The sequence below is a fragment of the Gorilla gorilla genome, chromosome 5 (assembly GCF_029281585.2).
Source record: "Gorilla gorilla gorilla isolate KB3781 chromosome 5, NHGRI_mGorGor1-v2.1_pri, whole genome shotgun sequence".
Lineage (NCBI taxonomy): Eukaryota > Metazoa > Chordata > Mammalia > Primates > Hominidae > Gorilla > Gorilla gorilla.
In genome coordinates, this window is record NC_073229.2 from 70,002,492 (window position 1) to 70,074,102 (window position 71,611).

Consider the following 71,611-nt stretch of genomic DNA (forward strand, 5'->3'; position numbering starts at 1 on the left):
ATCATTTCACTCCCTTGCCTAAAACCTTGAAATAGCTCTCCATTATTTGGAGAAGAAAATTAAAATTTCTTAAAGGCCTTAAATCCCTTCATATTTTGGTCCCCGTTTATCTCTTTGGTCACACGTTCTTCTGCCCCCCTGCCCCAGAAACTGTACTTCATGTTTCCACTTTGCCAACGGTTTATATTTTCTGAGCATGGGACGCCATTCTGTGCTACCGTGTCCATGCACACACTGTGCTTTCCAACCAAAAACCCTTCTGCCTCCCAGTCTTCCCAGTAAACTTCTATTCATCCTTTATTTAATGTAATTATTTATTACTTACTTATTTATTTATTTTGAAACAGAGTCTCACTCTGTCACCCAGGCTGGAGGGCAGTGGCACGATCTCAGCTCACTACAACCTTCACCTCCCGGTTTCAAGTGATTCTCATGCCTCGGCCTCCCGAGTAGCTGGGATTACAGGTGCCAGCCACCACACTCAGCTAATTTTTGTATTTTTAGTAGAGATAGTGTTTCACCATGTTGGCCAGGCTGGTCTCAGATTCCCAGCCTCAAGTGATCCACCCGCCTTGGCCTCCCAAAGTGCTAGGATTACAGGTGTGAGGCACCACACCCAGCCCAATCATCCTTTAGTTGGAACACCAATGTCATCTTCTTTGGCAACCCATATAGGACCAACCCTCTATCGAAAAACAACTCAATGTCACTTTCTTTCATCTTGACTCTGTACTTCATATCTATTTATATTGTTATATTTGTCACACCATATTGGAATTGTTTTGTAGACATGTTAAAAAAAAAAAGAAATTTCTATTTAAAACCACAACCAACTTAATTGCTTTTGCCCTCAGGGAGTGGCGTTATTTTTCCCCTGAGTAGAAATGTTTGCAAAATACTTGGAAAGGCAGTATTTGGTGCAAGGGATAAGGTCTCCAGGACCTGCATTAGCAGACAACAGAGAAACAAAAAGCTAAACCAGACTGCAAATGGAAGGTGGTAAGCAGGAAGGGGGACAAGGTGAGAGCTGAGGAAACATGGAGTCAGGGGCAGAACTACCAGGAAACACGCAAGGAGCCCATGGCGAAGGGTTAGCCTCTGACGATTCCTCAATGCCAGTGGTGGCCAAAGAATGTTTAAGAACAGGAATACCTACTATTAAGTGTGGAGTTAATTGCACCATAGTGCTACTGAGTAGATCCCGCTGTCACTCTACAACTCTGGTGACATCTAGCACACACGCAAATGCCAGGTGTGCTTTTCCCACAAGGCAAAGCGTCTAGGTCAGCTCAGAGCAGTGCCGTTTGCAGGAGGTGGGCCGCGAGTGCAGAAGATCAACACTGCAGCACCTTAGGAAGCCAGCGCACTAAAGGAAGGCTAAGATTCCCTAAGGAATCCCCACAGGTATGGAGGGAAGGCCCACTGGGTGGTTTGAACCAATTATTGACTAAATTTCAATAGACATGATGACCCCAGCTGACAGGGGTTGAATTTGCTAACTTTTTTTCTGTCTCCCTTCTCAACCATGAGCATCATAACAGAAAGAATGGTGCCATATTGATCTTTGACTCCCCAGTGGGGAACATGGTGCTGCATGTTTAAAAAGAAGGTTTTCAGAGGATATCTAGAAAATGGAATCTACCTTACCAGGTTAATGTGTAAACCTTCTAGAAGTGCATATTTTTCAAAAAGCCCTCAAAAGTGATGTCTTAAAGAGAGTATTTCAGCAGCGCACAAAAATGTATTTTGGAGGCAGAATCTCCTCCCAGTGCCTCATAAATTACATCACGTAGAAAAATGGTCTGTTTTGCTAAGCTTCAGTTGCAGCCATAGCTGACATTCCTGGAGCCATACAGGGATAGGAACAAAGAGCGGAGGCACTGGAAGTGGAGGAGGCAAGTTTTCCTAAAGACATGAAACAGCACACCCACAAAGACAAATGGTCACCCGCTCAACCCTACTGCCCTTTCATGTATCAAATTCAAGAAGTTTGGTGAAGAAACGGATTTCAAATAATCTTTATATTAAATATGATCGTCATGCAATGTTAACTTTTGTGCATTTAACCTTGAACCACTACTAGTAAAATGAGGGTCATTTTGGAGGCTAGAAATGTAGGTCAGACATCTCAGTTTAAGTTTGTGGAAGGAGCACTCCACCAACACTGACTTCCTTCCCTTGGGGTTACTGTAAGAAGTTGTCTGTTTGGGTCAGATGGTGAGAAGCCAACTTGGGGCCCCATAGTGCTCTTCGTTGTCTCCCACACAGGGCATGCAGCAGTCAGACCGAAACAGCATCCTTGCTGCTTGCTTTCAGAATCCACCACATGGGTGAGTCAGAGACATTTCCCACCCTGCATCTTCTGCTATCATCAAACACATTGTTTAGCTGGGCTGGCCACTGGAGAAAGCAAATTGTCTGTAATAGACTAATTAAATTGAACTGGGGCCTAGACACAATGAACCTGAATTATGGCTTTGCAGAAGGAGACATTGACATAGAGATCACAAATGGGTAGATCATACCTAATAATTGCTAGAGTGAATGCTCTTCCAGCCTGGAAACAGAATGCTTAGGCTAATCAAATATCCAACTTGATGAAGAGTTACCCATGCAAGAAAGATTTTTCATAGAAGAAGAAAGCACTCAGATACACGTAAGCATACTATTAGTTTTCTATTGCTACTTTAACAAATTACCACAAAGTTTTTGGCTTAAAACAGCACACATTTCTCTTACAGTTCACTGGGCCAAAATCAAAGTGTCAGCCAGACTTTTCACCTCTGGAGCCTCTAGGAGAGAATTATGGTTTGCCTTTTCCAGCTTCCAAAGCTGCAGTCTTTGCATTCCTTGGCTTGTAGTCCCTTCCTCCATCTTCGAAGCCACCTCTGTAGCACCCTGTTTCCATCCTCACATTGCCTTATGTCTCTGTAGTCAAATCTCCCCTGCCTCCCTCTCATGCAGAGTCCAGTGATTACATTCAGGGCCCACCGGCATAATTCAGAATAATCTCCCCATCTCAAAATCCTTGATTAATTACATCTGCAAAGTCTCTCTGGCCGTATAAGGGAATATTCCCAGGTTCCAAAGACTAGGACATAAATATCTTTGGTGAATGTTATTCAGCCTAGCACATCATGCAGGAAAGAATTTTTTTTTTTTTTTTTTTTTTTTTTTGAGACGGAGTCTCGCTCTGTCGCCCAGGCTGGAGGGCAGTGGCGCGATGATCTCAGCTCACTGCAAGCTCTGCCTCCTGGGTTCACGCCATTCTCCTGCCTCAGCCTCCCTAGTAGCTGGGACTACAGGCGCCTGCCACCACGCCTGGCTAACTTTTTGTATTTTTAGTAGAGACGGGGTTTCACCGTGTTAGCCAGGATGGTCTCGATCTCCTGACCTCATGATCCGCCCACCTCAGCCTCCCAAAGTGCTGAGATTACAGGCTTGAGCCACCATGCCCAGCCAAAAAATTTTCAAATAAGAAAATCAGATACACTTGGGGCTGTAACACAACAGAACATTCCCTTGATTACATAGAGAACAGTATCTAAAGTTGTCATTATGAACATCAATTCATCTCCATATTCTAACATAAATTTATCACCATATTCTATTCTAACACAGCAATGCTTGTTAATACAGAGTGCTGATAAATAACTGAAACCAGAGGCTCAGCTCTATTTTACTTCAGAATAAATTATGAAATGTGGGCTTGTTTTTCATTCAGTATCTTGGGGCAAATAGTAGAATCTGAAAATCTGCATTTCCAGGAGGCAAGCATTTTTCTGCCTTGCATAAAATATGTCTTGAAGCTCCTTATTTTTTTCTGAAAAATGCATGTATGTGGGCCCTTTAATTATGCAGATGTAAACAGACACTTGAAAAGCCATGGTTCCCGGGGACTAAATTGCCTTTGTAAAATGTGATGTAAAAGGTCATATATACTGTAGGCAGAGTTGCATTTCTTCAGACTATGCCCTTTGTAGAAAAGTGTCTTTCTAACTAATGATATATACTGGGCTGTTGTGTACTGTTGCTGATTATTATATAGAGGTGTGTATTTTCATGCTTTTCATTTTAGTTGTTGAGATAGCCAAAATTGCAGCAAAGATATAAAGGCACAACTTTGAACTCTTGCTGGATGATAAAACAAAAAATAGAATTGGGTTAGATATAATCCAGCTTCCTTAGAAACAAATATCAAGCTAAGTGAACATTTAGAAAATGTAGGCCAGGTGGTGGTGGCTCATGCCTGTAATCCCAACACTTTAGGAGGCCAAGCTAGGAAGAATGTACAAGGCCAGGAGTTCAAGACCAGCCTAAGCCAAATAGTGAGATTTTGTCTCTACGAAAAGAAATAATCAACCCATTGTGGTGGTGCACACCTGTAGTCCTATCTGTCCTATCTACTCAGGCTGAAGCAGGAAGATTGCTAGAGCCCAGGAGCTCAAGGCTGCTGTGAGCTGTGATTGGGCCACTGCATTCCAGCCTGGGCAATAGGGCAAGACTTTGTCTCTAAAACAAAAAGAAAGAAAAGAAAATGTAATAATATTGGGCTATGGCAGTCTAAAATAATTGTTCTTGGAACCTGATGTGATTACTAGTGCCATGTAATAAATCATCCCAAAATTATATTATGTAAAACCAAAGCCATTTTATTTTGATCACAAAAATTCAGGAAGAGTTCAGCTGGGCAATTCTCTTCAGATCTCGTGAGCAGGTAAGCATCATAGGCATGTAGGTTGTGTAGTAGTAGCACAGGGCCCTGCACTTAAAAGGGCCCCACAGTTGCTTTAATGCTCTGCTTGACAGTCTTAATTTTTTTAACAATAGGCCCCACACTTTAAGTTTTGCACTGGAATCCACAGATGATATAGCTTGGCCTACTCATGATGTTGCATTCAGATATTGGCTGGAGTTTCATCGATTGAAGTCTCAGCTAGGCTGGATGTCCAAGACGGACTCTTCACATAGCTGGCAGTGGATACTGGCTATTAGCTGGGAGCTCCTGTGAGACCGCCAACCAGAGCACCTACAAGTGACCTTTCCTGGAGGGAAAATGTAGTTGGACTTCTTGCATGGCAGTTGGCTCCCCAAGAGTGAACATTTGAAGGGAATAAGATGGAAGCTGCATAGACTTTTATGACCTAGGCTTGGAAATCATGGAGCCTGACAGAGTTTACCAGGCCTCTATCTGCAGGTGGCTGAGTGGGGCAGGAAGTGATGTTTAAAAACAGACAGTTGGTCAAAGTGGTGAACAATTTCAGGAAAAGTTTAGAGGAAATGAGGATATTGCTTAAAGCTTCCCAGAAAACCCTGGGGACAAGGGCTTGGTAAAGGACTGGACTTCCCATAGGCAAGCAAGATGAGGGCCATTATAATTCGAGATATTGATGGAAGCTGGCCAACCCAAGGATCTATTGGTTAGCTTTCTAATGAGCTTTCCACAAAGCTTAAAATGTCGTAATTGTATGACTAAGCAAATATTGTAGCTTGCTGTCCCTGACCATTCACAGAAAAAGTGATCCTCAGAAAAGATGCCATAGTTTAGAGCCTCTCACAAAGGGAAGTGATTTGTGGCAGATCTCCCACAAAAGGAAATGGAGCTTGGTGATGAAATGCAGAAGTCCACCACCATATCACTATTATAACCTTAGGAAAGATACTATCTCAATCTGTGCCGCAATTTTCTCATATGTACAATGGGCCTATTTAATATTTCCTACCTCACAGAGTTATGATGATGATTAATTAAGTGCATGCATGTGAAGTTAGAAGTGTGTTTTCTATTGTAACCAGTGAGCAAGTGTTAGCTTTTATCACAAAGCATTCTAGTACTAATAAGAATCATGGAGAATCCCTTGGTACTCATCTACTGTACAGTAGAAGTAATTATATCATTGCTTCACCCAGAAAAATTCATTTCCATATGGCAAGAACCACAATTCATTCCAATTCTTAAACCGAAATCATAGTTCTTAATAGATCTCACAAAGCTCAGCAACACAGATCCGAACAGAAAGATCTGTTTTTTTTTATATTTAATTCTATTTTTTCTGTACTTTCAAATACAGTAGCCAGAAGTTTGGCATCCCATATGTAGACACACTCAATATCAAAAGGCAGAAGCAAACCTTGCTTTCTTAATGGATCCCACTTGGGGTTTGAGGTGACCGCAGAAGACAAACAGGCTTTTGACAAGTGGTCTGTGGGAAGTCTGAGTGTTTTTTCCCTTAGAGGTTGAGAAGCCCAGGAATGTGAGATCAGCAGATTCCTGGGACCCTGGGGAACTCTTGCCTGATGGATTAGAATCTTCAGAATACTAAGCACTTTTCCATGAGCATGGTGTCCCTTACAAGGGGGACAGTCACACTTAGATCCCACTCCAACGTTCAGCCTACACGCCCCATCCAAGCAGTGCCTCCCAGAGCTGATTTCTGTCAAAGCCATGAGAATGTGGTTGTGGGAAATGGTTACAGGGCTTCTGGTGTTGTCACCACTATAAACAAAGTCTGGTCCTCACCTCAGGCCATACAAAGGGCTGCGGTGTGTCACCTATAGATAGCACGTAACAAAACCACAGAGGTAAGCCAGTGGAATCAGAAGGCTCTGAATATGTTCACAGCCACAACCCCAGAACAACTCATAAACTCATTTTTGTCTAATGCATTGATTTCTTTGGCTTTGAAAACAAGAATTTAAAGGTGGAAACATTCATTCACAGGCTCTGCATAACCACTAAGACTAAAACAGCTCGTTGGAACTGGGAACTGCCCTAAATGCTTTACATGTATTATTTCTTTTAATCCACTTTACAATCCTATGAGACAGACATTATCACCCCACTTTATAGTTGAGGAAACTAAGACTCAGAGAAATTAACTAATTTGCCCCAAGGTAGGCTATAGATATGAAAACACACACACATGTACAGAATTTTGATATTCAAGGCAACTATCCATAGGCAAAGACATAAACTCTTCTGTTTGTATTACATAGTTTATAATTTTAAAAAGTAATTAAAACAGTTACAAGCATTATTTAACTTTTTAAAGTTAATAGTTATTCTTTTATTTTTGGAGCTAAAGGTCCAAAAATAAAATAATAACTAAATAAATTCTGGTTCATCAACTTGAAAGAATTACACAGCTACTAAAAATCATTGTGAATACTTTATGGAAACATTGGAAATACATAGAGTATAATGTGAAGTTAAAAATTACTAAATACAAATTGCATGTATCTTACAGTTACAGCCTTATAAAATATATATCTGTGAGGCAAATGAGCAGAAGAGAAAGAAAAATATTAATGTGATCTATTATTGTGGTAGAATAATAGATGAATTTTATCTTTCTTAATAATACACTAAACAATACACCTACCATGTCAGTAACTATTCCAAGTACCTTATAGATTATTATTCTATTCTCTCAATAACTTTATGAAGTAGGCGCTATTATCATCTCTATTTTACATATGAGGAAAAAGAGACACAGAGAGGCTAGGTAACAAGACCCAAATCATCAGCAACTAGTACAGCTAGTAAGGTCCAGAACTGATATTTTAACCCGGCATCTGGCTCCAACGTCCACACACTAAGTCATTATGCCTTGCTCTCTGATATTGCCATGACATCTGTACCATTTAAGGGAAGAAATCAACATTTTGCCAGCAAGAACATCTTGATGCTCAAATCGTGATCATTTTTTATCTTAGTTTTGAAATATGTTCTTCTTCACTACTGAACAAAATTCTCAAAATCAGTACCCACTGAACTGGCAGGGAGCCAGAAATAGGTCACAATTTTTAAAGCACACAGTTATCTAGCTGAACATGTATCACTCCTAAAACTAATTGAGCTAAAAATATTTTTCTTCCAATTTATACCAATATATACAATTTATACCAGTGGGATACAATAGACATCTGGGTCCGGGGGAATTTTTTAATGAATTGAATCTATAGCTTTCTTAACTTTTCACAGATGGAAAATTGATTTATACACAGGATCTATATACCAATATATACCTGCACTATATATACTATACTATATTATTATATGTATAGAAATTAAATAAAGCAAATTTGAAAACCATGAGGAACAATATAACTGTGTTTTTTTTTTCTTTTATGAATGTCTAATCTGCCAGCAAACTGTGGTATTTAGACATAAAAGTGGGTTCTGAGTTTCTTTGGGCCAAGCAAAATGGGAAACCAAAGTCCTCCTGTGCCTCTTGAAATAATGACTACCAGTTACCAAGCCTACTATTACCTGGTTACTGTATTAAGTAATTTACCTTTTTTTAATTTCAATTGCTTTACACAGAGCTCTTTAAAATAGATATTATATTGCATTTAACGTATGAAGAAGCTGAATCTCAGAAGGACAAAATTGACTAAATTCATACAAGCAGAAAATGGTAGAACCAGGATTCAAAGCCAAAAGCTGTCTACATATTAAATGCATATTTTCTACCTCTCCTTTTATGGAAGGGAGTGGGGGAAGAAAAATCAACTTTCTATTTTTCTCACTGTAACTTAAAAGTAAAATTTCTCACACAGAGCTTTATATATATAGGTGACTTTTATCCAAATTTGGGGAGGTAGGGAACGGGAAAGGAAGAGAGAAACAGAGACAGAGAAAGAATATGTTGGTTTTTTTCCCTTAGCCAAGCATTCATCAAAAAGAACTGGATGTTGAAAGAAAAGACTATATGCTTTCAAGTTTCCACGTGGAAAGAAAGGTTTCTCTCTCCACACGTTATGAAGCAACTTTGTATTTGAACACCTAAAGCGCTCAACTTCAGCCACCTCTCCTACAGGAAAAACAAAGGTGCTCCCAGAAAGCTGAGCGCAGAGCAGAAGAACACAGCCTACTCACTCTGCCTCAGAAGTGGCTTCCAGTCACCAAATAAAACAAATTACCCATAAAGCAGTCATTTCTTTCCTTTCAACGTATACTGAGGAATCTGGGAACAACTGGACACAGTTCGCCACCTTGTGAGCAGGAGAAGACGTGCAGTTTCCTGAAGGACAGCCAACCCTCAGTGCAGAAGACACAAAGGGAAGCTTTGTGACTCAGGGCCCCAGGCTCCAAAGCACCACATACGATGTCTTTGGAGATGTGCGGTGCGGGGTTATTTCTGCATTCTCTCCCAGGGCCAGCCTGAGGCCACATAAATAACTGAAATGGGTCTTTATTGCACATACTACAGCATTGCTGCAAAACCCTTATCAAAGTCATGAACTTGGAGTCAACGAACCTGTTTCTGCTACTAACTACCAAGTGACCTTGAGCAAGTCGCCTAATTCCTGTGGGCCTCGTTTGCAAATGAGAAAGATTGACCAGGTGATCTACAGGGGCTCGTCCAGTTCTAAAAATGTGAGTGTGCTGTCGGAGTGAAATTGCTTTCTCTCCGATCTTCTCACTGGCCTTCAGATTTCTGATCTCTTTTGCGCTCTATCACCAAAGTTATCTTGTGAAATATAGCTATACTCCTGTTGTTCCTGTAACGGAGCTTACAAAACCATCCATGAGTGGCCCATTTGCCCACTGTTCTTTGTCTACTACCAAGTGAATTCATTCATTTATTCATTAAAGAAATATTTGTTATGTGTTCCCCACCACGTCCCCATGTCCACACTATCCTGAGCAAATAGAACTACTTTCAGTCCCCCAGCATACCAGATTTTTTTGTATCTCTTGCCTTTGCTCATGCTGTTACATTTGCTTGGAATGCCTTTCCCACATCTTCCTCCAAATCAATTCGTATTCGTCTCAGTGCAAAGGTCATCTTGTTTCTGAAACTTTCCAGGAATTTCCTATATTTTCGTAACATTTTATACCTTGATTACAGTATTTGGCACACTGCCTTGAAAGTACATGTGTACATGTGTAATGAAATGTGAAATAATGTCTTTTTTTTTTTTTTTGAGGCAAAGTCTTACTGTCACCGAGGCTGGAGTGCAATGATGAGATCATAGCTCACTGCAGCCTCCAACTTCTAGCTCAAGCAATCCTCCCATCTCAGTCTCCCAAGTAGCTAGGACTACAGGTATGTGCCACCATGCCTGGCTAATTGTGTGTGTGTGTGTGCGTGTGTGTGTGTGTAGAGAGAGAGAGAGATGGGGTCTGTGTTGATTAGACTGGTCTTGAACTCCTGGTCTCAAGCAATCCTCCCTCCTTCGCCTCCCAAAGTGTTGGGATTACAGGCATGAGCCACCACACTGGGCTGAGATAATATCTTGATACACTCAGTGGTGCAATTCTTTTCCCCCTGAAATTTCCTTTGTACTTCCCCCACTACTCAGACAGAGGGCTTTTTACATGCACTACCCCTAGGGTACAGCTATTACTGCCCAAACGAACAGATTCTTCACACTGATGTGAGCATCACAATGAACTTGTGAAATTCAGAGCAAAATTGTGAAGCTGATAGCTATGAGAGGAAGGTATTTTACATGTTAAGAACCTGAACATTTTAAGTACGAAAGTCAATATTTATATCCTAAGCACAAGATTCTGGAGCAAAGAGATAGAGAAAGAGTTCGCCTTCCCAACCACTCCCATTCCACACCCACCAACAGACTAAACAGTTCAAAATGGGAGCCAGGCTCCTGCTGACTGCCCATCCTCAAGCCAAGTCCTAGGTGGGAGTGAGAACTTATAGCCCACTTTCTCTCTGGTACCTGGGAGGCAGCAGCATTGCCGATGTGCTCTGAGTTAGTGGCATGCTGGAAGTAAAGGAGAAAATGTGGTGTGCAACAGAAGCACCAGAAGACCTCTGAGTTTCCTCAGAGTGGCGTGGAGATCAGAATCTGGAAGCTTGCGTGCCCCTAAGATGTGAAAGAGATGGACAAAAGACAAACAGTGACCCCTAAAGGGCCCAGAAGTCAGAGGAGGAAACAAAGTGGCCACCATGGCCCTTATGACCAGGGGCTCTTTGGATGGCTTCTATTAACACATGGCCCTTCCATATGGATTTCTTACTTTTCTTTGTGTCTCCACTGGCTAGCACAGTGGCCAAGAAGTACTTGCTTTGTAAAATAATGTAGTTGGGATAATGAAGCAGGAAAGTGTCACTAGGGAACCTGAGTTCTGTTTGCACCATTTTCCTTAACTCTCTATGTAACCAACCTCCAAGCATCATTAATAACAAAACAACTCTAACACTGGTGCTCTGATGAGGAAATATGAAAAACAAATGATAGGCATATAGAATTCCAAAATGTGTAGGGCTACACAGTCTGTGAGTACAAGCTGGGAATGCAAACAAACACCTGAACTATTTTTAAATTATTAATACTTTATTATATTAGCACTGAATATATTAATTTTTCTCCTAACATTTTAGATATCAAATATAAAGTGTAGTACATACACACATACATTGTGAATATTTCTGTTTCCATCCACGCATGTCTTATTAAGAGTCCTGTGAAGTGGAGGGAATTGGGGGTCAGACAGGACTTGTTGCAGAGCACTGGGTAAGGAGTGGCATTTCTACAGCTTCTTCAGCTGAGTGGATGTGCACCTCTTACTGCACATGGTGGATGACAGGGGTGACGCAGGTGCAGCCAACAGTCACCAGCACCTTCTCCAACTGGAAAGAAACAGAGCAGCCTTGGTGCTTCCTCCGGACGACCAGGGTCTCTTGCTGGATGGGAACGGAATTCATGGAGATGTCTTCCTTTCCTTGAGCATTGATGCAGCCCAAGTTCCTACACTGGGCCTGTACAACTTCTGAGGGGTACCGGTTGGGGTCCCAAGTGACACTGCAGGAGGAGCAAGCCAAAGCACAATGGTGAGGCATGGGGGAGGAAGACAGCGAATGAGAGCCCCACAGCACTGGGTGTTCACCTGCAGGGAGGCAGTTCTGCAGGGCTGTGGCACAGGTTCTGGAGCCACACAGCCTGGAAGCATACACCAGCCTCTGGCAGTGGCTTACCTTTCTAAGCCTCAGTTTCCTCAACTATAAGATGGGGATTTTCATATACCATTTTCTCATGCAACTGTTGAGAATACTCAGTGATACAAGTACATATAAAATACCCCACTGTACAAATGTTAGCATTCAATTAACATTAGATCTTTCATTGGCATTATTATTATTATTACAATTATTCTTTATTCTCTGCCTGGAGATTGAACGTCACTAGTCAGTCTTCCATCACTAGTCGGTCTACAGAGCCTGCTGCTTGGAAAGGAAAGCCACAGCCCCAGAGGTCTGTGAATCTCAGAGCTTCTCTCCATTTCTCCTTTAATAGGCCCCTCTGCTTGGAGGCATAAAGACTGCAACATTTATCCTGCCAGCTTGCCATTGTACATATTCCACTTGTAGTGTGACAGGACCCCCACCAGGTTACTTGAGGGTGTGTGTCCACTGTCTGAACCCTGAAGGATGGGCAGTGAGCCAAGGCCACGATGCACAGCCAAGGAGCAGGCCACTGAGAACCCAAACATCTCAGAGAGTATCTGAGAACCTACCAAGGAAAACAGTCCCATTGGACACACACAGTAGGCAAAGAGCCAGAAAATTCGCTTAAGAGCAGCTTAGAGATGGGAGGCAGAGCGGATCTCTAGATCTGTCCTGCTGTGGCCCTAGGGCGCCCCATATGTAAGTCTTAATAAACTCATCCACTCGCTAAGCTGGACTTGTCCAAGTCATTCTTTGATCTCTCCATATCTTCCCAGTTCGAGGCAGGGGGCACTACTGTCCCAAGGTTTTCTCATAACACACTCACATGAGAAGCTATGTGACAACCCCAGAAGCACTTCAATTGTCCCTGGAATCTACTTTGATACTTACATTTGGAGAGTATGAGGGAGTGCTTGGTGTTCCAAGAACCTGTATCTTAATGCCAAATTACAAGACTGTACCCTGAAGGTCTCCACCTAACATCCCATTTCCCAGACTGGCCTTTCTCCTCCACTCATTCCCACTCCTTAAAGGATAATGTCTAATCTGAGTGAATCTCCTTAAACCGACTTTTCTGTTTCCCATTTATCCTCATGAGGAGATAATTATGCAATCTGCTTTAAAGAACCCTCTCTTCCAACACAGGAAAATTTGTGAATTCTATCCTAGAACTACATGAAGCAGAAAAAGGCACAAAGTCTATGAGAACGTGGAAGCAAAATATTAGGACCATCAACCACAAAGGTGAACCTAGTCCAAAACAAGAAAGATATGAGCTCCCAGGTAAAGTGAAATTTTCATTGTTAAGAGGATTTTCCCTTTTATTTTTTCTATGTATTCTACATTTTCTACTTTATGATTAGAATGAATTAACATATTTTTCCAAAGAATGTGAAAATCAGTCTCATTTGCACTTACGTGTAATTCCAGGGGGAGGTGGAGCGGCTCTCGATGTTACGTGACATGGAAACACGCTGGTTTTCATTGATGATGCCAATGTCAAGTTTCATACTACCTCCTGGCACAGGCGGGCAACTCTCAGGCTTTTGGAAAAAAGTATGTCCTACTTTGGGGATTTTCCGAGCTGCCGCCTCACTCAGAAAGGCAAGCCCCAATATCGACAGCAGCAAGTACTTGACCTGGAAAATAGAAGACGCTGCAATCAGTTAGAGACTCGCCTCACCTACTAGCAAGAGATGCATGGTCTGGTGGAACTCAGCATTCCTGTCCTTTTATGGGATCAGGGCTTCTCTTTGCACCTCAGTTCCTCACCTGGAAATGGGAACACTCACACCTAAAGGTATCAAGGTGCCAAACTGAGAACTAAACTCAGTAGCCTAGCTAGTAACTGAAGCCCTCCATAGTCTAAAAGCTCCCAAACAGTGAGACAGAAAGATGCAAGGGTCTGAGATTGAGTTAAAATCCTATCCTGGCTTCCTTGCTGAGCCTCTAGTTTCTCTTCCTTCCAACTGGATAATAATGCTCACTTTATGAGACTACTAATGAGATGAAATAGAATGTTCTATATAAAACACCTATAAATCTGTATAACAAAAATAGAGGCTTAATAAACGATAGCTCTTGTTTTTATTTCCAACTTGATATCCCATGAATCTCCCACAAAATCCTTCTTCGGAGCCACCCCTCTACCTAGAATACACTGCCTAGAATACTCTGTCTGTCAAAATCCTACCCTTCCATTAAGGCCCAGCTCAGATGTGATCTCCTCTAAGAACAGTCCCTAAAATGGTTCAATCAGAAGCATGTTTATTATCCTTAAATTATAAAGCTTTGATCGTCTAGCACTCAAGCAGCATTTTTTAATTGTCTAGAAATGTAGTATTTGTGTTCCTGTCAGATCTACACCCATTAGATTGTAAGTTCCTGCATATTACACATTTTCCATAAACACTTTTGGAATGAATGAAAGAGTGAATGAGTGAATGAATGAACAAAATGATACAGCTAAATTGAACTATATAGTTAAGCTCACTGCATTAAGAAAAACATTATGCAAAACCAATGATAGCAAAGTTCCAATTATCCATGCTAATTGAAAGAAACCGGGGCACTAATGATGCACAACAACAGAGAATATGGAAACTATTTCTCTTTAGCTCTGGAGCATTTTTTTTATACTTACGTTGAAATGCCAGTTTATCTGGTGTTATAGGAATGCACAAAGAATGAAAGTGCACTGAAGACCTAACGAAAAGAAAAGCTAAAAATCTTGCCAGATTCCCTTTGTCACAACCATGCTTTGCTCACCCACCATTGCCACTGACCCTTACTGGGGATGAGCAAGGCCCATCACCAACTCTCAACATAATACAGAAGAAGAGCTGAAGGCCGGGTGCAGTGGCTCACGCCTGTAATCCCAGCATTTTGGGAGGCCGAGGTGGGTGGATCACCTGAAGTCAGGAGTTCAGGACCAGCCTGGCCAACATGGTGAAACCTCGTCTCTACTAAAAATATAAAAATTAGCCAGGCGTGGTGGTGCACGCCTGCAATCCCAGCTACTCGGGAGGCTGAGGCAGGAGAATCCTTTGAACCCAGGAGGTGGAGGTTGCAGTGAGCCGAAATTGCACCACTGCACTCCAGCCTGGGCGACAGTGCGAGACTCCTTCTTGGAAAAAAAAAAAAAAAAAAAGAGCTGAAGATAAGTTGCTTTTCTTCTCTAGGCTTAGCGTTGTTCAGGCTCACACCTTCCATGAGTTAAGGTAGGGAAGGTGATTAGACATGTTGGTTTCAAAGGCCCTCCTTTTCATATTTTGCAGATACTAAAGACAAAAAACAATAAGAGTAAACAAAAAGGTCATAGTGTCCATTTGCCATACTGAGGAAGCTGATACTAAAAAGAAGTTGAAAGCAAGGTTGACCCAGAAAAGTCAGAATGAGGCTGATTTGCCTTTAGATAATCAGCAATCATCAACTTTCATCCCCCACAATCGTTCATTCATTCAACAACTAGCTCTTGACTTTATAGTGTGGTAGCTCAGGGCATGGGCTTCAGAGTCAGAAGTCCAGGGTCTGTAACTCAATTCCAGGACTCTTAGAAGCTATGACTCTGTTTCCCCAAAAAAAAAAAAAAAGTGAAGATTAAATGAGATGATCCATATAAATCATGAAGAACACTGGCAGCATATGATAAGTATCCAATACTGGCGACTCTTGCTAACTCTATATTGTGCTACACAGTGGACTAGATAGATGTGGAATTTACACTCATATACCTTCTGTCTTGACAAACTGCTGTGGCGTTTGTTTGTTTGTTTTGATGGAGTCTCACTCTGTCGCCCAGGCTGGAGTACAGTGGCACAATCTCGGTTTACTGCAATCTCCGCCTCCCGGGTTCAAGCGATTCTCCTGCCTCAGCCTCCCGAGTAGCTGGGATTACATACTTGCGCCACCACACCTGATAATTTTTTGTATTTTTAGTAGATACAGGGCTTCATCATGTGGTCAGGCTGGTCTTGAACTCCTGACCTCAAGTAATCTGCCCACCTCAGCCTCCCAAAATGCTGGGATTACAGGCCTGAGCTACCGTGCCTGGCCTGCTATGACTTTTTTTTTAAAAGATGCCAACTTATATTAGAGGGTCTTAGATAACTTCCCAAGCCTACCAATCACATCTTTAGGGTTCTTAAGTAAATTCCTCCTTTGTGTTTTCTCTTTCCTCTTCTGTGTCATACTCACTGAATCACTATTAATTTACATACATTGGAGTTATATGACTTAGCAATAATTACCATGCTTCTAACAAGTCATTATTACATTTGCTTATATATTCTTAGAGTATATTAGAAAATTCTTTTACATCTCTTTAAACACTGGATTTTCACAACTACCTGGTGAGGTAATCAGAGCTAGTATTAATTATCCCAATTAGACAGGTGAAAGAGTTCTGTCCCAGAGGGAATAAATAACTTGATTGGGTTCACCAGCCTATGAGTACCAGTCTGGGGACTCAAACCTAGGTGTCAGTAGTCAGTGCTATTGTCATTGAAGGTCATTTTTATTATTACCAACATTAATCTTAGTTTTGTCTCATTAGAAGAGCCAAGTGTTTTAAGTAATGTGACAGCTGTACTAGATGTGCATAAGTGTTGTAGGTCACATAGCTCGTTATCAGGAAATCAGATGATGTCTGCAAATACTCCAATTTGCTCCACAAAGCTTTTGATCTGAAACTGTAGATTTTAGTGGTTATGTAATACAGAGCAGGGGCTCTGAACCAGGCTGTTGCTGGTTCTTAAGAATGATTTAAACAGCACCTCTCAGAGAAATCCAGAGCATGACTTGAACTCTTATATGCCACCTATAAAGCAGATGAATAGATATCGCTCTCAATCTGTATAATAGGGGACAGAGGCAAGGGAAAGCACCAGGTGAAGGTGAGCTGTAACAGGACAACAACCTTCTCAGCCTAGCTTTGCACCTCACTCTAATGTGAGCTCACCTGAGCAACCTGAACATCCATCCTCTATACTCACCAGCAATGTGTGGACACATGCAAGCATGCACCTGGCCAACCTCTAGGTCCATGAGAATTTGCCTCAACTACTTATTGAAGATGTCCTATCTGCCTGCACCTCTCAACTTCTAATCCTATTCCAATGCTCCTTGCACTGTTATGTTTCTTGCTGACAACCCAACAGATTTCTTTAAGGAAACTAGAATTAGAAATAGCTATGGAGCACAAAGCTACCCAACAGAATTGCTTGGATGCAATGGCTTTAAATTCACAAATCTTGCCTCTGAACCATTCAAAGAAAAGCATACTGTATGTGGAGACAGAAAGCTTAGATTGGTGTACCAGTTCTTGTGCTTACAGTATCCAGCAATGTTAAATAAATAGCTTAATTGAGCTTTTGTTCATCTGTATAAAGTGGAAAGTATTCCCATCTACTTCAGTGGATTGATCAGAATTTCCAGGACAATAATAACAATATTAATATGAACAGTTAACACTTACTGAATGCTTTCTCTATCATTATCAGTCATTGTTTATTAGAATGGCCAAATTAACCGAAAATTAAGCATACACAAATCTGCCAGTACAGAGTATAGACTCATTTATTCTCAAAGATATTAATTAATCCTCTCAATAAATGCCATGAGAAAGATGCCATTGTTATCCCCACCATACAGTTGAGGAAACGGAGGCACAGAGAAGATAAATAACTTACCCCAAAATCCTACATTTAGCAAGCAGTGGAGCCAGGTCTGCCTGACATCAAAGCCTATGCCCCTAAATATGGCACTTTGCTGAGCTACATGTAATCTTTAAAATAACACATAAATATAAAATAAAACATACCATTGCTATATGCCATGAACCTTTTATGATATTCAAGCTCTTTTAAGTTGTATGGCTTGTAAAAGGAGAAAAAAAGGAAATTATCTAAGCCAATAATATGATGCAGGATTTCCTAACCCCTGTTTTCAAGTACCTCTATAGTAAATTCTTCCCAGGCCTTATCTGACTAATGCCAGGCAAGATTCCAGACCTGCTGGGGCTAGATTTTCATTGCATTAACATCTCTCTTTCCTCCAAGAAGAATGAGATGGTACAAAATAAATAAATAGCAATCAGAGACACGGGAAATTTCCCTTCTCTAGGAGCTGTCCAAAGTCAACACTGGGTGATTTCATTTCTTCCATCCAGGGCACTCCTGTAATCTCAGGGGAATCATTAAACCTCTTGAGGCCCCAGTTTCCTTGGTTAAAATGTATATGTACATAATCCCTAAAGGGCTGGCCAAGCTCCCACCATGAGATAAGAATTTCAGGCCAACCTGACTCTATAATGGATGGCCACAGGAAAGAACATGCTAGTTGTCTGTGATGCCAAGGACTGCACACACTAACACCACCTGGGCACACACTAACACCACCTGGGCAAAAGCCATTGGGTGAGGAGCTGCATTTTTTTTTCTTTGAGACAGAGTCTCGCTATGTCACCCAGGATGGAGTGCAGTGGCGTGATCTTGGCTCATTGCAACCTCCGCCTCCCAGGTTCAAGCCATTCTCCCGCCTCAGCCTCCCAAGTAGCTGGGATTACAGGCAACTGCCCCACGCCCAGCTAATTTTTGTATTTTTAGTAGAGACAGGGTTTCAAGTTAGTCAGGCTGGTCTCGAACCCCTGACCTCAAGTGATCCACCCACCTCAGCCTCTCAAAGTGCTGGGATTACAGGCGTGAGCCACCAGGCTTGACCTAATTTCTGTATTTTTAGTAGAGACCAGGTTTCGCTATGTTGGTCAGGCTGGTCTCGAACTCCTGAACTCATGTGATCCGCCCGCCTTGGCCTCCTAAAGTGCTGGGATTACAGGCATGAGCCACCATGCCTGGCCAGGAGCTGCATTTTTATGCCATTATAACTTTTCTAGTTATTTTTTTCTTTTTCTCCAACAGACAGGAGTCAAAATTAAAGTCATCTCTGTTTTTTAAGAAGTAATTCCAAAAAGACCCCAATCAAACCTAATTCCTTAGGATTCTGTTTTCTGAAATCCTAGGCATGACTGTCCTTAAACCAGAATGATTGCTGCTACTCACCATGGCTGGGCCATGCAGGGTCTTCACTGTCATGTTGCGCTGGTGGCTTGCTTTGTGCAGGAAGCTCTTTCTGTGAATGTATCTTCCTGTGTATGCCTGTGTTCTATCAATGAGAGTACCTGTTAGTTTTATAGCAATCATTGCCCCTGTTTCGATTGACCTGCTTACTGTCTTTAAGTTGTGGTTGACCCGGAGTTACTGACGAATGCAGGGGTTTTTTTTTTATTCCATTTCCCGAAGGGGAACAAAAGGGGGACCCTAAAGAAAGGGATGACAGGAAAAGGACCAAATTTTTCTTTCCTTCTACCCTACTTCCACCCCCATTGCCCACAAATCAGAGCAAAATTTTTAATTTACTACAGAGATGAACCAAGTTAGAAATTGTTGTCAAATCTTTTTTGTTCTTCCACAAATTGCCAACACCCTTGTCACAGACCATATGTTCTACTTTCCAGTCATGCAATATGAACCGTGATTTAAATGGGAGAAAACTCATCCTTAGCGGAGCCTTGGTACTAAACTATCTTTACCTCCATTTTATGAATGGGAAAACAAAACTAAAGAAATGAATGACATAAGTGAAAAATTCAGAACTGATATACCCTGGTAGTTTTGCTATCTCCCTGAACTAATTATTTTTTAACCCCATGGTTAGACTCCTACTGGTGCTTAATAAATAATCACTATTCATTGTGTTGAAAAAACAAACTGTTTTCCTCTGCTCTCACACCACAATCAGCAACACAAAAGATTTCCATGACCATGTATGTGGGCATTTATCTCCATCAACCAGCAAGCAATCAATTCTGCATCCAACGCCAGCTAAGCATCTTCTAATCCAATTCAATTCTGACGCTATCTCCAGGTAGGTAGAGTCAGATCCCACAGGCTGAAGGCTCAGTCCCACAAAACTGCTCCCACTTTAAGCACCAATCACAGGTCCAAGCCTCTGGGACTTCTGACCGACTGGCCTCAAGTTCAGGTTCCCACAAACCCCTTGAGTTTGATTAGGCTTGATTAATTTGTTAGAACGGCTCACAAAACTTAGGGAACACTAATTTATATTTACCAGTATATTCTAAAGGATATTTTTAAGGATACAAGTCAACAGCCAGATGAAAAGGTACACAGGGCAAGGTTTGAAAGGGTCGCAAGCACAGAAGTGTTCTTTCCCATGGAGCTGGGGTGCACCACCCTCCCAGCACAGGGATAAGTTACTGTTTACCTTTCTTAGAACTTCCACAAGTTCAGCGGTCCAAAGGCTCTTTGTATCCCATCCTCTTGGGCCTTTTATGGAGTCTTCATTGGGCAGACATGATTACAACATGGAAAACTGTAAACAAATGTGATTGGATAAAAAGGGTATAACCTGATATTAACAGGTTGAATGAGGAAACTCAGCCAGGCCTGCCTGTTCAGATTTTTCTTGGCCTCTCTGAGCAGCCTTCCTTCCTCCTGGGTAGAGGGGAGGACCCTTCCTGAATTGAGGGTCTTATGGCCTATGATTAGACAAGGTAAATCAAAGAATTTCTTTATGGCCAGCTCCAAGACAAAAGGTGGGGGGGTGATGTTAGATGACAGGATATTTTCTGTTTCTATGGTCTTGGGGAGAAAAGGTGGGCAGGAGAAGTTCAGAGAGGGAGATTCTTTTTTCTGAGGCCTATTTCTTAGGCCTAAAGTGCCCCAACATTACAATAAAAGACTGTCTTTTTCACCTTTATTGCTCTGAAGCTGTCTGAAGCTGCTTCAGGAAACAAAGACAAAAAAGCTAAATGCCCTAACAAAAGATATGCTTATTATTTTTATCACTTAGGATATAATGAGGGCTGTGGGAGTTATGAACCAGGAGCCATGGACAAATATACATATATGTAAAATCACATTGATGCAACACTTAAATGCCCATTACCTTGGCTATCTCTAAGAATGGTTTTTTTTAACCAACATTAATTAGCAAGTAGAAGCCTTTAAATGCAAGATTGGCAGCCCTGGCACTGCAGCTGGGGCAGCAGAGCCAGGACGGCCCAGGAACTGACAGACTGAGGGATAGGCAGACTGACCATAGCCGACCAGCCAAAGCCCATCAGCCTGCTCAAGAACCTGCTGGCCAGTGGCTTTGGTGGCATGTGCCTGGTGTTCATGGGGCACCCTCTGGACACTGTCAAGGTCCGACTGCAGACACAGCCACTGAGTTTGCCTAGACAGCCTCCCATGTACTCTGGGACCTTTGACTCTCTCCCAAAGACTCTTAGAAGGGACATCACAGGGCTATATAAGGGAATGGCTGCCCCTATCATCGGTGTCACCCCCATGTTTGCTGTGTGCTTCTTTGGGTTTGGTTTGAGGAAGAAACTATGACAGAAACACCCAGAAGATGTGCTCAGCTATCCCCAGCTGTTTGCAGCTGGGATGTTATCTGGTACATTCACCACAGGCATCGTGACCCCTGGAGAACCCATCAAGTCCTTGTTACACTTTCAGCCTTCTTCAGGGGAAACCAAGTACACTGGAACCTTGGACTGTGCAAAAAGTTGTACCAGGAGTTTCAGATCCGAGGCATCTACAAAGGGACCATGCTTACCCTTATGTGAGATGTTCCAGCTAGCAGAACGTATTTCATGACAAATGAATGGCTAAAAAATGTCTTCACTCCGGAACGAAAGAGGGTCTGTGAGTTCAGTGTGCCTTGAATCCTGGCAGCTGGGTGCATTGCAGGGATCTTCAACTGGGCAATGGCAGTCCCGCAAGATGTGCTCAAGTCTCCCTTCCAGACTGCACCTCCTGGGAAATATCCTAACGGTTTTGGAGATGTGCTGAGGGAGCTGATCTGGGATGAAGGAATCACATCCTTGTCTAAAGGGTCTGATGCAGTGATGACCCGAGCCTTCCCAGCCAATGCAGCCTGTTTCCTTGGCCTTGAAGTTGCCATGAAGTTTCTTAATTGGGCCACCCCCAACTTGTGAGGCAGAAGGCTGCTCAAGACTTCTGGATGCTGGAACTGTCGCTGAGAAGGAAGAGTAGTGGGCAGAACTAAGCAGACTTGGAGAATGAGGGGAGGAGACGGTGGGATCAGAGCTCTGCGCATGGACTTGGTGAGACTGTTGCCTTAATGACATCCTCTACCTTGTATAAGTTGGTGTGTCATTTCGCAACTTGAATTCATTCTTGTCAATGTAAGGGACCTTAAGAGGATTTGGAGATCTAGTAGTTTCTAGACCAGATACTACCTGTGGCAAGAATACTGCCTACCAGTTGACGGTTGGCCCTACCACACCCAAAGTGTTTCTCATTAAAGAGGTAATCTCAGCTTCTCACTGGAGGCACTTTGGATGCTTTCAACCAGCTGACCAGGGGCTGAGATCATCTTCAATCCCTAGCCAGGAACACCCACTTGATTTCCAGGGTACCACTTAATCCTGGGCTGCACATGGGGATTTGGACTTGAGCCCCACATCTGTGTCAAAGTGGACTGGGCATATATGCTTAGGAAGAGATAACCTATTAGCTGTTGATTTTTGCCTTTTTTTTTTTTTTACACAAGTAATCAAAAGTAAAACTAGAGTAGAGTAGCCTAATTTCCCAAGAATGGGTGAAAAACTTTCCTTTCTACACAGTGAGGACAGTCCCAGCCTGCTGGGATAAGTGAGAAAACCCAGGGTGAAGGAAGGCTCTTTCTGCACAATCTTTTCTCATGAGAGCGCCATATTTTTGTTTCCAATTTTTGAAGGAAAAAAATAAGCCTTTAAATGCTCTGACATGAAATTTAAATGACCTGCAAAAAGTTAATTTGTCTCAGTTCAGTTCAGGTTGTCAAACATTTGTTAAACACATTCTATATGTCAGGCATTGTGCCCTAGAGATACACAGACATTCCCCAAAAAACAGTAACTTATCTTTTTTTACATTCATTAAGATTGGGTAAAATTACACATCATCTTTTCATAAGGCAGAACACATTCTAGCAGGGCAAAGTTATTTTCCTCTAGCGTAACATGTTCGAACAACTCTTTGCCATTTTCTTCACATGAAGAAAATGAAGAGAAAGTTGTTCTTAGGTTCATTGGAAGGCCCTGAAAAACTGATCAAAATTCTGTGATCACAGGCCTTCCATCCACCCTGCTCCCCTCCACGCCTGTGCAATCCTCTGCAGCTCTCTCTGGAACAACCAGAAGTGTAACTTCTACAAAAAGATTTCCTCAAATCACCCTTTCAGGCATTGTTCCCTTCCTCAACTTCTTGTGCCAATACTTGTGTATCTTGCTCTCACATACATGTTTTAGAATAGTTCCCTGGGATCTTCATATATTTGGGTAACTTTACCCTGCTTCCCAATAATCTCTACCAGCCTCCTTCTCTAAATATACATCCTCAAATATACAATCTAGATTAAACAGTGTATTCTATGCAAAGACAGACTCAAGTCCCCTGGCCAACCCCTTCTAGCCAAACTGAACCCCCTAAGCCCATCTTATGGAGAATTTTCAAGGCCTCCCCAGGAGTGACCTTCCACGTGCACAGTGAAGCTAGCTCCACGAAATCAAGAGCCGTGTTTTCATCTTTGCTTATATCACTCATGCTCCCAAAGCAACATGTGCAATAGACCTTTAAATGTGTACTAAATTGAGTGGATTGAGTCACTCATTTTCTTCAGTGATCTCTTTTCCATTCAGAGCTGTACCTCAATGCATAGAAGAATATACCAGCTCTCTTGAAAGAAAGAATGAATAAATCAGTTGGAACCAAGAGTACCGAATTCAAAACAAGAGGATTTGCTAGATTGCAGGGGAGAACAAAATGGTTCTTTATGTAAGCAGGAGGCAACACTGACCTTTGGTCACAGTTTTCCCCCTTGGGGTAAAAACAACTCTTATCAGGATGCCAAACTGGTAACTGGCTATCACTGAGTTCAAACTAAATCAACAGATCCAGATTCTTACCTCATCTAACATTCATTGAGCACTTCCTATAATGTAAATCATGTGCTAATACCAGGGACACAATAATGAACATATGATGGGCACACGGCTGACTATGGTGGAACCCTTCACTGACTGGCTCTGTACCACTCATGATCTAAGCTGTCACCAGCTTTAAGAGTTTCAATAATGCATTGGAGCCATTATTCAACACACTGACAGCGAGACGACTACAGTCAACTCCAAGAGCCCACAAAAAGAGATACCAAAAGACTCTGTTGTCTTAGCAATGAGTTACACACAGCCTCAAATGTGGTAAAATACTATAGTTCTTCAAACATCCAAATCAGCAAGATGTTTTCATGCCCTCATATGTGCTTGGAGCCATGATACATTTTGTTGGGGCTACTAGCACAGGCAATAGACTGTATTATTACAGTCTCTACCTTAATGAGCTTAAAATAGTCATGGAAAAAAGTGAACACGCACATATAAACCAGTAAGATAATGAGATTGCTGGGAATAATGATAAAATAAATGTACACATTTAGTTTAACAAATACAACTTTTAAAAACTTTTATTGTCATTTTTAAAAGGGGTATCTAGCCAAGTGTGGTGGCTCACGCCTGTAATCTCAACACTTTGGGAGGCCAAGGAGGGTAGATGACTTGAGGCCAGGAGTTTGAGACCAGCCTGGGCAACATGGCAAAACCCTCTACAAAAAATACAAAACTTAGCTGGGTGTAGTGGTGCACACCTGTAGTCCCAGCTAATTGGGAGGCTGGGGCCAGAGGATCATTTGAGCCCAGCTACTCAGGAGGTTGAGGCTGCAGTGAGCAGAGATTGTGCCACTGCACTCCAGCCTGGGTTACAGAGTGAGACCCTCTCTCAAAAAGAAAAAAGAAAAAAAGTGCATCTAATCAAGATATACTACTGCAACATGACAGTATATCTGCAGTTACAGAAATTTATGCCTTGAAGTAAAGTGCTATCATAACAGAAAGCATGAAACAGTGGTCAGGTAGCACGCCATAGGCTGGACAGATGATAATCCATGCTCTACAATGGCAAAACATTTAGTTAAACCATTGCCTGCAATAACTTGAGAGGCAGATCTTGTACCTAATAAACTTGAAGCTCTAGAGAAAGAGATTAGAAAACAGAATGTTAGTTGCATGTGTTTGGATACTGTTGTCTGCATTTGGCCAAGTAACACATAAAAGAGATGAGCTCAGGAAAGAGTTGGCAGGTTGATAAACAAAAATGAAAGGAAATGAAGACAGTTCAGAAATTCAGAACCCTAATTACCCAGGCGTGGCAGTGGGCGCCTGTAATCCCAGCTACTGTGGAGGCTGAAGCAGGAGAATCACTTGAGCCTGGAGGCAAAGGTGAGCCGAGATTACGGCACTGCATTCCAGCCTGGGCAACAGAGCAATTGACTCTGTCTCAAAAAAAAAAAAAAAAGAAAGAAATTAAGAAATTCAGAGCCCTGTAAGGTTGCAATAGAAGATTGAGAAAGCCTTTGAAAAAGAAATGCACAATAAAACCTTTCAACCAAGTAAATTACCGAAGGGCAAGAATTAGAATGAAGCATCTGGAAAAAAATGTTTAACTGGATAAAAGGACTCAATTAAAAGTGTAAAAGTACAGTTCTAGTAATCTGCCATCAAATCAAGACAGAGTTATAGGAATGAAGAAACAAAGAAATAGAAATGTTCCGGGAATTATGCCTCAAAAAGAATTGACTCAGATTAGAAGTTCACTAAGTTTTTGAGAGAGCTCTAGAAATTAATCAGGAACCAATCCTCAGTCCCCCAACCATCAAGGAACAAGAACTAAAGCTCTAAGAAAGGTATATTCACCAACACCATGTCAGATGTGACCAAAGAGATTACAGGGAGAAAAAATAAATTTTTTAAACCTTCCAAGAAGTGGAGCCAGGGACCACAGAGTAAAAAGGAAGTGAGCCTCTCCCAAAAAGCAGAAAACTACAGACCCCACAAACTCTACATCATTCTTGGGTTTTTTTTTTCCTTTTAATGCAAAACATTTCCAGTTTCAGACTTTTTTGAACCTACTAATTCAATGTTTCGTATTTGTTTGAGTCAAATATTCAAAACCATTATGCACTTTCTAGAATCTCCACAAAATCACAATTCATAGAAACTAACCCTTCTTTTTAAATGTAATGATTAGGTATGAGTGCGGTGGCTCATGCCTGTAATCCCAGCACTTTGGAAGGCCAAGGCGGGTAGATAGCTTGACCTCAGGAGTTGGAGGCCAGCCTGGGTAACATGGTGAGACTTTGTCTCTACAAAAAAAATACAAAAATTAGCCAGGCATGGTGGTGCACACCTGTAGTCCCAGCTACTCAGGAGGTTGAGATAAGGGGATCACTTTAGCTAGGAGGTCAAGGCTCCAGTGAGCTGTGATCGTGCCACTGCACTCCAGCCTGGACAACAGATCGAGATCCTATCTCAAAAAAAAAGAAAAGAAATGATTATTTGTCAGATGAAAATGCTGTGCTAGGGTCTTCATATGCCAATATTTGTGAGAGTAGAAATTACTTGGGGTATAGGTAAACAAAACATAAAAAACACAGAAGTCTTCCTTTCCCTTCTGTCTCTGTAGTTGTCTCTCATTCATTCTCTCTCTCTCTTTCTCAAAGCATGCAATTTCTGATCTTCTGATGAAAAAAAAGCCGGGAGAGACGGCAGTGAGAGAAGGGGATCAGAGGCAAAAGCTGAGAAAAGAAAAGTAAGGAGAAAAAAATACTTCGGAAAGGAGTTTCCCCAGAGTGCTGTGTGAGGATCCTGGACGGAATACAGTTTAAGTGGCTGGACAAAGTTCCAGATCGCATGAGGGACCTCTCAATTCTGAATCTATTCTGTGGACCTGTGAAGGCTTTTGCATTCAAGTTTTATCTACTTGTTAGCAGAAACATCATTTATTAAACACTCACTCTGTACCAGTCTCTGTGCTGGGTAACAGGAAGAAAAAAGTGCTACCAAAAAAAAAATTGCCATAACAGTTTTCTCCTTCCAAGAGAGCTGCAAATTTTATATCAGACCAGATGGCACTTCTGTCTTGAAGAGAACTTACCTTTTTGGAAGTGCAAAGACAAAGCCTATTCCAGGGTAAAGACAGGGAAATTGCTACACATAAAAAATAATATGGTCAGGCACAGTGGCTCATGCCTATAATCCCAGCACTTTGGGAGGTTGAGGCGGGAGGATCAATTGAGGCCAGGAGTTCAAGACCAGCCTGGGCAACACAAAGAGGCCTCCGTCTCTACACAAAATAAAAAAAAAAAATTGCTGGGCATGGTGGTGTGTGCCTGTAGTCCCAGCTATTTGAGGGGCTGAGGTGGGAGAATCGCTTGAGCCTAGGCAGTCAGGGCTTCAGTGAGCCATGATCCTGCCACTGCTCTCCAGCCTGGGTGACAGAGCAAGATCTTGTCTTCAAAATAATTATAATAATAGGAATTTTAGTTAACCCTAGAGAGAAGAGAAATGAGAGCTGCCAGCCAGAAACTCCTAGTATCTGAGATGACCAGGGAACTAAGAGTCATGAGCCTTATATTCAAATTGTTTCAATGTGTATGTTGTGCTTTAATTCTTTAATTAATTCTTTAATTCTCTTCCATTATTCCCATGTCTAAGGTAAACCTCTTTATATACAAAACAGGTTTATGATGTCTACATGGAGCATATATATATATATGGAGAGAGAGAGAGAGAGGACAACAGCCTCAGGAGGGGAGGCAGCACGTATGGATAGAGCAAGATTTAGAATGAGAAAGTTGGCTCTTTCTTACCCCTCAATCCTGCAATCTAGGAGAATCTTACTGCTCAAAGTTTGGTCCTGGGAACAGCAGCATCTAGCTTGTTCGCACCTGGGGGCTTGTTAAAATTGGAGACTCTCCAGCCCCCATCCCAAACCTACTCAATCAGGCTGCATTTTCACAAGATGCCTAAATGATTCATATCACATGAAAGCCTGGGATGCACCTCGTTAGGGAACATTAGGGAAGGTGCTGAACTTCCCATAAAATTGCAGTGAGGTTCACGGAACACATTACATTTTCTGAAACAGAAATTGAGACTCAAGTATCCTTGAAAGGCTATTGAGATTTGAAAAAAAAAAAAAAAAAAAAAAAAAAAAGACGTCTTAAATCTCAGAGCTTCACTCCCTCATAGCTAAGAACCATACCTATCTTCCTACTTTGGAAGGCTCTTTGGCAAGCGTGGGGATGAAGAGAATAATGGGAAACTGAGGCTGTTCTTTGTCAACGTTAGGCGGCGGCCTCCGTGGGCGTGGTCTGTCCTTGCAACCGCGGGCTGGCAGCAACTCCTCAGGGTTTCGTGCAGACTTCACTTACTCAGCAAGCAAGCTGATTTCCTGCGTTGAGGTGGATGGAATTAATCAACATGCTGCCAGAATGCAATGCCTGGGGAAAGCCCAGCTGAGCATCTGTCAAACACTGTCACATTTTCCTGGCTTCCTCCCACCAAAATTTCTCCTCAGTTTGATGAACCTGGGATCAGCAACTTTTGCTCCTGTCCTTTCCCCGAGGACAACAAACTCTACTGACAACCAACAGAGTTTTGGGATGGTGGGTGGGGATGACAAGCCTGGGCCCGGAAAGATGACCTTTCACTCCATTCTTGCCCAGGATTAAATTTCCGAGCCTTTAGGCATTGGCCCAAATCTCATGCCTGCCCCCCAACCTCATTTATTAAAGCAAATTCCTTTCCCAAACCCTCCACATGCGACACACTCAAATTTTCTGCTTTTGCTCCACAAAATAGTTTGAATTTCTGAGTCTTCACCCTCTCCAGGCTAGTGTCTTGTTCCTGGAATGACCATTTCAGTTCTGCTCACCTGGGTTCTATCCAACCTCAATATCCACGTTCTCAGACCCAAAACCCACTCATGTCTTTCCTTCTTCCAAACTCTCATCCTACTTTCATGACATTTCATTTAGCAATTAACTAGAGACAATGAGAGACAACTTTTTAACTGTCTACTTGAATGGCTATTTGCATGTGCTTTGGCTATTTGTATGTGCTTTGGCTTTTTACATGTTAAAGTGTTTATTCCTAATCTGCTCTCTGGATCTTAAACTTGTTGAAGGAGACAACTGTGACTTCTTTCTGCCTTTTACCCTTCCCACCATTCTCACACCCCTAGCAAATTATTCTGCCCATAGCTGTAGATATTTATTCACTTGATTTAATTTGATGTTAATACTAGCTTATTTCTTCTTCTACCTAATTTCTTGCTACCTTCAATTTCTATCAGTACTCACAAAGTTGTCAACAAAATGATTAAAGTCGGAATGTTCTAGAGAAGAGAAAACTTACACCACATATTTTCAAAACTTTAGAAATTTTTCAAAAGGGAAAGAGATTGGACTATCTCTAGAACACCAAATCTTGATGAACAACTGGTAGTGATGTTCCAGAGTAAAGTTATGCATGGAGGGGCTCTTTGGATTGGACCACCTCCAAGGTGCCTTCCAAATTTGTGATCCTATGGAAATTCAACAAAAAATGGTACTTCATTTAAAGATACAATTTCAGTCTTGGAAGTAGGGGTGTGTGTGTCTGCGTGTGTGTGTGCGTGTGCGCGTGCGGGGATGCATACATGTATATGGGGTGGGGTAATATATCTTCTGCCCTCTTCAGTTTTTTCCTTCTTCTGTGGAAAACAATCACATGACTCCAAATGCTAAAAATTCCAAGTGTCTTAACTGTATGTTTCCCATGAAGGTCTTGATTGAGAAGAGAATAAGAGGCAGCAGAGATCCAGTGAGAGCATTGAAACAACCACACTTCTGAGAAATGTGTTACTTTCACTCCTGCACGGATCTGACTCAGAATGACGATTCTCAGGTTCTCCTAATTTCAGTTGAAATGCTGTGGAAGGACACAATGAAATGGGTTTCCTGTGAGGGACAGTTCTTCATCTGTGCAGAGGTAAGGGCTTGAAGGATGTATGAAGGGCAAAGGAGAAAAAAAAATGAATATGGGGAGGTACCTGGGAAGGAAAAGTGGAACCTGCCTGCTCTTCCTCTGTCTGCCCTTCCTCTGTCTGCCCTCCGGGGTCCAGAGCAGAAGGCAGGAGCTCCTAAGTTAGCAGGGCTCATTCCACTGCTCTCTCTAATGCTTTTGGCCCTGAGAAGGACTGGGGGCAGGGTAGTGTCAAAGGAAGGTGGATGACAAAGGACACCAAGGAAAAAATAAAGACTGAAATGGTTCTTGGCTATGCAGAGCCCAGCCCTTGTTTAAGCTGGAGAGAAGGCTTCTTGTAGATTGCACATTTATGTCGATTATGCAGATTTTGCGTTAAACAACTCAGGAGAATACCACTAGCAACTTTGTCATCCTGTGACATCTCTGATACCTTACAGGTCATCCCTAGACCTAGAAACCCATTAGTTTAGCCATTAAGTCAGGCAAGACATCTCCTTATCTTTGATATCTGCAGCTATCATAGATTTCAGGAGCCACACAGGTCTTTGGAAACAATCTGGTGCAACCTGCTCAGCTGATGATGGGAGTTAGAATGGCTTTCCTACAGAGAGCCAGTGGTGGAGAAGCTTGGCCTGGACCCAGGCCTCTTGACTCCCTCTAGACTCTGTCTACAAATAAAGGGATCCCTCTCTCCAGCTCTTTCAGGGCCATTTTTCCCTGGTCTAACACTATCAGCTCTTTAACAATGTGCTGACAAACGAGGGAAATGATTATAATAGGAATAGCCCTGAGCTCTGCCTCCTGTCAGATCAGTGGGGCATTAGATTCTCATAGGAGAGGGAATCCTATTGTGAACTGCACGTGTGAGGGATCTAGGTTGTGTGCTCCTTATGAGAATCTAATGCCTGATGATCTGAGGTGGAATGGTTTCACCCCAAAACCATCTGCTCTCCAGCCCCACATTCACCCTTGGACTGGGAAAAACTGTCTTCCATGAAACCAGTCCCTGGTACCAAAAAAGTTGGGGGGTTGTCAGAGGACCAAATGTATAAGGCAAGCAGCACCTTCTAAGTGATACCTAGGACTTGGGGTCAAGATACCTGAGCAATTCTGTTCTCTAAAAATGAGAAATGAAATTAGTCTTTGGACTTTTTATTCTGAACCCTTTTTAGCCTTTACACATTATCTTTTACACATTTATCTTTGTATGAGGAAGGTTGTTTTTTTTTCTTTTTTTTTTTTTGAGATGGAGTTTCACTCTTGTTGCCCAGGCTGGAGTGCAATGGCACAATCTCAGCTCACTGCAACCTCTGCCTCCCTGGTTCAAGTGATGCTCCTGACTCAGCCCCCAAAGTAGCTGGGATTACAGGCATGTGCCACCACGCCCAGCTAATTTGTTTTGTATTTAGCAGAGATGGAGTTTCACCATGTTGGTCTGGCTGGTCTCAAACGCCTGACCTCAGGTGATCCACCCACTTCGGCCTCCCAAAGCGCTGGGATTATAGGCATGAGCCACCGCACCCAGCCTGTATTAGGAAGATTAATGGAAACAAGATCAGACCAGGTGATTTCTATAATAGTGGGGGTTTTTTGTTTTGTTTTGTTTTGTTTTGTTTTGTTTTTTTTGAGACAAAATCTTGCTCTGTTGCCCAGACTGGAGTGCAGTGGCACGATCTCAGCTCACTGCAACCTCTACCTCCTGAGTTCAGGCAATCCTCCAGCCTCAGCCTCCCAAGAAGCTGGGACTACAGGCACGTGCCACCACACTGGCTAATTTTTTGTATTTTTAGTAGAGACGGGGTTCACCATGTTGCCCAGGCTGGTCACAAACTCCTGAGCTCAGGCAATCCACCCACCCCAGCCTTTCAAAGTGCTGGGATTACAGGCATGAGCCACACGCCCAGCCAATGATACCTCTTAAGATGCAATATTCCACCAACTTTTCACCTCAGGTTTTCAAAGCTTATACAGTGGTAAAAGTTGCCTTTTCTGCACTTTCTCTGTTAATAATAGGAAGAATTTTTAAACCACTTCCATAACTCTGAATTGCAGATATTACTGAAAGTATTACGTCATGAGAAGTCTATGTGCGAGATCTTAAAAATAAACTTCAAATCTCAACCAGACTAAATGTGGCAATTTTTAAAAGGTAGGGATGGGATTGAGGATTATACCCAGTGTCAGCAAAGACGTAGGACAATAAAAGCATCCTCATACATACGTGTGGGATATATATAAATCAGCAAGTTAGTGAGGTATACCTAAAACTTTAATAATGTTCCTATTTTTGGTCCAGCAATTATACTTCTAGGAAATTGTCCTAAGTAAAATAAGCATGTGAACCAAAATTTGGCAACATGGTTTTTCATCACAGCATAATTTGTAATCTGAAAAACTGATAACAAATATCCAACTACAGGTATCTGAAAAAACATACCAGATAAGTTCTCTGTGGGTGACTAGATCATAAGTATCTTTTATTTATTTCTTATGGTTATTTATAGTGTTTCACCAATGAAAAGATCCTAGTTTTGTAACAGGAAAAAAAATATTTGAGTTGTTCTTCGTTTAAGAATGTTAACAGGCTCCAGCAGGGCAGTTTCCTGATAACTAGAGTGACTACACTAGCACAAGCTTTGTGAGACAATATGAAATAGCAAACACCAGTCACTGCCAAAAAGTCCCCTTTGCTCTCAGGGCAAATCCCTGAGATGGCTCAGACAGCATCACCAGCTATGGATGGTCTTCCACTTCATCTCTGAATGCCGATACCCACACGCCTCGTCACACTAGAATTCTGTCATCCCATCCACGAGATTCACTCATAGATGTAGCTCTGACCACCTCCAGCTCCCCTGAGCACTCCCAGCCCTTTGAAGGGAGCACACAGTATGCTGGTTAGAACATAGTAGTTGGCTGGGCACGGTGGCTCACGCCTGTAATCCCAACACTTTGGGAGGCCAAGGTGGGTGGATCATCTGAGGTTGGGAGTTCACCACCAGCCTGACTAACATAGAGAAACCCTGTCTCTATTAAAAATACAAAATTAGCCAGGCGTGGTGGCGCATGCCTGTAATCCCAGCTAGTCAGGAGGCTGAGGCAGGAGAATCACTTGAACCTGGGAGGCAGAGGTTGTGGCAAGCAGAGATCGTGCCATTGCAATCCAGCCTGGGCAACAAGAGCAAAACTCTGTCTCAAAAAAAAAAAAAAAAAACCATAGTTAAGAATCAAGAGTACCAGTAGGATCTCCACATTCTAGCTCTGAGACCCTGGGCAAATTATCTAATCTTTCTAGGCCTATTTCCTTCTCTATAAAATTGAGACAATAAAATCCACGTCACAGAGTGGAAGATTTAATTATTATAATTTATATGGTGCCTAGTATATAGCAGCAGGGCCGTCACTTCTCATCTGCCCCACACACGAGTACATAAAGTTGTGCCTGGGAGCCAAAGTTTGGTTGGGAGTTTAGAACCTATATACATCATCCCTATGTTAAACTCTAATTTTCTCAGCTTTTTATTCTCCCTTAGGGTTAAATGTGACCTGTCAACATTTGCCTTTCTCCTGCAATCAGATTTTCAAACATCTGACTTTTAAGTTCAGTTTCAAAAACATTTTTCGTCCCTAAATTCCTAAACCAGTTAATCTCAAATGCCTAATCTGAAACTTGCTTATACAATTGGATATACTATGAAGTGTCACTCTTAAAACTGGTTTTAAGATTCACCAAATTGAGTTATAGTAGTTATATTAGGGCAGTAAGGTAATTTTTGTTCTCTAGCTTCCTGAATATTCCATGTTATATTCATAGTAATATTTTCTTTAAATAGGCCAGGTGCAGTGACTCATGCCTGTAATGCCAGCACTTTGGGAGGCTGAGGTTGGAGGATTGTTTGAGGCCAGGAATTCCAGACCAGCCCGGGCAACATAGAGACCCCCATCTCTACAAAAGATTTAAAAATTAGCCAGGCATGGTAGTCCCAGCTGTCTGGGAGGCTGAGGTGGAAAGATTGCTTAAGCCCAGGAGTTTGAGGCTGCAGTGAGCCGTGTTTGCACCGTTGCACTCCAGCCTGGACGGCAGAGCAAGACTGTCTCAAAGAGAAAAAAAAAATAACCACACACTTTTGTTTTTGGAAGTTTTTATCAGGTTTTATTGTGGTTCCTATTCAGGACTACATGCACTGAAATTACTAGAAAAGCAGCACACATACGCAAGATTACAGGAGCTGACCTTTCTATTGCAAGGTTAAATAGTGGTACTTCAAGCTAGGAAGGTTTAGCTTGCTACAAAATGTACCTGCTGGGAGAACTATTATCAGAATGGTAAATCTCAGCAGAGGCTAATATCCCCCTACAGGCTGTGGGAAAATACTTAGAACTTAATAGTAAAAATATTCACAAAAAGACTGAAGAGAATGAGCTAGGATTACACGCTGGTTAATAATGGACCAGCCAGAATCCAAGACACATCACTAAGGCGCCAGACCTGAAAAAGAAAGTAAACCAGGTTTACTTTTCAGGAATTTAAAATGGAGTTAAAATTAATTTTGTTCTAAAGTGTTTCCAGCATGGCCAGGTGCAGCGGCTCATGCCTGTAATCCCAGCACTTTGGGAGGCCAAGGCGAGCGGCTCACCTGAGGTCAGGAGCTCGGGACCAGCCTGGCCAACATGGTGAAACCCCCATCTCTACTAAAAATACAAAAAGTAGCCAGACATGGTGGCAAGCGCCTGTAATCCCAGTTACTTGGGAGGCTAAGGCAGGAGAATCAGTTGAACCCAAGAGCCAAGATCATGCCACTACACTCCAGCCTGGGTGACAAAGTGAGACTCTGTGTCAAAAAAAAAAAAAAAAAAAAAGTGTTTCTAGAAATTCAATAAAATCTCTTGAAATAATTGGCAACATCCTGGGACACTATCCACAAAATAAGGAAGCACAGAAATCACTGTCCCTAAAAGGCATATTTAACATGGTGACCAACAACTCATTCTGACCTGCCTCTCCAAGCAGTCCAACCCAGGTTTTATCAAGTGGTGCCACTGCTAACGTCTTGTGGGTGGAACTGGCACTGAATGTAAAGAAAATCATGGCCAGGCATGGTGGCTCATGCCTATAATCCCAACACTTTGGGAGGCTGAGGCAGGAAGCTCACTTGAGCTCAGGAGTTCGAGACCAGCCTGGGCAACATCAACACCGTCCTGGGCAACATCAACACCGTCCTTACAAAAAATGTAAAAATTAGCTGGGCAGAGTGATGTGCACCTGTGGTCCCAGCCACTCAGGAGGCTCAAGAGGGAAGATCACTTGAGCCCAGGAGGTTGAGGCTGCAGTGAGCCATGTTTGTACCACTGCACTCCAGCTTGGGCTACAGAGCAAGACTCTATCTCAATTTCAAAAAGAAAGAAAATCACATTCATTACCAGAAGGGACCTCAGAAATCACGTAGTTCAACCACCTCCTTTTCCAGATGTAGAAACCATGCACTTTCCTCTAAGTGGCCAGCCTAGCTTGGCATGTTAACTCTGGTAACTAGTGTCAGAAAAGGAACTCAGATGCACATGCCTTTGCTTACCAGTGCAGGGCTCATGTCACCCTGCCAACCTTTTGGCTCTCAGGTGAGATTTCCTATGCAACCAGAGTTTAACGCTCCACCCTCCCCACTTCCCTACATGTACAGCAGACATGGCGTTACCTGGCTCTTGAGAAGTGGGGAAAGGAAAGGATGGCAAGGAAGGGAAAGAGCTTGCACAGAGCTTGTTAGGGCTGAGCACCTGAGGCAGCCAACACACAGGTGACTCTTGTGCTTGCCATATTCTACTGACCAAACCCTCCGGGCAGAGCTCACTTCACAAGCTCAGAATCATTAGGACAACTGGTGTAGTCTGAAATCTCCTCAGGAGACATGAGAAAGAGAGGGCTGGCAGATTCACTGGTTTCTGTGAACCTTTCTCCTCTTTATCCCCCTTGATGTTTTCCTACCACCCGGCCGTGTTGTGAGGTAACACTGTCCTCAGGAGAAAGCTGAAAAATGCATTGCCAAGCTAGCGCCAAGAGGGTCCTCTCTGGGGGAAGTGCTTGCCTCAGAGCCACACTGACCGGAATGTGGGAACCATCAGAGAGTGGAAAGGCAGGGAAGAGATGAGAGTTCAGGAATGCAGCCAGGGTGAAATCATTGTAAATGTTTTTGATTAAAGGATCATGTTTCATAAACATTTGTCAAAACGAATCACTTTGTTTTAATGGGCCCTCGAACTTGCAGTAATCAAACCACTGCCATGAAGTAGTAATATGCCAGGCGGGAACCTGCCATCTGCCTTCCCAATTATGTTTCACAAGCATCCTACAAGGCAGGAATCATCCCCATTTTACAGCTGAAATAAAGAGTAGCATAAAACTTACCTGAAGTAATTTGGTAAATGGCGGAGAAGAGATTCAATTTCAACAATCCTTACCAAATTGTCCTTTTTGAAAACCACCCTTTCATTTTGCCACTTCATTTATCCAGGGGAGTTAAGGAATAAGGTGCCATTTTTCAAGATACAAAAACTTACTTCTCTAAGCTCCCCAAATTATTTTAACTACAGTATTTCAGACCACAAACCTAAATGTAAACAGACTTCTCTTTTGGAATGAGGCACGTAGATAATTTAGTGGTTTTCTCTGGTGAATCTGGGTCACCACTGCAATCTCTGCAGGGTGGCAACAGCGATACCCTCGGGGGTGACTGGCCTTGAGACATGTCAGCCCACTTGAGCAGCCTCTTTCAGGTCCCCACAGTAGGTCCTGCAGTGGATCACCTGTCAACAAGCAAGAACCTATCCTGGAAAAGCTTACCAGCTCTTTTCTGTTCTTGTAAGCTGGGAACTACATAAACAAGTTTCTTAAAACTCAATGTAAAGGTTGAATCATGCTATTTTAATACAATTAGTATCTATCGTGGCTGCTATATAGTCTTCTACCTACTATTCTTTTGACTAGCTTGCAGAGTGATGAAATGGTCAGCAAAGTAAACCTGATACTACAGCTGTTCTCACAATGGTAGGTGCACATATCCCCCCACTCTGTGCCTCAGTTTCCTCAGAGGTGAAGGACAGACTAAGAGTCCTATTGACAGAATGTTTGCCTTTCTAGAACAAATCACTTGAGGAGATCCCTAAGAACTCCTAGAACTGTTCTTCATAGCTGTACCCCATCAGTAGCACCTGACATCCTCATGGTCCTCCCTGGATTCCTATATCTCTGTGTGTGCCCTCGTTTGGTATATAATCATACTTAATTTTTTTTTAATAAAGACAGGGTCTCGCCATGTTGCCCAGGCTGGCCTTAAACTCCTGGACTCAAGCAATCCGCCTGCCTCGGCCTCCCAAAGTGCTGAGATTACAGGCAGGAGCCACCGTGCCCAGCTGTATACTTTATATTTTGAAATTTTCACCAACATATTGACATATCCCCAGCCTAGAAGCCTCAGAGCAGAAAGCGCCACTTTTGCACCCACTGCTATACCTAGCACAACTTCTGACTTATTGCCAATGCTCAACAAATGGCAAATTCCTCCTTCTGGTACCACTGCACTCTCTTTTGAAACTGTGCTCTCTAGACCACTTCCAGTAGGACTTAGATCTCGCTCGCATCAGTGAGGGGAAAAAAAAAATCCCAGATAAAACAGAATTCCCCAATAATTTTGTACTACTCCCTTTAAGAAAAAAATCCCTTTGTCCTAACGAACCAAAGAATATCTCCTGCTTTGTGGTAAAGGATCACCCCTCAGCAAAAACGGAGAAGAAAGTACCTCAGCAATCTTATAGCCAAGAACTGGCACAACTTCAGAGCCACATCTGCCACCAGAAAGCAGCTTCCGGTCCATATGACCGAGGCCCCCCATAAAGTCACATGATTCTTTTAAGTAACTTGAAAAATTCTTCAGAAGCTATTCAAACCATATAACGGTAGGACAGAAGTCCCGCCCTGGACCCATCACAAGCTTCTGTGCAAACAGGCTAACCAACCCCAAAGAGTGGACACCCAGGTAGTTTCAAAAGCATCCTGTAGGCTGGGCACAGTGGCTCACACCTATAATCTCACAGTTTAGGAGGCCGAGATGGGAGAATCACTTGAGTCTAGGAGTTCAACGCCAGCCTGGGCAACAGACAGACCTCATCTCTACTAAAAATTAAAAATAAAAACTTAGCTGGGCATGACGGTACGTGTCTGTGGTCTCAGCTACTCAGGAGGCTGAGGCAGGAGGATCACTTGAGCCCAGGAGGTCGAGGCTGTCATCAGCTGTGATTGTACCACTGCACTCTAGTCTGGGCACAAAGCAAGACCCTGTCTCAAAAAAAAAAAAAAAAAGATACTGTAACAAGATCTCATTATGGGCAAGAACTCCCAGGATTTTGAGGTGTCTGACATATCAGGTATTCTATCTTTATGAAGGGTAAGTTTAGATTCAGGCAAAAAGCGCCAGGCAGAGGGGCAATTCTTCTCCTGAACTTTTACTCACTAGCCTCCCGTGGCCATTTAGCTATTTTAAATTGGCAGGGTTTGGTCTATACTATCAATTTTGACTGATAAATGCTGGTGCTGCCGAGGAAGAAAACTGCCTCAGAGAAGACATGACCCCCAGAGATCACAGCAGGCTGCTGCCACCTTGTGGTAGTTTGCTGCAAATGCGGGAGCAGCAAACCCTGCACGATTGCTCTCAAGGAAAACAATTCAATGTTATGTATAAAAAACACACTATGACTATTAAGACCATGTGTACAAAATGGCTAAGTTTATTCAACATCTCGGATATTCATCTGGATATTGGGTTTGTTTTGTGATACAATACATATTCACCTTAACTGGTGCTACTGCAAAGAAAGCTTTCTTGACCTGCATGACGTGCCTCAGAGCTTCTCTCCACCAACTGGAATCACCCAAAGCCTAGTCTAGACTAAAGTGCTCTGGAGAAAAAAAAAAAAAAAACAGCAAACAGAAAACAGTTGTGCCCCCAAAAGTACTCAGAAGTCATATGTTATTTACAATTGGGTTTGTGTGGGATGGGAAGTAGGGCGGATGAGCCAGTGCTTTTGCAATGAAGATGCAATAGTCATTGTCCTCTCCCACTGTCTCCTCTTTCCTCACCCCATGGCAGCTTTCATGACCCATTCCCAAAGGGTCCACCAAGTCCTGAACTCAGCTTCATCACCAACATTCCTCGCCTTCAGTTCAATTCAACACTGTTAAGGGAGTAGAGGCAAAGACTTGGGTCAGGGAGAGGGTGGGAAACACAGAACGAACTCTCTCGGCACAACCCAAGTTCAGAGACGAGGCCTCCTCAGATGAGGAAGATGATGCCCTCAGACACCATGACCTGATTGTCATCCTGCATCTTGCTCAGAGCAGCCTGTATCTCAACTGAAGAGAAGGGCTCTTCGCTGTCCCGGTTGATGGATTCTGTGAGGCGATTCATGCCGATTGACTGCGCATGAGCTTCCCGGAACACATCCAAGAGGGCCACCTTGAATGCCTTCAACCTGCCCGACAGAAGAAAGGGGGAAGAGGAGTAAACAAACCCAAATGCTCTCAGGAAAGAGCTACAGTAGGAAAATCCATAGTATTAATAGAGTAGAGGCGTCCCCTCAATATTCTTTCTCACACACACATCTGCCTCTGATGGCAGTGCTACCCTTGAGGAGCCCCCTTTAAAGCTAAACTATTGTACTAGCGTGTGGGAAATTGGCATTCCCATTCACTGTAAAATAGTAACCTGGCCAGCGTCAATGAGGGACAATTTAACAGCACTTACTAAACTCTTAAAAGCGTATATCCTTTGGCCCAGGGAGCCCATTTCTAGGAACTCACCTTATAGCTATACTTGCATGAGTGCACACTGATAAATTTAATACTGTTTTACTGTAAACAGGGAACAACCCAAATGTCTATCATCAGAGAATTTCATTAAATTTTTACCCATCCATACCATGGAAACCCTGCAGTCATTAAAAAGAATGAGATCAAACAAGCACAGTGGCTTATGCCTATAATCCCAGCCTTTTGGGAGGCCCAGGTAGAAGGACTGCTTGAGGCCAGGAGTCCAAGACCAGCCTGGGCAACATGGTGAGATCCCATCTCTACAAAAAGTAAAAAATAAACACTGTAAAAAAGTAAAAAATAAACACTGCACTCCGGTCTCAAAAAAAAAAAGTGAGATCTATACGAGCTGATTCAAGAAGCATTTTAAGATACAGTTGAATGGTCATCCTTGAGGGATAGAGTTACAATTGATTTTAATTTTTTTTTTAAATACTTTTCAATGTTTTTCAAATTTTTTTCAGTAAATACATTGTATTATATGTTTAAAGTATAAAAAGAAAAAACGTAAAACTTGGCTATGGAGTTTCTTGGTGTCCAGTAAACAAAATTCACAGATAAAAATGTTTCCTAAAACCCTGGTGGTAAAAATTCTTCATTTCAAAAACAAATGGCCAAAATGTATCTATCCCACCAAGAAGAATCTGAGGTTACAGTAAGACATTAAGTTTTATCCTTATTGTAAAACTCTTCTCTCTCAGAAAAGAGAGAATTATTAATTTAAACAACTGAAGATTCTGGGTAAAGGACATCCAGAAGTTCTTCATGCTTTTCTCATAACTTTTCAGTAAGTTTGAAATTAAATGAGAATATAAAATGTTAAAAGCCGCGGGCCTCTAGTTTTGAGTTCTATTGATGACCAGCAGTTTGTTTCCCACCCTCTCCAAGGGCAACAAAGTCCCTTCCTCAGCGATACACAGAATTCTTGAAGGGGCAGGAGCAACATCCGTACTCACCTGGATTCACTCAACTCTACTTTCTGGGATTCCTTGGTCTCCTGTGAGTCTGCCGTCTTTGGAGTGTGTACTTCAGAGGGTTGATGGTTGTAGAGATGGGGAAGATAAGCAAGGTGAAGCCATTTCCACAAACACTAGAGAAATCATCTCCACTCCCAATCTCTCACTCAGCCTGCTGAACACTCCTATTTCCTAGGGTTCTTATGGGGCCAGGCAGAACAATTAGAATATAGGGAAATCTTCATTGGATGATGAAGGAATTTAGTCAGGCAGGAGACCCTGAACGTATATATTATCTGAAATGCTTATACCAGGTGAAACAGTACAGCACAGTTCATCAAGGAGGTGTACATAATATAGCAAAGCTTTTTCCAAAGTTTCCCCTGAAGCTCTCTTGGGACAAACCTCTTGGACATAGGCCCCAAGCAGGGAGCCAAACAAACAGGAGTCCACAAGAAAATAAAGTGCACAGAGCAACTGGAAAAGTCCAAGAGTCACAGGAACAACCTCTTTCCTCAGTAAGTGGCGCTCACTCACCTTGAGGCATTTCCTCCTCTGTGTCACTGAAGTCATAGGGGTCGTATGAATCCCCATCTTTGGCATCTGACTGGCGAGTCTTCCTTCTAAAATACCCACAGCAGTTAAGAGAGAGAAAGAGTTTGGAGACAAGATGGGGCAAGGAAGCCCCATCATGTGCCTCTAACTACAGAGAAAAGGAAACAGAACCACTAAGTCAAAGTGAAGCACTAGGCTTAGGCCTTTGCAAACTGCTGCTTGCTCCAAACGAGACCAAGCCCCCAGACTAGAACACAAACAGGCGCTGCTTCCCAACGCTCTTTTCCACATCACTCACCCTTATAAATTCAACTATAAGCATGAAGGTTTTTCCCTTAGAATTTTGAAGTATATATTCAAAACCCTCAGTGGTTGGGTTGCTGTTCCTACTATTTAGCATTTCTTCAGTAGAGGGGTCAAAAGCACACAAGAAGGACTCGCTCTCCTTCTCTTTTACCCAGGGTATCTTCTTCTTCTTTTTTTTTTTTTTTTTTTTTTTTGAGACGGACGGAGTCTCACTCTGTCACCCAGGCTGGAGTGCAGTGGTGTGATCTCCGCTCACTGCAAGCTCTGCCTCCTGGGTTCACGCCATTCTCCTGCCTCAGCCTCCCAAGTAGCCGGGACTACAGGCGCCCACCACCACGCCAGGCTAATTTTTTGTATTTTTAGTAGAGACAGGGTTTCACTGTTAGCCAGGATGGTCTTGATCTCCTGACCTCGTGATCCGCCTGCCTCGGCCTCCCAAAGTGCTGGGATTACAGGCGTGAGCCACCGCGCCCAGCCTACCCAGGTTATCTTCATCCTCAAACCCCACAGGTCTAGGAACACTCTCCATGAACAACCTGACATCAATAAGCAGCGCTGGTTCCACCTTCTACCCTCTACTTCTCTCCCCAGTCACACTGGAACTTACTACTTTTTTTTTTTTTTTTTTGAGATGGGATCTCTCTCTGTCGCCCAGGCTGGAGTGCAGTGGCACGATCCTGGTTCACTGCAACCTCTGCCTCCCAGGCTCAAGCAATCCTCCGACCCCAACCTACCGAACAGCTGGGACCACAAGTGTCCGCCACCACGCCCAGCTAATTTTTCTATTTTTTGTAGAGACAATTTTGCCATATTTCCCAGGCTGGTCTCAAACTCCTGGACTCAAGTGACCCACCCGCCTCGGCCTCCCAAATTGCTGGGTTTACAGGCGTGCGCCCCCAACTTTTTAATCTCATTTGCTTGCCCCACCTTACCTCTTCCTCTTCTGCTCCTGGTCCTCTTGGCTTTTCTCCTCTTCATCTTCTGTCTCTGATTCATCCTCACTTCGCTTCTTACGTTTCTTCTCCTTCTCCAGAACCTAAGACCAAGGCAAGTGTGGCTGGGCTAGAGGGGTCACTGATGCAGGGGAACTGCATCAAGAACTCCATGTCCCTTCTGTATCATAAGCAGGAATGACTTCCATGTTTCCAATGGTTTACCTAGCTCCTCTTGTCCCTAAGTCCCAGGACCAGGGGCAGAAGTAGAGACTGCTACCCATCTTTTTAAAATGCTGGTAAGTATGTTAAATGCTGTTTATATAGTAGGTACTCAATAAATGTTTACTGAATAAAGAAACGAATGTCTAGCCCATAATGGTTAAGTGAAAACAATCCATTTCCTTATAAATCAGGTGTCTAATTGAAATCCAAGACAACCCTTAACCTAGCAAAAAGCGAGGAAGAGTTTATGAGACTCACAACTCAACCCTTAACCTGGCAAAAAGCGAGGAAGAGTTTATCAGACTTACAACTCAACCCTTAACCTAGCAAAAAGCAAGGAAGAGTTTATTAGACTCACAACTCAACCCCAAAAGGCTAACATTCACCAGACTGGGGCGGGAGTGGGCAACTAGGAAAAGGGAGTCTAGGCTTTGAGGCTTGATATCTAAAATGACAGAGGTGCAATGTCACAAACAGAAATAGGGAAACAGGATGAGTGGCAAGTTTGAGAGTTCAACTTCAAACATGAGCTTCTGAGGTGCCAATGGGACATTTGAAGAGACTACCAAGAGGAAAGGTACAGTGGGACAAGGAAGATTACCAAGGTAGCTCTTTTGAAAACACCTACTTTTTTTTTAAGATGCAAAGGAAGTAGGCGTAGACAGAGAAGCAGCTAACTGAAAGTACAGCACATCAACTAAACCAGAATCTCTAGGAGCCCTGGAATCAGCATTTTAAAGCTTTCCATCTGATTCTCCGGTGCAGTCAGGGTTGAGAATCACTGAGTGTTTCAGAGGAAAGAGTGAGGCAGACTGATGACTGGAAGACAAATACTGCTTTCTGTTGACAATCCAAATGTAGCCGTCAGCCACGGAAGGCTGGGAAGCCCATGCATCTGTAATATATCCAGGAGATCCTCTCATGCCCAGGCATCTGAATCCTCACCTTCTTAAAGTAAGCATACTGGACCAACTCCACAGCTTCCTCTGCATCCTGCAGGTCCACAGTCTTGCTCATGCGGGCCTTCGCATGGGCTGTGGCCAGTCGAATCAGAGTTTCCAGTGTTCGGGCTGTAACTGGAGATGTCTAGGGAAGAAAAAGGAGGATTGCTTATCCCAAGTCTTTTAGGCATGCCCATCAATCCTACTGCACAGAAAGGGAAATGACACTGCCAGAAAAGCCCCAGGAGGCCCAAGCAAAGAATTCAGAGTTCTGTGTTCTCTACAGATACCATATAAAAATGAGAAAGATGATAGCAATGATCAAGGAAATACACACAAGAGCGTTGCAGGAAGGAGGAGCAAGTGAACAGGGAAGAAAATTAGGCATCTAACAACTGGAAAGATAAAAAGCTACAGCGTAGAAAAGAGAAGGGAGAAAAATCATCAGGGACTGCAGGCCTGCAATGCAGAAGGAAGTCTGCGTTTATATACATTCTGTCATTTCACCCTCTTAATAACTTGGAGAAGTTTTATACATGAAGGAAATGGGACTCAAAGACCTTCAAGGAGATTTTCCAAAGTCACACTAAAGGAGGGATAGGAAAGAAGTAATCTGAGAACAAATATGTAACTTCAGTAAACTCAGTCCGGAGAAGGAGAACTCTGACACATTCCTAACAAATGTTTCTCACAGGGGCCGATGAATACCAAACTGGGATGCTTTTATCTTTTAAAATGCTATTGTCTGAATGGCCTTCTTGACCTAATCAATCAGAATGAATTGGAAATGAATGAATCAGAAATCTCAGTGTTTGGGACTAGATATGTGTACAAGTTTCAGGTGATTCTGATGTATCCAATCCTCTCATTTTATGGATAAGGAAGCTGACCTGACAGGTGAAAGGATTTGTCCACAGTCCAAAAGCTAGCTGCAGAGCTGGGATCAGACATGAAACTACTTCCAGCCTGGACGTGGTGGCTCACATCTGTAATCCTAGCACTTTGGGAGGCCAAGGCAGGCAGATCACAAGGTCAGGAGCTTGAGACCAGCCTGACCAACATGGTGAAACCCCATCTCTATTAAAAATACAAAAAAAAATTAGCCCAGTGTGGTGGCGCATGCCTGTAATCCCAGCTACTCAGGAGGCTGAGGCAGGAGAATAGCTTGTACCCGGGAGGCAGAGGTTGCAGTGAGCCAAGATCATGTCACTGCACTCCAGCCTGGGTGACAGAGTGAGATTCCATCTCAAAAAAAAAAAAAAAAGAAAAAAAAGAAACTACTTCCTTCTGTCACACCTCCCGGGTCTCCCATTATATGACCCCATCACTGACGTATCCTGGTCACTTCTTGTTTCAAGTTTCCTAAATTACCATGTATATCCACAATGACATTCCAAAATAAATACATTCACATTTAAATTCATTCATCAAATCTTGTAATAATTTAGACAGCTACCGGAGTTTGGAAGTCATACACTCCGTGACAAGTTCTAATTCTTAAACCACCTAAAAAGCTGGTGAAATCCTGGCCTGCACTAGCAGACCTAGAGAATCCAAATTCTCTTGGAATTCACTTACAGACCCCACACTAAGACAACTAAAATAGTTTATGACGCTCAGTTCTAGGTTCAATGAGAGGGCCTGGGACACACCAGAAGTTCGCATGTGGAAAGGAACAGTTAAAAAGAAAGTAAGCTGTTTAATGAGGAAGACAGGTGATACACAACCTCCAGAAAACAAGACTAATACCCACAGGTAAAAGTTGTGGGGAAATAGGTTTAAGCTTAATAAATATTCTAAAATTTCAAAACAGTAATGCTCTGAGCATGCTGTCACTGGGGGTATTAAGAAGTCCCGGCCGGGCTCATGCCTACAATCCCAGCACTTTGGGAGGCCGAGGTGGGCGGATCACGAGGTCAGGAGATTGAGACCAGCCTGGTCAACACAGTGAAACCCCGTCTCTACCAAAAATATAAAATTAGCCGGGCATGGTGGCACGCACCTGTAGTCCCACCTACCCGGGAGGCGGAGGTTGCAGTGAGCCAAGACCATGCCACTGCACTCCAGCCTGGGTAACACAACAAGACTCCATCTCAAAAAAAAAGTCCCAGCAGGGATTTGAAAAGACAGAGTGGGTGAGGCTTGAGTAGATGATCTGGGATCATGTCTAATCCAAGAATCTATGTCTATGTAACATAATAAGAGTTCTGGACTTGGGTCTTTCTGCTGTAAAATCCTATGTGAACTACACTGCCCCTAAAAGATTTAGACAAATTTGGGCAGGGCATGGTGGCTCACACCTGTAATCCCAGCACTTTGGGAGGCCAAGCCGGGCGGATCACCTGAGGTAGGAAGTTCCAGAGCACCTGACCAACATGGAGAAACCTGGTCTTTATTAAAAACACAAAATTAGCTGGGCGTAGTGGTGCATGCCTGTAATCCCAGCTACTCAGGAGGCTGAGGCAGAACAATCGCTTGAACCAGGGAGGTGGAGATTGCAGTGAGCTGAGATCGCACCATTGCACTCCAGCCTAGCCAACAAGAGTGAAACTGTGTCTCACCAAAACAAAAACAAAAACAAAACAAAAAAAAGATTTAGACAAATTCATGGACACCTGTATTAGGTTACCAGAAATTGCTTTGAATAACCATCATGGTTGGCTGTTAGTCATTTTTTCAAAGTCCAGTCCAAATATCATACTCTCTGGGAATCCTTCCTTGACATTCATACCCCTTCAGGGAAGTCTAAAAGAAAATTAACAGTTTATTCGTCTATACTCAAATAGCCTTTCACGTTCATTCCTTTGTAAGTACCACACTGGGGTAAATATTTATAAATATGTACGGATGTCTTTCTATCTACCTTTGTGCTTCCCCAGCTCCGGATCTGAGCTCTTTGAAAAGAGTGTTTATTAATTTTACATTGCTTGTAAGAGGAAAGACTAGGTCACTTCCCAGAAGTCACTCCTATGGTTGCTGAATGAATCACAGCTTTTGGAGGCCAATGTCATTTTAACTAATGAGAGACATGTTATCTCTGGGGTCCTTATTTCATTTTCCTTTATAAAAGGAAATGATTAAAATTGTATAACAGGAAGCCCTTCAGACCAGGAAAAAAGTCACTAAGTTAAAATGCTTTCAAAGCTCCCAGATAGCAGGGACTCCTGCCCAGCCATATACCTAAGGGACCACGCACTCACCCTGGCGGTGTCTGAGCTCATGCTATCCTGGCTGCGCAGGCGTGAATACTCTTCTGCAATGTAGGTGGCCGACTCCTGTGTCAGGACAGGCTTGATGATTTTGGCCACATGGATGTACTTCTTCATGAATGCTGCACTCACCATCTTCTCCCTGGAGCCACACACAGTGAATTCCATCTCCCTGCCACACCTTACCACCTGCCTGGATTAGTGGCTTTGCCTCTCAGAAAAGCCAGGGTCAAAACAAAGCCTAGAACCCATTATCATAACTCCCATTTATATGGAACATAGACAAGACTCTCTCACATATTTTTATTTAATTATTACAGGTATTATTTGTAAGTTAGGTAGTTTAGGTAGAAAGTTTAGGTATTATTTGCTCTATTTTGTAGGTGGGAAAACTACAGCTCAGAGAAGCTAAAGTTGACTAAAAGTTTTCTGACTCCAAATTCTACATTCTTAAACCAACAGCTTTGAAGATTATGCTATGCTTCTTACTGCATCATGGCCAAAAATAGAGGTGTAAGATCCCACATTTCATGCTTTGAGCACCTGATCACACGTCTCCTTCACCAAGTCTACCTACAAAGTCTCAAATGTTTGCTATCTGCTGACCCTTCATCACAAATGGCTACATGACACTTGCCATCTTTCATATATAAGGCACATCCACCATCAGGCGTATCATCAAAACTCTATTTTAAGAAAAGACCTGAACCTGCGCTGAATCACCTAAACATTTACAAGGCAACTGGCCAGGATAAAGGATATATTGTGGACCCAGAAAAGAAGAAAATTAATCCCATGGTTATGACTCCAGGAATGGCTTTGATATGGGCATATAATGCCTTAGCTAAGCTTAGATATACATATGCTCTAATATAACACATATTTCAGGTTCCCTTGAGGAAGAGTTATGAGAATGCTCACTTTTTCTTCTTGGTCCCATGTAGAAGGTTGTCATGCTTCTCATAAATCTGGGTGTCCTGCTGATCTTCCTGGCTAAAGTTGGGATCATCTGTGGCCAGGATATCCACAGCACTACCCAAGGGCATGGCTGGTATACCCAAGTTAGGAGAAAGGAGAGTAATAGAGTTTAACCCAGGGGAAATTGCTTCTTCTATAGCACAAGAAGGGGAGACACCAAGATTCATAAAGAAAGGGCCCAAAAAGAATCAGACACATGGAACCCACAAATAAAGATGGTGGAACTGCCTGGCTCACACAAGATGCTCAGTTATTCCCAGACCCAGAAATGGACAAAAGACACACCTTAGGATACCCTCCACTAAGTAAGAAGGGGAGGTGGCTAAACAGTTGAGGGCTCTTCAACATCAACCCAGACACTGAAACACCTACCACCACCTGGGTTGGGCCTGAGAAACTACCATCTGTTTAGCGCCTTTCCATTAGTTACTCTTACTATTCTTATGGCCTCACCATCGCCATCCTGCTCCCCAGGTGCTCTGTAACGGTGCATCCGAAGGACATGGTCTGAGATCTCCCGATCCTGCTCAGGATCCATCTGATCCAGCATGATGAAGAGCAAGTCAAATCGAGACAGCAGTGAGTCCTGTAGTCCAATGTTCTCCATTGGAGTCTTATACTGGTCATACTGGGGAATGCGAGGACAACAGAAGTGGACATGACATCAATAGGAAGAAAGAACAACAAGGCTGCTGTAGTTCTGGGAGTGGGAATGAAAGGCTTGACCTCAAAGAGCAAAACAGACAAAAATCAGTGAAAAAGTGAAGTGTTTTAAAGCCATTAAACAATGTAAATCATCTCTTCCACCTGCAACCCTTCTTTAACTGAGCTTCCTAGGAAGCCCCACTTTCTACTACAGGAACCTCTAACAGGCTGAGTGTAGGTCTCAAAACCAGGCCCCTGCTTCCCAAACCTTATTCTGCTCTTCTCATTCCCAAGGCAGGACCTGACTCTGAAAGATGATCCCTTTCCCCTACCTGTCATAAAGACAGGGCAAGTTGGTCAGGCTACAAGCACTTAGAACTTTTTGGAGTCCCTTACTCAGAAGATACAAGTAAAACCTCAACTAAAATGGTCAATGATCTATGAATCATAACATCTTAGAAACTGGCTAGGCACATCCACTCACGCCTGTAATCCCAGCACTTTGGGAGTCTGAGGCAGGTGGATTGCTTGAGCCCAGGAGTTCGAGACCAGCCTGGGCAACATGCAAAACCCTGTCCCTATAAAAACTTAAAAAGAAAAAAAAAAAATTTGCCAGGCATGGTGGTACGCATCTGTAGTCCAAGCTACTCAAGAGGCTGAGGTGGGAGGATCACCTGAGCCCAGGGAGGTCGAGGCTGCAGTGAGCCAGGATCACTCCACTGTACTCCAGCTTGGGTGGCAGGGTAAGACTATGTCTCAGAAAAAAAAAAAAGAATCAAGGGAGTTTTTCCTTGGGATTCAAAAACCCCAATACTCTCCTTTCAATTCTGGGCCTACTGGACTGATACCTACCCATCCACATACACTTCACAGTCAGAGAACATAACAACCTTTAGGTAATAATGATTTTGACCATGTTCACGTTTCAGGTCCTGCCATTTTTCTTGTATTTCCCAATCACTCTTGAGAATGACATAAACATACATTATCATTTATTTTATTTTATTTTACTTTTAAAGATGAGGTCTCACTACATTGCCTAGGTTGGTCTTAAACTCCTACTAGGCTCAAGTGATCCTCCCACCTCAGCCTCCCAAAGTGCTAGGATTACAGGCATGAGACACTGCGCCCAGCCCTATCATTAATTTTAAAAGCTATGGTTTTCAACCTTGGCTACGCATTAAAACCAAACCTGTGGAGCCCCTCTAAACCATAGCTACCAAGAGCTCCAACTCAAGAGATTTTAATTCAGAAACTCTGAACTGGGGACCATGCAACTGTATGTATAAAAAACACCATCGCATCGCAACAAGGTCTTCCCATACACTGTGGGATTGATTATAAACTGCCAGGACACAGCATGAACTCTGGGCTCAAATCCTGGCTCTGCGATTTTCAAGTTTGTGGCTCTTGAGCAAGTTACATAATCTTTTGTACCTCCATTTTCTCATCTGTAAAATAAAGATAACTACACATTGTGAGGTAGTTACTGATAGGGTAAAAGGAGTTGGTAAATACAAAGCATTTATGAGCATTCATTAATAGAAGTATTAATATGGTACAATCTTTAAAGAGGGTAATTTTGCAATCTCTACCAAAAGAAAAATGCACATAACTCTTAATCCAGTAATTTCCTTGCTAGGTATTTATACTACAGATATATTCCCAAATCTATCCACACACATAAAGGGATGGCCACTACAGCTTCATTCAAAATAGGGAGGAAAAAATGGAAACCACTAAATACCCATCAGATGGAGACTAGTTAAATACATCCCTGTGATGGAATACTAGAAATCTATTTTTTTAAAAGGAAAAACTCAACAAACCCCACGCACAGACAAATATAAAAGATTATATCTAGCACATCACAGTCATGATAAAAACAAAGAGATAATTCTTAACAAGGAAATAGTGTATTTGCTGGTACATGCTTAAAGTTTTGTTTCCTGCAACACTTCAAAGCTGTTATTTCTTGGCAAAGTGACAGGAAAGAGAAACAAGTCTTTTCGTTTTCATACTATATACCTGTTCTGTTTAGAAATTCTCCCGCCACATGCATGTAGTCCTTTTATTTAATGGACGGTTAAATATGTTAAATGGACTGTTTAACTGTACTGTTAAAAAGTTAAACTGTACTGTATTTGCTGGTACATGCTTAAAGTTTTGTTTCCTGCAACACTTCAAAGCTGTTATTTCTTGGCAAAGTGACAGGAGAGAGAAACAAGTCTTTTCGTTTTCATACTATATACCTGTTCTGTTTAGAAATTCTCCGGCCACATGCATGTAGTCCTTTTATTTAATGGACGGTTAAATATGTTAAATGGACTGTTTAACTGTACTGTTAAAAAGTTACTTTTAAATAAGGAACTTTCCAGGGGATTCTGCTGTGCAGGAATGGGTGAGGAACACTGCTCTAAACAAAGGACAATAACAAGAAAATGGCCTTACTTTTAGTCTTTGGCCTATTATTCTCCTGGGTCACCTAGAATACACTTCTCAGCCCAGTTAGTCAGCAAAACCAAATGAAGGTGAGGACAATGGTTGGGGCCTGATTCCACTTACCCTGCCGTAGACAGGGTTGGCAGCTGCCAAAACACTGCAGCGGGCATTCAGCCGAGCATGGATGCCAGCCTTGGCAATGGTCACTCGACCCTGCTCCATCACTTCATGGATGGCTGTGCGATCCATGTCAGACATTTTGTCAAATTCATCAATGCAAACCACGCCTCGGTCAGCCAGGACCATGGCCCCTGCTTCCAGACGGCGTTCTCCTGGGAAGTGAGAAGGTAAAAATTCGTGCTACAGTCTAGGTTATAGGGGCCAGAAGGGAAGGATTTCAATCTCCTTCCTAGGAATCTCTCACTTTGCACGTGAGAATGCGGCAATGGTGTGTTGGCTCCGAGAAACTTAGAGGAAACCCTGGTGGGTCACCTTTTCAGCTCTAATCTAAATATTAATAGTATCTCTTTGTCCCACTTTGACCCCTAAGTAACTAGCTTCTCACAATTTCCTTCATAGATTCTCTCTTCGGCCTCAACCTCAAGTAATACCCCAACTAGACCTCTGCCTTCTCTTCACTGGTCTCCAAATCCCTTCCTCTAGTTCATAAAATAGTACAATCTTCATTTTTATTTCCTTTCTAATGTGCTAAGACTTAATCTTTTAAATCGAAAACATTCCTGTAAATAGATGAACACCAAAGACTTAAATAATTCACCCACCATTGCTGAATACTCAGTCCTCTATAATCTGGACCCAACTAACCTATCAGCTGTATCTTCAGAACACAAGCCAGGACACACAAAGGATCTATGCTCAGTCTCTCTGCTGGGCCTTTGCCAAGGACCCTTACACCCTTACCTGTTTCCTGGTCTGTGGTGACAGCAGCCGTCAGACCCACTCCAGAGGAGCCCCGGCCAGTGGTGGGGATAGCTCGGGGTGCAGTGCAAAGCACATACCGCAGAAGCTGAGACTTGGCAACGGATGGGTCTCCTGTAGGGTGGGGGCAGTGATGACTATCTAGGAAACTCCCCAGCACCCCCAGCAAATTCTGCCTTTCTAGCACAGCTCTTGACACAACAGAGTCATACAGTAAGTGGATTTTAATATTTTTCCTTCGCTTTTCCCTTCACCACTCACGGAAGAACATTTATATACTATAAATCAGGAATTCCAGACATGACAAAAAAAAAAAAGATTCATTTTAGCCTTTTGTCCTTTGATAGGACTGAAATACTGCTAAGTACAGAATATACAATCTTACATATTATAGGTCTCCACAACCACTCCATCAGAACAACAGTCTAAAGCAAATCCCCAACATCATACCTATCAGAAGAATATTGATGTCCCCACGGATGTGGCTGCCATTTTCTAGGTCTCGTTCCACCCCTCCCAAGAGCAAGCAGAGGATTGCTTTCTTGACATAGTCATGCCCATGGATACTTGGGGCCAATGACTTGGCCAGCTGGTCAAAGATATCCTACAGGAGAAATAACCAATGGCAAGCCTAGTGAGATTCAATGGGACTCTGTGGAGCTCCACTTTATATACTTTGGCCTATAGAAAATACTTGAAGAGGGCCAGGCGCAGTGGCTCACGTCTGTAATCCTAGCACTTTGGGAGGCCGAGGCAGGCAGATCACGAGGTCAGGAGTTCGAGACCAGCCTGGCCAACATGGTGAAACCCCATCTCTACTAAAAACACAAAAAATTAGCCAGGCGTGGTGGTGTGCGCCTGTAATCCCAGCTACTTGGGAGGCTGAGGCAGGAGAATCACTTAAACCCAAGAGGCGGAGGTTGCAGTGAGCAGAGATCGCACCATTGCACTCCAGCCTGGGTGACAGAGCAAGATTCCGTCTCAACAAAAAAAAAAAAAAAAAAAAAGAAAATACTTGAAGAAACATACAAACAGGTACATTGTTCCTAACTGCAAAAAATTCTTTTCTAAGACAAATTACACTATCAGGCCATTATCAGAGTAGGCACAGAGCAGCCTAGATTCCAAAACTTGTTAAGAGGTTTAATCTTTAAGGGAAAAAAGTATCCCCAGGTTCAAAACATTTTAGGTTTAATAAGAACATGTACTGTGCTTGAACAGTAACCTTTATCATCACACATTCATATATGTAGTTCAATTCTAAATGTGGATATACATTCTATCTTAAAAAGATAAAAACAAGTTGGAGAACTAAAACAAAGAAAAAATGTTTAAGTAGTAACGCATCACTAACGCCTTCAGTAATAAACAGACTTATTGGTACACGGGTAAGTTAACACCTATCCTAATATTTGTACTAGGCTCATTTAGCAGCCCAGCAGGTAGCAGGTATTAAAATTCTGTTTAATAACAACAGAATTACTAAAGAATAAACAGCAAAAACACCCTTCATTTGTTGATTGAGACAAAAATAGAAAAAGCTAACACCAAACACTTTAGAGAAAAAAACCTCAACCCTTCCTTCTGATCTAGTACAAAAATAGCCATGCACCAAAACACAACTCTTAGAAATCCATTCCCACCCTCAAATTTCTAAAGGATGCCCAGACCTTGGATCGGGTTTTACTGAACTTCTTGATCTTGGCTATATCCTCAGCAGAGAAAGAGGGCTGAGCATCCTTGCTCATCTGCTTAACATTACAGGCAATCAGGACAGTCCTGGGACAAACAGAATAAAGAGGAAACCCGTTATATTCAATTCCTAACATCAGTAGCTAGTACCCCTAGCAGGAGTAAGCCTTTTTAGGCTGCCAAACTAGACCAGCCAATCAGAGTTGGTGGGGAGGGGGCAGGTAGCTGTTGTGAATTAAACAACTGGTTCTGTCTGTGATCCAAATATGCTGATCATGCCCCACCTCTGGAATTGACCCACAGAACTTCAGACAGAACTGTGTATGGGGACGAAGCGTAATTAAATGAGAAACTCCCAGGAAAGCCATGAGGCTGTAATCATTGTCACCAATAACTCTCATTTTTGGCATATGATGGTTAAGTATCACCAGCTTTATCTGATAGAAAAGAGGTATTGAAGATATCCTGTCTCCCAGGCAGGTAGAGTGCTCCACCTATCAGATATAACTCTCTGGAATACGGCAAACTGGAAAAAGGATATTACCAGAAATGGAAGCTGTCAACAGCATTCCATATACTTTGAGGCAGACCCTTTACCTGAAGGTCCCAGAGGTGTAGCCTCCCTTCTTTCCAGGAAGGCAACGGTAGGTTCCCACCACCTGAACCCGGTCACCAGGCTTCGCTTTATCCACCAAGTCATCATCCAGAATGACGTCCACAGAGCGGGGGAGCTGGCCGGCTGGGGCCTTCTCCGGCATCTCCTGGATGGTGATGGTCTGGTGATCCTTGTAGACAGAAAGGCCATATTCCGTCTCAAGGGGATTGTTCTCCTCATCCTAGAAAAAGGCACACAAAGGGACAGAGTGATCTCCGTCCTGTCTTAAAAATGCCACACTCACCTGTCATGGCAAATAAGATGACTTCACAAAATTTTATTATTCAGTAACAAAAAAAGCCAAGTACCTTCTCTAGCTTTTTGTGTTCCTGTCTGTTTTAGTAACAACCATCGAATGGAAGGGGCAACCCATAGTCTGAATGGACTATGGTTATATTAACATCTAAATTAAGATTCTTACTTCCCCTCTAAAGCTGAATATATGCTTACATTCTGAAGCAGTTTTTCCACTCCTAGGTAATACCCAACAGAAACATTCACCCAAAGCCATGCATTGTAATGCTCATAGCAACATTATGCCTAGTAGTCAAAAATTTTAAAGTGTAAAAATGCCATCAATAGTGTAATGGTTAAACACAGTATATTCACATAAATGAATACTATACAGCAATAAAAATGTATGAAACACACCTATACACAACATGGATAAATTTCATAAACACAATGTTGAGCATAAGAAGCCCATAAGTATTTAAATAAAAAACAGCCGAAAGTAATCCATACTGTTAGACATCAGGATAGTGGTTACCCCTAGGTAACATGAGCCCTCAAGAGGGACTTCTGGGTGCTAATATTTCCTCATTTGGAGCTGGTTACACAGGTGTACTCAGCTTGTAAAAATTCATCAAGCTATACACTTATGTGAGCTTTCCTGTACGTATATTAAAGTTTTACTTCCTTCACATTTGAATTTTCTAAAAACACAGTTGTCACTTATTGAGTTGTTTGCTATGTGCCAGGCACTGTGCTATTACTTTACAAAATTATCTCATGTAATTATCACAACAACTTTGTAAAGAAGGTATTTTCACACGTCATGCACAAGGAAACCAGGAGACTAGGAGAGATTAAGTAAGTTCCCCCAGGTCACACAGTTAAGTAGCAGAGTCTTGACTTGATACAGGTGTTAACTCCAAAGCCCACGCTCTTAAGCATCACCATAGACAACCTCCAGAAGATCTGGTCCAATGTATTTCACTTTTCAAGTAAAGAAGCTTGGCCACAGTAATCAACAGAAGAGTACTTCCCAAGTACTTCCTGAAGAGGAAATTCTAAAAAAGTGGAGATCTTAAGGTCCGAAGAAGACAACAGAATGACTTAGAAAATACAACTGGCATGAACTAAAGAGACACAGGTCCTAGTCCTTAAGGCCATCACTAACTGGGACCCTAAGCAAATTGTTTAACTTCTCTGATCTCAGCATTTCATCTGGAGGTAGACTAAATGATGCTAAAGTATGTTTAAGTTATAATTCTAAGACACTCATTCTTGTTTTTGTTTATGTTTCATTTCTCCACCACTGTGAAGACTAATGACGAGGACTGGGTCTTATTTATATCCTTGTCCTCCATAGCGCCTAATAGTGCTTTGAATACAGTAGTTCTCAATTAAAATTTGATGAGGGGAGGAGAGGAATTGTTTGATAGAATCAGTTCAGACATCAAGTAATCCATATTAATGATCTTTTGTCTCCAGAGGAAAGCCTTGCATTGTCCTCAATCCAGATCAATCTGTACACCAAGAAGAAAGCATTTTCCTATGCCAACCTGCTCCCAAACCCGCAACGAAATATTTGTAAAGATTACATAACAGTCTAGCATTATTTTTCTACTTTTTAAAAAGCAGATTCTAAAATTATAACGTTGTTAAAACATCTATGTAGATGACTTCTTCTTTTGACTATTCCTTAATTTTCTAAAATGAACAAGTGTTTTCTTAAAAAAATAATAAGAGTTGTGGCTGGGCATGGTGGTTCATGTCTGTAATCTCAATACTTTGGAAGATGGAAGCAGGAGGATCACTTGAGGCCAGGACTTCAAGTCCAGCCTGGGCAACATAGCGAGACCCTGTCTCTAGAAAAAAGTGAAAAAAAATTAGCGGACCTGGTGGTGCATGCCTATAATCCCAGGTACTCAGGAGGCTAAGGTGAGAAGATTCCTTGAGTCCAAGAGTTTCAGGCTGCAGGGTTCTATAATGGCACCACTGCACTCCAGCCTGAGAGAGACAGATCCCGTCTCTAAAAAAAAATAAGAATTGTGAAGCCAGGTGGTGTAGCACATGCCTACAATCCCAACTACTTGGGAGGATCACTTGAGCCCCGGAGTTTGCAAATTTAGTGCACCATGACTGCACATGCAAATAGCCACTGCACTCCAACTTAGGCAACATAAGAGAACCTCATCTTTAAAAATAAATAAATAAATAAATACATAAATAAATAAGAATTGTGGGATTTTCATATTAAACTCTGGCCTGCAATCAGTCTTTCCTTTGGATTAATCCTTATTTTTCACCCTTTACAGAAAAAAGACTTCAGATATTACGCAATTCCTTGCCTTAAAACAGGTATCTTTGATTCCAACCTCCAAGACAGCTCAATTGATTTATCCCCCTTACCTTGGTAGGATAGACAGAGCTGGAGGGAAAGGCCACCAGGGTGGTGAGATCAGAATAACGTCGCTCTATGGTCTTCTTAGTAGCAGGACAGTAGTGGACACTGCGGACGACTTTGGGACGAACTAGAGAACCTAGGAATGGAAAATGTGCATATATAAACTCACCCAACTAGACGATGATACAGGTGGAACCCAAACCTATGCAAGCCTATGATGACTCCAAATACTGTGTTTTTTTGACTAGGTTACGATATTTCAATATTACCTTTTATTCACTTTTTTATTTATATATAGACCACCACCACATCCATGTAAAATTTTAAGTACCACCGATCCCAACTAATAAATAGGTGGAGTTAGAGGTTGGAATTAGAGATTGCCAGGAACCAAGACTCCTCCAGCTCTCAGCAGAATTCATCATTCTACTAACACATGTGATGACTCAAGGTCCCCCAATCATTGTACACCCTGAGCCCCTCCAAGTTTTACCACATAATTCCAATGCTCCACGTCTTTGAAGCCACAAGCTACCCAAATCTACTTTGCCTCTCCTGCTTTCCCCGTCTCCCTGTCTATTCATTTCCTTAGCGGCCCCCTTTAACCCACTTACATTTAGTGACAATGCCCTCCACACAGACCACACAGCTGAGGAAGCAGGAGGTAAGAGTCCGCGGGGAGACGTGCTTGGAGCCAAAGCTGCCTTCCAATCCTACGTAGAACTCCTCATACTGCTTGGCATAGGTAGCATCAATGGAGGCCACAAAATCCTTTAAGGCCCGCTGGAAGGCAACCAGCTCCTCAAAGGCATTGTTCAGAAGCCTGTACATAAGCAAGAGAAAGAAAAATTAGACAGGGCAGAACTCAAAAAAATGGATCCTCAAAACAGCAGACATTCTTAGATCATTAAAAACAATGAGAAAATCCAGCTTCTGTTTTCTCCTATAAGTCTCAGTAAAACACCATCCTATAAGACTCAGTAAAATACCAGAACTAAGGACCAACTTCACCTCAACTTATATCGAAGATATAAAAATGATATTCAGCTAAACATTGGAAGGAGGGGCATTTGGGAGGAAAATGCCAACCACCCACTTTTTGGAAAAAAAAAAATAGGTGCAGGTGAGCTACGAGGGCTTCTAGATCAATCCTGTTTCATACAAGTCCTCTCCTGAGAGGCTGTTCCAATCTGGCCAAGAGGGAAGGGAGCCATTCTCACTGACAGCCAGTATATCCCCTTGCCTCTCACCGGTTAGCCCTCTTCTCGTTTTTCCTGCGCAGGTCATTCACATTGACAATCAGCCGGTATTGGTTGTCACTGATCAGCTCCCGAACTTTGCTCTGATAAATTCCCTGGTCTTCCTGCAAAACAGCCACCACATATCACCATAGCCACAAATTTAAAAACAATGTTTCTAAACAGAAGTAGTTCTCATAGCCAGATAGCTAAGTCAATCTCTGCAGCAGAGCTGAATCCCCAGTAAGTATGTGCTCATCAATTTCTTCCTTTCATTCACTATCTTTAGATTCGAAATAACACCCTAAGAGGGGACTATAAGAATTATAATGACTTCCTCAAGGTCCATGCTGTTATTCCCATCATCATGGACAACTTTTCTGCATGCTGTAATTTCTGTCTTTAGTGGAGAATTAAAATGAGCTCATGAGAAGTCTAAATGGACAGTAAGTGCAAACTTTGTTAAAATGTTAAGTTAAACCTAGCAATGTGAATGTTAAAGGTAACAACGTGAATAGATGGATATGTTGTTTCACTGTAGTAATCATTTCACCATGTATATCAAAACGTGCACTTCAAATATATACAGTAAAAATGTAAATAAAAGACTCTTAATAGTCACATTAAAATGGCTTTTCATTTAAGAATTATGTAAAAAGTAATATTTTTTCCAATCATCTCTGTGATATGGAAAGGGTTCTCATACCCCGACCTAAAGGAATAGAGAATCTCAGCTATTTGGTCACATCATCAACCCTTCAAGATGGTTTTTTCAACATTCTATGGCTTTAAGTCTTGGGTTGCACAAAAAATCCCCTTGGCCTGCACACAAAACACTTTTTATCTGCATCTTAGTTGGTATTGAAAAAGAATGCAGCCGAATTAGGGAGTCTTTTCCTCCTGGTAAAAAGTCAGTCCCTAAAATCTGAGCACTCTGCAACGCGGCTGGTCACTATAGCCCTAGGGCAGCCCCTACCCCACAGTCTCCCCAAATCAAGAGAGAGCAGTGAAATGCAAAAGGCCGAGGTGGGCTTTGCCAATCTGCTTGCACTTAATGGGAACCTGTCGCCTTTTGCGCGCCTGGACCATCGCTTGTACTTAGGAGAAAGTTGGCTTCCTAAGAGTTCACTTATCGAACACAAACTAGCGAGTCGGCTTTGAGAAGTTACAAGATTGGGACTGGAGACTCGGGCCCGGCAGGCTCCGCTGCGGCACACGGTCTGGAGGTCTGGCAGGCCTGTGGCTTCCCGGCCGGGCCGCGTCCGCAGGGGCTCCGAGCGCTAGAGCCCGCGCGCCGGCGCCTCCCTCACCTCGTCGTCCAGGAAGTCCAGGTAATCTCTCTGAGCCTCCCGCAGCTCCACATCGTCCAGCACCACGGTACCCGCCATGCCCGCTGCCAAAGAACTACCTCCACCAAAGTCGCGTGGAGGTTCCCAGGATGACTCCACCCCGGCGCGAAAACTTCCGAACTCTTCCCGCCACCAAAGGTTACCTCGAGGAAGAGGCGGGGACCTTGGGAGCATATAAGCATTATGATTGGCTGAGTTTTCTGAGGTCGGACTAGCGACTGTCCAATCAAAAGCTTCTTCTTCTTCGGGTTTCCCGCTGCGCGCCCCGCGGTGGCGGGAAACGTACCATCCGGGATTCTCTGTTCCTCCCCTCCCTCCGCCTCCCTCACTGACGAGCAAACTGACCAATAGGGCTGAGAGGAGGCTCACAGAGGCTGGTCACTGGGCAGCTGGAGGGGACAGGCTGGCGAGAGGGAAAGCATTGCGTTCTGGGAGTTGTAGTGTTCTCCCTCCTTTCCGGATGTTTTTGCAGCGTTTTTCAAGCTGCAGAACTTTTGACCCGATGCAACGACCAAATACAGGCCGGCGGTAGGACTTTCCTTGAAAGTAGACCAAACGTCAGAGGATGATGCTTTATAACGCAGGGAGATGAAAACATAAAAGCAAATCATTTTTAAGATATATCCAAATCAGAACTGCCCTCCAGTGGCATCCTAGTGTAAAAGTGGATTTTGAGAATCTATAGGATAGAATATAGAACTATAGTATCTTAGGGAAAGTTTAGTTAAAAACCCATTTGCTATCTGATACCGTTGCCTGACGAACTCCATAAAGACATCGCCGCAGAGAAGGATGAAGTGAAAAAAAAAATCTGTGTTTACCCTGCCCCCTAGAGACTTCATCGTGTGTTATACAAATTCTGGAAACCGTTACTACTCCATCTTACTTAATAACGGGTAAATTAAAGGCTTTCTGGTCTTATAAAAAGATCACAGGATCCTTTTAAGTAACTTAGCTTACTGAACGATCAGCACAAGAGGGGAAAAAGTGTTTCACGTCACTTTGATTAAATATCAATCAGTAACTAACAGCAAATCTGAAACTATAATGACTAAAAGATCATTGCACTTCCAAATTTGTATGTTTGTTTTCAGTCCGTCGTGGTTGGCTTTTTGTTATATTTCTAGTTTTATTTTGAGATATAATGTATATACAGTAAAATGCACAAATCTTAAGTGTACAGCTCAGTGAATTTTACCTGTGCTTACACCCATGTAACCACTCTGCACAATAAAGAGCAAGCCCATTGCCCCAGCATGTGTTTTTAATTTTACTGAACAAGAAGCTGAAATACTAGATTGCCCAACATCAGACATTTAATAACTCTTTATCTGAAATTTCAGCCAACTATTAGCTTATGTTTTAAAGTCTTCAGGACTCACTATGTACTGATAAATATTCTAAGAATAATCTGCCTAAACAAAATATATATGCCATCTATTTGTGTGGGTATATGTATTTCTAGTTATTATTCAGTTTATAGTTACTATATGTTTTGTGCCATCCTAGTGGGCAGATAAATCGATCCTTAGCCAAATCAAAAAGGCTGTCATTTGACTGCTTGCTTTTATGTTTATTAAGGGGCAAAAAAAAAAAAAAAAGAAAATTCTAGAATAAAGATACTGTTTGCCGTTATATAGCAAGAGGTAATTACTGATTTATTAAGACTTTTTACTCATAACTCTTATTTTATGAATTTATTGGACAGAGTACTGAGATATCCTCTGCTCTGGAAACAATTTGAAATTAACGCTAAAAGAACCAGGAAGCTTAGTTCAAACTAGCAAAGAAGTCGAGTCATTTGTAGTAGAAAGTCCAAAAGAGTGGAAATCTGAAAACCACATCTTTGATTCTCACACTTTTTTCTGGGCTTGTTTCCTTATATACAGTATAAGATGAAGAAACTGAATTAGAATATCTCTGATAATCTGACTTACTCTAACATTCCATGAGCTAATGGCAAATTTGGAAACTATGTAAAGACAATTCTATTTAATGAATTAATCATGCCATGGTCTTTGATAAAGACTTGATTTGTCCCAATATAATCATCTTCAGCTGTGAAGGACACACCGCTATTTAATTGGTGTTTCTCCCTTCTTTCATTAGGGCATGAAATCTTTAAGCAGAGAAAATGTATTTCCTTTGTTATCCCCGACACCTGCAAACTGCCCAAAATCAATCAGGTTGTTGCTACAGAAAAATTAGGGGCATTTGTACATATCTCATAAAAAGTCCAGCTGAGCTTAGCCCGTAGTCCTCCTCTATCCTGATTCAAAATTAAAAAGCACATATAAGCTAATAAAGTAGTGTATCTACAGTTTCCATACTTGGGTCACATTCCTGCTTTCCTCCATTTCAATTTTCTTTCCACCCTAGACTTTAACGGACTCAAGCCCATCTCCAAGGCTGCCTAAACGCTAGGGGGCTCCCTGGAGAGCAGAGTATACAGGAAGAGAATGGAAAGAAAACAAGATTGCAAAGAGATTGCAAAATAGATATAACACTGCCATTTTTCTATGTCCTCAGGGTCCAAAAAATACCCAAAGACACAATACAAATCCATAATAAATATTATTACAAGAAATTATATATACCTTTGTTCAAACTAATGAACAATATATGTTGCAAAACATTTCAAATAATACCCTGTAATTAATAACTTGTTTAGGCACTCAGGAAAGTGCCATAATTCATTAGCAGTCCTTTGACATTTACTCAAAGGCCACCAAAGCTTGGAGGTGAGCAAATCTATGCCTCCAGGTGTCACAGCAGCTCAAGGAATCATCTGCAGGCACAGGCTTGCCCTAACCTCACAGTTCTGCAGTGTGAAGTCAGAATCTTCAGATGCTATAGCATCTAGAGTTTCAAGCACCAAGACAGGCAGATTTAGTTACTCTTTCTGGCTGCTATGTATATTACCTGTGCGACTAGGCAGCTTACTTAACCACTCTGTGCCTCAGTTTCTTCACCTTTCAAATTAGGTTAGTAGTATCTAACTCAAATAAAGGTTTAAGTATCCAGTGAAGTCATAACAGATGTAAACTACCGAAAAAAGTGTCCGGTATGTAGTAAGCATTAAATAAATGTTAACCATTGGTAGTGGTGGTGAATGGTAGTTGGAGAGGAGTCAAGGGATAGGAGAAGGGGAGGAAGCACTGTAGTGCATTCTGAAACAATTCAGACAACCAAATTCAAGCCCCCTTCCCACTTCCACCAAAAAACTTACAATACAACCAACCCAGACACTTCCTTGAGTGGGATCTTTTTCTGCTGGAAGTCCAATTGGCTAAAAAAAATAACATAGGCAGGGTATTGTTTGGCTCGGATTCCGACAGTGTTGGAAGCCATCAGATGCATTTACTCCATGCTCAAAGAACATTATGGAATACCAAATAGACTCCTTTAGAAAACTCTTTTAAAAGAGTCTGGTCAGCCAGCACAGTGGCTCACACCAGTAATCCTAGCAATTTGTGAGGCCGAGGCAGGTGGATCACCTGAGGTCAGGAGTTCGAGACCAGCCTGGCCAACATAGTGAAACCCCGTCTCTACCAAAAATACAAAAAAATTAGCTGGGCATGGTGGCCGGCACCTATAATCCCAGCTACTTGGAAGACTGAGGCAGGATAATCGCTTGAACCCAGGAGGCGGAGGTTGCAATAAGCCAAGATCACGCCATTGCACTCCAGCCTGGGTGACAAAAGCGAAACTCTGTCTCAAAAAATAAATAAATAAATAAATAAATAAATAAAAGAGTCTGATCACCTTTCTTGTCTCCCTTTTGCACTCTTCTGTTGCTTCCTGGAGTCCTTCCGGTTAGATATGCTAAAAAGAGCCGGAAAATCCAGGAGCCAGACAGAGAACATCAGTGATCCTGATTTTCCCATTAAATATAACAACACAGTTGGCTTGCCAACAATTAGTGATTCATTGGTATTTGCCAAGGTTAATTTCAGTAATCTGATTTCTTAGTCCGTAAGAAGTCATCCCCATTCTTTTTTTTTTTTTCTTTTCTTTCTGAGAGATAGGTTCACTATGCTACTCCGGAGGCTGAGGCAGGAAAATTGCTTGAACCTGAGAGGCAGAAGTTGCAGTGAGCCAAGATTGCACCACTGCACTCCAGACTGGGCAACAGAGTGAGACCGTCTCGAAAAACAAAAAAACAAATGAATATGTTAAGGTTCAAATGTAGAATCTGATCCTTTACACTCAGTAGAATTTACTTCAATATTAAGTGAACAGGTATTTCTTATTTTAAAATATTCTAATTGAGTTAAAAATATGTGATAAAGGCATAGTATAAAGCATCATATTTATTAAAAATAACATATAAATTTGCACTGATTGAGGGAAGCCTAATGAGAGGAGGGAGGATTTGATTTGAGGATCAAAAGTGGGCAATATTGCCTCTAGAGAGATGTGGCAGCAAGGACATTTTAAGTAAAGGCAGACATGGCCAAGCCCTTAGGAGATACTAATGTGACTAGAATGAAGGGTCCAGAGGAAAGGTGAGTACAGGGTAGGACTGAAAGCAGCTGGGTACATTGGGCCTGACTCTAGAGGTCACAGCCAACAGAATAAGTACACAGTGCCTGATTTAGTAGGAAAAAGGGAGCCATTGATGGCTTTTGAGCAAAGGAGAGACTATGAAAGTTGTGCTTTAGGAACATTAATCTGGCCAGAGCATGTGTAGAATTAATTATTTCAATCAAATAAAAGGAAATAAAGCTGGGGCCAGGCTCAGTGGCTCATGCCTGTAATTCCAGCACTCTGGGAGGCCGAGGTGGGCGGATCACCTGAGGTCAGGAGTTTGAGACCAGCCTGGCCAACATGGTGAAACCCTGTCTCTACTAACAATACCAAAAATTAGCCGGGTATAGTGGCGCACGCCTGGAATCCTAGCTACTCAGTAGGCTGAGACAGGAGAATCGCTTGAACCCAGAAGGCGGAGGTTGCAGTGAGCCAAGATTGCGCCATTGCACTCCAGCCTGGGCAACAAGAGCGAAACAAAAAACAAAAAAACTAAAAAAAGCAAACAACAACAACAAAAAAGAAATGAGGCCAGGAAAAGATGTTCAAAAATGGATCAGAAAGGAAAGGATGAGGGCAAGACATTTCAGAGGGAAAACCGACAGATAGAAAAGCTATTTGGATAGAAGCAGGAGTGAGGGAAAAGGAGGGTGATATGGTTTGGCTGTGTCCCCACCCCCGAATCTCATCTTGAATTGTAACTCGCATAATTCCCACGTGTTGTGGGAGGGACCTGGTGGGAGATAACTGAATTATGGGGGCAGTTTCCCCCATACTGTTCTGGTGGTAGTGAATAGGTCTCACGAAATCTGATGGCTTTATAAGGGATTTCAGCTTTCACTTGGTTCTCATTTCTCCCTTGTCTGCTACCATGTAAGATGTGCTCTTCACCTTCCACCATGATCGTGAGGCTTCCCGGCCACGTGGAACTGTGAAGCCTTTAAACTTCTTTTTCTTGGTAAATTACCCAGTCTTGGGTATGTCTTTATCAGCAGTATGAAAACAGGCTAATACAGAGGGATAAAAATTATATGTAGGTAGCATAAATTAGACACAGTGCCTCGAGGGCTTACAGAAAGCATACAATGTTAAAGATCTTTATTTAGATCTTTAGTTAGAACGAACAGTTGTTTTATAGTTAACACAAAGGAAAAGAAATTTCAGAGACAGTCAAGTCTCCCAAAACATCGGTAGTCAAAGGAAGAATTCAACCTTGACATTTAGTTTCAAAATTTTGTCTGGCGCCGGGCGCGGTGGCTCACGCCTGTAATCCCAGCACTTCAGGAGGCCGAGGCGGGTGGATCACGAGGTCAAGAGATCGAGACCATCCTGGCTAACACGGTGAAACCCCGTCTGCACTAAAAAATACAAAAAACAATTAGCCGGGCATGGTGGCGGGCGCCTGTAGTCCCAGCTACTCGCGAGGCTGAGGCAGGAGAATGGCGTGAACCCGGGAGGCGGAGCTTGCAGTGAGCCGAGATGGCGCCACTGCACTCCAGCCTGGGCGACAGAGCGAGACTCCATCTCAAAAAAAAAAAACTTTGTCTGGGACAGTACAGAAAAGGAAGGGAAGTTGTATTTTGTTGAATTTTAAAACAAAGTACCATATACAAAGTATGTCTCAATAAGGGAAAGTATACATAAAGTATGCCTTAATCAAGTTTATTCGAAAAACCTAAGCAAAGGAAATAAATAAAATTATAAAAGCCTCATGACTGCATCTGGTTAGAAAGGGGGCTGGAGAGCCAATGCTCCTTGAAATGAGTTGAATATTTCTTTTAATTGTTTCCATGTTATTTGCCTGAGAAACTATAGCTCCTATCCACAGCATTCACACCATCAGTGTGATAGGCTGATAGAAGCCAGGGCTTGGGACAACTGAATCTCATTGTATCCTTTACTCACCAAACATTTGACAACACAGGAGCAAAACCTGAAAGATGCTTGTGAGGCACTGTGAGATACAAGCTGCAGAAATGGTTGTACTGATCAATCACTTGCCCTTCAGAGAAATATAATAAAATCATCCTTCCTATCCCTCACCTCAAGTCATACCCACAGTTCCCTTCCAGCATCTTACTACCTTCTTCCAGGTCAATTTCAGGAATCTTTAGATAAAAAGAAACACAGTCCTTTGTTACTGTTCTTCCAGCCCTCCTGTATTCTGCTGGTTTTAGAGAGTGTAGAAAAGCTGTTGGAACTCTAATTTTATATTTTATGTACTATAAGGATCAAAACAAAAATATCTGAGAAGCTTAGAGATCTAATGTTCACCTCTTTTTCCCAGCCTTTCACTGGATTCTTTGATGAGCCTCCAAAAAATATCTCTGATCTGAAACCAAACCCAGATGGAAATTTTTCCTGGCCTCTGTCCATCTGGTCAGCCACCTGTTTCTCTCTATGTTAATACAGGAAGGGGATATGAGAAAACTGAAGGTGTTGGCTCAGAGCCTGTAGAGCTCTGGGGAAGGTGGCTTTTAAAATAATCATTCTTTATTCACTGGCATGCTTCAGTGCCACCTTCATTACTTGCAAATGCAAAGTACTCCAACAATATTTATTAAAAAAATAAATGAATGTCAGAGTACATATTAAAATTTCAGAGCTGGAAGTCACCTTACAGGCCATTTAGTCTAAAGCTCCATTTCATAGTTTAGATAACTGAGGTCCAGAAAAATTGATTACACTCTAAAATTAACATATTTAAAATGAAATGTTTTTTAAAGGTAGAGAAATACTCAGGACAGAACAAGACCCTCAAAGAAAAGTAGATTTGAGCAAATCATACTTTTAAGATTCAAAAATACATTATCAAAAGACTAAATTAATGGACCGGTTGAAAGCAGAGCATACTTATTTGAAAAGAGATAAACTAGGAGATGGAGCTGAGGAAATTGCTCACGAAATGGCAGAGTGGGGGAAATGGAGATATAATATGAAAAATAATTTAATATTCTTTGCTTAGGATTTATATTTTATATCCCTATAAATGCAAAAAAGAATGGTAAGCAAATAAATTGGTAAGCACAAAGGTAAATCTAAGAAAGTCTTGACTCTAAAAATCAATACTAATAATAATAACTAGAAGGCTGGGCGCAGTGGCTCACACCTATAATCCCAGCACTTTGGGAGGTCGAGGCAGGTGGATCACGAGGTCAGGAGATCGAGACCATCCTGGCTAACACGGTGAAACCCCGTCTCTATTAAAAATAACAAAAAAAATTAGCCGGGCATGGTGGCGGGCGCCTGTAGTCCCAGCTACTCGGGAGGCTGAGGCAGGAGAATGGTGTGAACCCAGCAGGCGGAGCTTGCAGTGAGCCCAGATCACCCCACTGCACTCCAGCCTGGGCGACAGAGTGAGACTCTGTCTCAAAAATAAATAAGTAAATAAATAAATAAATGATAATGACTAGGCGGAGAGTTAAAAACTAGATGTAAATAACTAGGATTGTCTTGCAGTATTTTTTTTTCAATGATGGAAAAGTTCTGTATCTGCTCTGCCCAATCTGGTAGCCATTAGCCACATGTAACTATTGTACATTTGAAATGTGGCTATGCAACTAAGGAAAATAATTTTTATTTTATTTAACACTGATTAATTTAAATTTAAATAGCCACATATGGCAAGTAGCTATTGTATTAGCACAGCTTTAGACAATAATAACATGGCAAGTGACTAGAGCCAATCAAAGTTAAAAATCTAAGATCTTTGTATTATTTGGGAGGAGAATGCAGATTTTGAAGGCAGTTGTTTGTGTTAAAAATTTAAGGATAAAGGCTAGAAAAATAAAAATAGAATGTATCATTTCTAAAGTAGTAGAGGAAAAGGAAACAAAGAAAACACTATAAATAAACAGAAGATAGTAAGAGAGGTGGGAAAAATAAATCAAAGAAAAGCATGGTAAGTAGAAAGCACAAGAAATACAATGGAAATAAATAAGCAATGAACTAGTTTATTTTTTGGTAGAATACAGAAGTTTAATGGAGCTACCATATAAGAACACTGGGTGAAAATATCAGGTAACAAAAGATATACACAGTATTAGGCCTTTTTATATAAAGTTTCAAAACATACAAACTTACTATTTATTTTGCTAACACAAAAATATAGCAAAATATAACAATATTCCTGGGATGAATGACACAAACCCACTCATAGAAGAGGGACAAAAGAAGGGCACATCTTTGGTTGAGTATAAATATTTTATTTTAAAAAAAAATACTTGAAGCAAAATGTTAACATATACAAAATCTGGGTAGCGAGTGTGAGTTTCAAACTATTTTCTGTTTGAAACTAATAATAGTTTCAAGCTATTATCTTTTATAAATAAAAACTGAAATTCAAATGGAACACATTAGGCCAAACCATCCAAATACTTCCCTCTTTTCTTTGTGTTGGGTTATTTCTATCTGACTGGTTTAGATCTTAGGAATTAAACTTGGTTTCTTGTTGATTAGGAAAGTTCTGTCCACAAAATAATAATCTAATATTATTATTAATGCCCTCCCCACAGCAGAGGACTAAGGAGCTGGATATCCCATTTCCACAAGGAAGTTCTGTTCGCTTAGAATAGGGTGATGTGGTTTAGATGTTTGTCCCCTCCAAATCTCCTATTGAAATGTAATCCCCAGCCCGGGTGCAGTGCTCGTGCCTGTAATCCTAGCACTTTGCGGGGGCCAAGGCAAGTGGATCACTTGAGGTCAGGAGCTCAAGACCAGCCTGGCCAACATGGTGAAACCCTGTCTCTACTAAAAATACAAAAATTAGCCAGGCGTGGTGGCACGTGCCTGTAATCCCAGCTACTCGGGAGGCTGAGGCAGGAGAATCACTTGAACACGGGAGGCAGAGGTTGCAGTGAGCCAAGAATGTGCCACTGCACTCCAGCCTGGATGACAGAGCAAGATTCCGTCTCAAAAAAAAAAAAAAAAAAAGAAAGAAAGAAAAGAAAAAAGAAATGTAATCCCCAGTGTTGGAGGTTGGAGGTGGGGCCTGGTAGGAGGTGTTTGGATCAAGAGGGCAGATCCTTCACCAAATGGCTTAGCACCATACTTCTGGTGATAAGTGAGTTCTTGCTGTGATCTAGTTGTTTAAAGTGTGTGGCACCCCCTATCTCTCTCTCTTGCTCCCACTCTCATCATGTGATGTGCCTGCTCCCCCTTTACCTTCTGCCATGATTGTAAGTTTCCTGAGGCCCTCACCAGGAGCCAAGTGGACATTTGTGCCATGCTTGTACAACCTGCAGAAGCATGAGCAAATTAAACCTCTTTTCTTTATAAATTACCCAGTCTCAGGTACTCCTTGATAGCAGCTCAAAAATGGACTAATACATGGGGTTAGCAAAACCTTCCCATGCCCCCAGTGGATACCTGAAATGGCAGATAGTACAAATCCTATATATACTACATTTCTTGCTATACATATGATAATGTTTAATTTATAGATTAGGTTCAGTAAGAGATTAAAAACAATAACCAATAATAAAATAGAAAATTATGATATACCAGCATCACTACTGTTACATTTTGGGACAGCATTAAATTTAATAAGGGTTGTTGTAGGGAAGTGTGGGGATCCTTGGTTCTTGTCTTCTTGACAAAAAGAATTCAGCCAAGAGACCAATTAGTGAAGCAAGTAAAAATGGTTTATTATGGAAATAAAAGTACACTGTAAAAGAGGAGTGGGTTGACCTGGCTGGGAACAGCCCCGAGAGTTCTGCAATGCAGTTTTTATTATGTTGGACTTTTTGTTTAAGTTCTGGCCTCTGTCTCAAGCCTTTGTCTTTGTCTAGTTTCCTGGCTTCTGTCTTAAGTCTCTGCCTTTGTCCCCATCTAGTTTCTCGACCACGCTTATGGGACCCTCCCTTACTGTTGGTTAATGTGCATGATTGGGGCCCAGTGATCCATATGAATCCTACCTAATGGCAGTGTGTCTCATAATCACCACCCCAGGAAGGTCAAATCTGTACTTATTGCTCATGTGTATCTCTTCGGAATTCCCCTTTTACCCTTTTCCCCCTCCTATTAGCATGTAGCTAGCTACTTTCTGACAGTTTAACCACAGAATGAACGATTACTGGGCTTTTTTTTTTTTTTTTTTGACAGAGTCTCTCTCTGTCGTGCCCAGGCTAGAGTGCGGTGGCGCAATCTCGGCTCACTGCAACCTCTGCCTCCTGGGTTCAAGCGATTCTCCCGAGTAGCTGGGATTATAGGTGCCCACCACCACGCCCAAGTGCGATCTCGGCTCACTGCAACCTCCACCTCCTGGGTTCAAGCGATTCTCCTGCCTCACCCTCCCGAGTAGCTGGGACAACAGGCATATACCACCATGCCCAGCTAATTTTTGTATTTTTAGTAGAGACAGGGTTTCACCATGTTGGCCAGGATGGTCTCGATCTCTTGCCTTTGTGATCCACCCGCCTCCGCCTCCCAAAGTGCTGGGATTACAGGCGTGAGCCACTGCGCCTGGCATAATTTTTTGTATTTTTAGTAAAGATGGGGTTTCACCATGTTGGTCAGGCTGGTCTTGAACTCCCGACCTCAAGTGATCCACCCGCCTCAGCCTCCCAAAGTGCTGGGATTACAGGCGATTACTGGGCATCTTAAGGGGTGTTTCAGGGTGTTCCTTTTTGCATACCTTGAAGAAGTAACATTTCTCAGTGTCCCCTCCTTGAGGGGACATTCCTTTCGGTATTTCCCCTCCTCTCTGCTCATATTTAGCATGCATGTTTCAGGCAGTCTCTGACGTGCTAGATTTTCCAGCACTTCCTCCTCCAGGGGCTCCCTCTCATGCTCACATCTAACTATCTGCCTGTTCTAACAGGGTTACTTGAAGACAAGCACTGCGATACCTCAACAGTTGATGTGATCGCCAAGACCCTGTTAAGTGACTAATGGGAGGGTAGATACACTGGGCAAAGGGATGATTCACCTCCCAGGCAGAACACAGGGAACAGCAAGAAACTTCATCATGCTGCTCAGAATGAAGGACAATTTATTATGAATTATTTCTAGACTTTTCCATTGAATATGTTCAGGCCACAGTTGACTGTGAGTATCTGAAACCAAGAAAAGCAACACTGCAGATGAGGGGGGACACTTGTATTCAACTCTGTTCTATTAACGGAATTAGTGAGTACCCTTAAGTGCCATTTATGGCAGTAGAGGAGGAGGAAAGAAGAGACAGAAGAAAAGGATAAGGATAGAAAGGGAGAAGGGGAAAGAAGGAGAAAGGGTTGTGGTAGAGGGCTCCCAAATGCCTTTGCTCACACAGAAGCCACCAGCACCATATCCCTATAAATGACAGTGGGATGGAACAACCTAGTCTTCTTGCTTTGACATTTTTCACTGGGTGCTTCTTTCATCATATTGCAATTAGTGTTTACATGCCTGTTTACTCCAGTGAACCATGTCTTGTTCTGCTTCTTACCCTGAGCGCTTAGCCCAGTGCTTGACACACACAGAGTAGGCCTTAATAATGTCTGTTGAATTAACACTGAATACACAACTTCAGATCTTAATTGATTTCTTGCCCTCTTGTTTCCATTCATACAGCTTCCTTTTGTTCTATGAGCCCTCCCAGCCTTTCTCTTTTGCTTCATTGAGTTCATGGTCCCCCTTTCAGGCCCTCAAAATTGGAAACCTTTATGCTTTTTCTTTTTCT

The 71,611-nt window shown here is 42.3% G+C and overlaps 2 protein-coding genes and 1 pseudogene across 5 annotated transcripts; 1 reads left to right on the forward strand and 2 right to left on the reverse strand.

Moving 5' to 3' along the window:
- Positions 1–11,288: 11,288 nt before the first annotated feature.
- Positions 11,289–20,305, reverse strand: IL17F (interleukin 17F). 2 transcript variants are annotated; one of them, XM_004044184.4, is made up of 4 exons: positions 20,202–20,305; positions 18,977–19,079; positions 13,338–13,558; positions 11,294–11,775 (listed from the first exon to the last, which is right to left on the reverse strand). In XM_004044184.4, exons 2-4 carry the CDS (start codon positions 19,007–19,009, stop codon positions 11,538–11,540), a joined length of 492 nt encoding a protein of 163 aa, XP_004044232.1. In that variant the 5' UTR covers positions 19,010–19,079; positions 20,202–20,305; the 3' UTR covers positions 11,294–11,537. The 2 variants fall into 2 exon arrangements, with proteins under 2 accessions (XP_063563727.1, XP_004044232.1); XM_063707657.1 differs by lacking the exon at positions 20,202–20,305 and having other exon boundaries at positions 11,289–11,775; positions 18,977–19,080.
- A 780-nt stretch (positions 20,306–21,085) lies between these two features.
- On the forward strand, positions 21,086–21,939 carry LOC101150959 (mitochondrial carnitine/acylcarnitine carrier protein-like; annotated as a pseudogene).
- A 16,683-nt stretch (positions 21,940–38,622) lies between these two features.
- On the reverse strand, positions 38,623–59,730 carry MCM3 (minichromosome maintenance complex component 3). 3 transcript variants are annotated; one of them, XM_031012089.3, is made up of 18 exons: positions 59,383–59,572; positions 58,085–58,197; positions 57,449–57,657; positions 56,840–56,970; positions 54,145–54,383; positions 53,526–53,634; positions 52,306–52,459; positions 51,838–51,969; positions 51,040–51,248; positions 48,283–48,457; positions 47,773–47,899; positions 46,843–46,993; positions 43,647–43,787; positions 42,477–42,580; positions 41,221–41,306; positions 40,684–40,753; positions 39,837–39,987; positions 39,268–39,390 (listed from the first exon to the last, which is right to left on the reverse strand). In XM_031012089.3, exons 1-18 carry the CDS (start codon positions 59,458–59,460, stop codon positions 39,268–39,270), a joined length of 2,502 nt encoding a protein of 833 aa, XP_030867949.3. In that variant the 5' UTR covers positions 59,461–59,572. The 3 variants fall into 3 exon arrangements, with proteins under 3 accessions (XP_004044233.3, XP_004044234.3, XP_030867949.3); XM_004044185.5 differs by lacking the exon at positions 39,837–39,987 and having other exon boundaries at positions 38,623–39,390; positions 59,383–59,730; XM_004044186.5 differs by lacking the exons at positions 39,837–39,987; positions 58,085–58,197 and having other exon boundaries at positions 38,623–39,390; positions 59,383–59,435.
- Positions 59,731–71,611: the final 11,881 nt, after the last annotated feature.

Excerpts from the sequence above, each read along its gene's own strand:
- IL17F (XM_063707657.1), bottom strand. The coding sequence starts at position 19,009 with ATGACAGTGAAGACCCTGCATGGCCCAGCCATG. Across the intron at positions 13,559-18,976 it reads CCCTGCATGGCCCAGCCATG|GTCAAGTACTTGCTGCTGTC; the intron begins GTGAGTAGCAGC and ends TCTATTTTCCAG. Across the intron at positions 11,776-13,337 it reads ACCTCCCCCTGGAATTACAC|TGTCACTTGGGACCCCAACC; the intron begins GTAAGTGCAAAT and ends CTCCTCCTGCAG.
- MCM3 (XM_004044185.5), bottom strand. The coding sequence starts at position 59,595 with ATGCTCCCAAGGTCCCCGCCTCTTCCTCGAGGTAACCTTTGGTGGCGG. Across the intron at positions 51,970-52,305 it reads CATCAATATTCTTCTGATAG|GAGACCCATCCGTTGCCAAG; the intron begins GTATGATGTTGG and ends CCCACCCTACAG. Across the intron at positions 41,307-42,476 it reads CAGGAGCAGAAGAGGAAGAG|AAGGAAGACTCGCCAGTCAG; the intron begins GTAAGGTGGGGC and ends TGGGTATTTTAG.